General features: G+C 42.9%; 1 protein-coding gene across 1 annotated transcript; it reads right to left on the minus strand.

Annotated features, from left to right (window-relative positions):
• Nucleotides 1–17826: 17826 nt before the first annotated feature.
• LOC138769527 (potassium voltage-gated channel subfamily A member 7-like) lies at nt 17827–55396 on the minus strand. The gene is made up of 2 exons (XM_069948068.1): nt 54382–55396; nt 17827–21706 (listed from the first exon to the last, which is right to left on the minus strand). Exons 1-2 carry the CDS (start codon nt 54967–54969, stop codon nt 20849–20851), a joined length of 1446 nt encoding a protein of 481 aa, XP_069804169.1. The 5' UTR covers nt 54970–55396; the 3' UTR covers nt 17827–20848.
• Between the last annotated feature and the right edge of the window lie 5552 nt (nt 55397–60948).

A 60948-nucleotide genomic window follows, 5' to 3' on the forward strand; every position in this document is an offset into this window, starting at 1 on the left:
ATATACTCACCTTTTAGTTTTTTTTTTCATGTCCGACATCATGGATCCTGTAGTCTATAGACAGATGGCCGATCACTGGGTCTTCACTAAACCGGGGCCTGTTTCTTCTCTCTCAGGGAGATGGTGGTATTTCTCCAGGATACTTTCAGGCATAAACGCTAAAGAAAAAAAACAACAACAGTATATCCAGATTATAATCCCTGTGATGGTAGAGAGCAGTAATAAGGTTATTACAGTGTACAGTCTGAGGGCCAATAATAAGGGGACGTCTACTCACCTGACAATAGTGACAGCAGGTCAGTACATTTATAAGGAGACACATCAGCGCCAACCATTCTGCGACCATGAAGATCGATGTACAGATCTGTAAAGAAATATTAATAGTATTATGGTAAATCTGCATAAAAACACCAGAATATAGGAAAGTTACATTCAGCGATTTGTATCAGAGGCTCCGAATGTCGATATTGTATAATATGGAAATTGTATGAGAAATGTTTAGTACCTTCCTGACTACAGTCTCCAGTACAGATATTCATGTACCTTGATGCATCACATCCAAATACTGGTAGATTATTATATAGGAAAATAACATTTTTATACATTTTGATATATTTACATATATCTTTATAGATTTCTTACCCTGTTCTGCTGGATATGTGTGGGGTAGAGTGTGAGGTAACAGTAATATACAGTACACAGCAATACTGCAGCTTTTAGCTGAACAATGTTACCAGATGACGCCGTGTTCTACTAATATTTAGCCACCTGAAGACCAATACTTAACAAATCATTGGATATGATCAGCTCAGCATTGGCTGTTTTCTCAGTGTAAACCTACAGACAAGAAGGGGTTAATCCATTGTGGTGATATCATTATAGAAAGGATACAAGTAACCAAGCAGGTGACCAGTATAATACAGGCGCACAATGTTACGTGGCAGATCTTCTTGCTGAGTCCGGGCACCTTGTATAGCAGTATGGTCTGCCACAGGTTAGATATGCAGCCACATGTAAAGGCGATGGCAGAGCCGATACCGTGAGGAACAGGATCTGACTAGAAAGGAAGTAGAGATACGGTAGGTTAGAGGAAATGAAGATTCTGACATAAGAACTACAAAGATATACAGGATAAACCACACATCAGATATATGGACATAAGTCATGTGATACTACATCTCCTATTCCCCCCAGTGATCATGACCATCAGGGGGCTGATCTGCCGGACCTCAGGGATGAGATATCTACCAGCCCCATCTAGAGAAGAAGCAATAATAACTTACTGGAAATGCCGCCATCACCATTGTCCCAACACAGGAGATCCAGGTAACAGCCAGGAGAACCCTCTGCACCAAGGCCTGCCGAGCCCCAAAGGATTCTGGGTGTAACGGGATGAATTTATAGGGGATTATAGACAGGACCAGGAAAAGAAGAAAAGAGCAGAATGAATCCTGTACAGTAAAACAATGTAATAGCATCTATGAGGAGGGGACCAGGGCTAAACCTGAGGAGGGGACCATTAATAGTGGACCTTCCCCCGGCCATATAATCACATAGAGGACAATGCGTAATAACCTGTTATCCCCCAACAATAAGAACGTATTATAATCACTTCTGTGCTATTACTTACTGGCAATAGACGACCCTATAAATCCGATAGAAAACAATATATTGGCAGGATACACTTTTCCTGCACCACTATGAAAGAAAGAAGAAACCAATGTTACAATGGGAAATGTACAGAATAATAATCAGCAGATAATAATAATAATGTATATTTATATATAGGGAGGAGAATATGATGCACTGATGTCACCTCCTGATATATAAGGCTATGACAAACACATCTCCTGTCTCCTATAATCACCTATAATCTATTCCCAATCCCGTCCTGATATAAGGGGCTTGTGCTGGTCCAGTTTACCTGATGTACATCAGTGCGGGTTTATGACCGATGACAATGGTCACAGTATAGCTGGCTGAGAGCCAGGCCACACACCAAAACACCAAGAGGAGGGGAATGAACCCCAATCCTCTGATCTCCATAATCCTCAGAAGTAGAGAGCACAGAGATAGCAGCTAACCGCTCTGTGACAATCCACAGACTGACTGAGCTGCTGACAGCGGAATGTAAGCCCCAGCTATGACATCACAGCTCAGTGATGATGTCACAATAGAACCTTCTCTGCTCTGGCTGTGTATCTATGGTTACAGGTGAACCACAACTGTTTTTATTGTTGTCTTCACCTTCTCTCTTTCCATCTACAGAGACATATGAGGATTTGTGATTTGTGGGACCAATTGGACTTTCTAATGACAGCTTTCATTTTATTATAACATTGTCCAGAAAACGAAAATAAAATTCAGTGTGGGGTGAAACTGAAAAATCCCATATAAGTTACAGTAATACTAGCTGATCTGTATCCTGAGGGTCAGTATGATTCCAACCATTCCCAATTTACAGCCATTTTGGTGGATTTTACTACTTTTTACTACTTTTTGTTTGTTTTATTAAAGAAAGACACCAAGTGCAATATGAGTATGATATATGATTTCAGTCAGTATTTGGTCAGTATTTTGCAACCTCAACCAGGAGTGGATTAAAAAGACAGAAAGGCTCTGTTCACACAATGGTGAAATTGAGTGGATGGCCGCCATATAACAGTAAATAACGGCCATTATTTCAATACAACAGCCATTGTTTTAAAATAACAGCAAATATTTGCCATTAAATGACGGCCATCCAATCAATTTTAACATTGTGTGAACAGATCCTTTCTGTGTTTTTAATCCACTCTTGGTTTTGGTTGCAATATGAGGACCACAATACTGACTGCGATATATACGTAGTGTGAACCCAGCCTAAAAGTATCACAGTAACATACAGAGCCATAACACAGGGAACTGACTTTTACATACAGGAGCTACATGCAAAACTAACGTCTAGCTTAGATCAGGGGTCTCACACTCATATACACAGTGGGCAAATATCAAAAACCTGGACAAAGTTGTGGGCCAACCATGATATCTATTGAAGTGTTCAGGACACATTTCTGGCTGTTTCATAGCGGAGTGGTGTGTGTCACCCGGCGCTTTGCACTACAAAAATGGTAATAGTGTCCCATACAGTAGCCAGCTCCACAGTAATGTCCCCTAAAGTAGCCAGCTCCGACAGCATTGTACCATACAGTAGCCAGTCCCCACAATAGTGTCCCACACAGTAGCAAGTTGCCCCCCACAATGGTGCCCCAAACAAGCCAGCCCACCATTAGTGTCTCACACAGTAGCCAGATCCCCCAGTAGTGTCCCGTACAGTAGCCAGCTCCCATAATAGTGTCATATACAGTAGCTAGATCCCCACAGTAGTGTCCCATACAGTAGCCAGCCCCCATAATAGTGTTATATACAGTAGCTAGATCCCCACAGTAGTGTCCCGTACAGTAGCCAGCTCCCATAATAGTGTCATATACAGTAGCTAGATCCCCACAGTAGTGTCCCGTACAGTAGCCAGCTCCCATAATAGTGTCATATACAGTAGCTAGATCCCCACAGTAGTGTCCCATACAGTAGCCAGCCCCCATAATAGTGTCATGTACAGTAGCTAGATCCCCACAGTAGTGTTCCATACAGTAGCCAGCCCATAGTAGTGTTCTATACAGTAGCCAGACCCCTACAATTGTGTACCACAGAGTAGCCAGCCCCCAAAATAGTGTCCCATACAGTAGCCAGCCCCCCACAAGCCGTATGAGGATTTGTGATTTGTGGGACCGATTGGTTTTTCTAATGACAGCTTTCATTTTATTATAACATTTTCTACAAAAATAAAATAAAATTCTGTGTGGGGTGAAACTGAAAAATCCCATATAAGTTACAGTAATACTAGCTGATCTGTAACTTGGGGGTCAGTATGATTTTAACCATTCCCAATTTACAGCCATTTTGGTGCATTTTACAACTTTTTCACTACTTTTTGTTTGTTTTGTTAAAGAAAGATGGTAAATACAATACGAAAGTATCACAATAACATACAGAGCCATAACACAAGGAACTGACTCTTACATACAGCAGCTACAGGCAAAACTAACGTCTAGCATAGATCAGGGGTGTCACACTCTCAGATACACATCGGGCCAACATTAAAAATTTGGACGAAATTTGGGCCAACCTTGATATCTATTGAAGTGTGCAAGCAGCATTTCTGGCCCTTTCATCACCCAGCTCTTTGCACTACAAAAATGATATGGTAAATCCCCACAATAGTTCCTCACATGGTAATACTGCCCCATAGAGTAGCCAGCCCCCAACAGTGCCCCATACAGTAGCCAGCCCGCAATAGTGCCCCATACAGTAGCCAGCCCCCCACAATAGTGTCCCATACAGTAGCCAGCCCGCAATAGTGCCCCATACAGTAGCCAGCCCCCAATAGTGTCCCATACAGTAGCCAGCCCCCTCCTCAGCAGTGTTCCACACTGTAGCCAGCCTTCCACAGTAGTGTCTCACACAGTAGCCAGCTGCCCCACAGTATAGCCCCACAAAGTAGCCACCACCCCCCACAATAGTGCCCCAAACAGTAGGCACCCCCCAGAAGGGTCTTACACAGTAGCCAGCCCCCCAAAGTAGAATTTATACAGTAGCCAGATCCCCACAGTAGCGTCCCATACAGTAGCCAGTCCCCAATAGTATTGTCCCATACAGTAGCAACCCCCCACAGTAGCGTCCCATACAGTAGCCAGCCCCCCGCAGTAGTGTCCCATACAGTAGCTAGCACCTGTAATAGTGTCCCATACCCTGAGCCAGCCCTCCACGGTAGTGTCCTATACAGTAGCCAGCCCCCCATAGTAGTGTCCCATATAGTAGCCAGTCCCCCTTCAGCAGTGTCCCAAGCAATAGCCAGAACCCCACAGTATTGTTGCATACAGTAGCCAACTCCCCATATAGGGGCAGGCTGGGCCGGGGGGCAGGGTCCCCCCAGCACAGTCAGGGGCTGCGGCAGCCACTATCAGGGTCATCTATGTAACTGGTCGGGGGTGCGATCACTTACTCAGCTTAGCAGAGATGATATATTCCCCCCCAGGGTCACACAGGGAGCATTTCATCTGCGGTGCTAAGGAAGTGATCGCCTCCCCCTACACCCCCCTTCCCCAAGGACCTATCTTTTGCCCGGATTACTTGAGTGTGAGGTTTTGTTTTGTGTTGGCCCACAGCAGGGGACATTTGGTATAGGGGCACAGCGCAAGGGACTTTTAGTATGGGGGCACAGCACAGACAACATTATTACTATGGGGGCGCAGTAGGGGGCATTATTACTATAGAGGCATAGCACTGGGGCATTATTACTATGGGGCACAGCAGTGCAGGGAGTATTATAACTATGGGGGCACAGCACAGGGGACAATATTACTGTGAGGGCACAGCACAGGGGGACAATATTACTATGGGGCACAGCAGTGCAGGGCACATTATTACTATAGGAGCACAGAAGTGCAAGGGACATTAATACTGTGGGGGCACAGCAGTGCAGGTGACATTATTACTATGGGGCACAGTGGGGGCATTACTATATGGGGCATAGCAGGGGGAATTATTACTATATTGAGGGCACAGAAGGAGGTATTATAACTATATAGAGGGCACAACAAGGGACATTATTACTATATGGAGGGCACAGCAGGGAGCATTATTACTAGGTGGGGGGGTTATAGAAAGGTATGTTATTACTATATGGGCGATCCTACATAGAGGGAGCAACCCACATACCTACTCACTTTACTGTGCATGACACCAAAAAGTGGAATTACTACTGTTTCGGACCTTATGGGTGGGAAAAAGGAAAGGAAGATGCTGGAAAAGTGTGGAGCCCGAGATGTTTGTCTGGAAGATTCATAAGACATGAATTGTAGCTGCAAGAAATCAACATGGTGATCCGGGCCATATGGAGAGGAAAAGGTAAAGAGAATATCTTAGATCAAAGAAGACGTCACCGGTCTTTGACTGAATGGCGTTTTTTTTTTGTTTTTTTTTAAGTGTAGAACATCATTTGGTAGGGGTGCCACAGGTAAAAAAAGATTGGGAAACATGTCATAAGTTATTGATCAAAGTGGGTCTCCCTGCTTATCAGAAGATATAACCAGAGAGAGATAGCGTCAGTGTCATCCACTCCCCACATGGCAGCTCTAAACCTTAAAATTTCCCATAGACTTCTATAGAGAATTTTGACAGACTTCGCTGCTGGCAGGGAGTGAATCACACTGCCGCCATGTCTCCCTGGCTGTATCTTCTGATAAGCAGTTCTGAGCCCCTTTCTGACCTGCTCTGATTAATAACTTTTGACATGTCTGATGACATGACTGCAGTGTCCTGCCTCTGTACAAGACATTGCAGGACTGGAAGCGGGAAGAGGCCAGTCTGAGAGCAGTGATGCTGTGCTGTGGGGGCACGGGGACAGGTAAGTATAGATTTTTTTAATTTTTTATATTTATTTATCATTTTTACATATATAAAAAGACTGTGTACAAAATATACCATACATAGGAGTATACAAAGACAGCATATATTACACCACAAAGTGTTACACACAGTTAATGAACATACAATGCAACAAATCTACCCTCCTCTATCTATTCCATGAATAGTCCAACTATGCTGCTGTGTGCTTGCCCCCTAGTCTAAATATTGCCAGTCCCTGGGGGTGTGGCTGTTTTATGATGCACAATAAAGAGGCACTTGAAGAAAAATGGGCTGCATGGTCAAGTTGCCAGTAAAAAGCCATTATTGTGCAATCGCCTCAAAACTTCTGGAACAAGGTCATTTGGAGTGATGAGACCAAAATCAAACATTTTGGCCACAACCATAAATGTTACATTTGGAGAGGTTTCAACAAGGCCTATGAAGAAAGGAACGCCATTCCTATTGTTAAGCAGGGTGGTGGATCAATGATTTTTGGGGATGTGTGAGGCACAGGAAACTTGGTCAAAGTTGAAGGAAAGATGAATGCAGCACATTATCAGCAAATACTGATAAACAGAAGGCTAAGTCGACCTATTATTGGCTGAAGCAGAACAAAGTGAATGTTCTGGAGTGGCCATCTGAGTCTCCTGTCCTCAATATAATTGAGCCACCCTGGGGAGATCTCAAGCACACAGATCATGCAAGACAGCTCAGAAAGTTATGGGAACTGGAGGCTTTTTACCAAGAAGAATGGGCAGCTTTACCATCTGAGAAAATAAAGAGCCTCATCCACAACTACCACAAAAGACTTCAAGCTGTCATTGCTGTTAGAGCGGGCAATACACGGGATTAAGAACTGGGATATGTGATCTTTTGATCAGAGTCATTTGGATATTTTTGGTTGTCATTATGATTTGAAAAGAGAACACACAGTAGTTTGACAATAAATGTAGAAATGACTGAATTACTCATCTAAATAAAGCAAAGCAATTTACTCACCATGCCCCCGGCCTTTCAGCGCTGCTCCACTCCCTGCCACTCCTCCCAGAATGCTGGGAAAAGCTGGATCCAATCCTGGGAAACTTCTCCCAGTTTCCCAGGATTGGATCCAACTTTTCCCTGGCACCCAGGGTGGAGCGGCAGGGATCGGAGCAGTGCTGTAAGGTCGTCAGCTTGATGAGAGGAGCGCTGATCAAACAAAAAGCTTTGCTTCATTAAGATGAGCAATTCACTAATCTCTTAATAAATGGCTTCACCAAACCACTAATAAGAATCAACCATAATGCCATTAAACTCTAAGAGCTACCTGTGGTTTATAATGTAGCAATGGAGAATATAAAAGATAAACCACACCTATAGGGTGGGTTCACATGTACCGGAATCGCAGCAGATCGCGAGTATGTAAAGCTTTACCCACCTTAATCCGCCATGGCTCGGTAAAGACTTTACCCATCCACACTCCCGCCTGCTTCAGTGGCTCCCGGCTCCCTGATGTACTGCTTAGAAAAACAGAGTGCTGTCCCGCCGCAGCCACTGGTTGGCTGAATGGGACACCAGGGAGCCAGGAGCCACAGAAGCAAGCCGGAGTGGGGACAGGTAAAGTATTCATCGAGCCACGGCGGGTTAAGGGGGACAGGGCTTTACATACAGCAGAAAGAAAACTTAGCTGTAAGTTATAGCAGATTCAAACTGACAGTACCAGCAATCACAGCAGATCCCGCACAAAGGAATTGTCCACCGATAGCAAATATTTCCTATATAGCTCCCATATAGAAAATAATAAACATCCTATGCTCACCTGTCTGCGCTCCCTTGGCCTCCTGTTGGCAGTGTCCCCCGCTGACTGCAGACGATTCACTTATGAGACGGACTTTTCTCAATGGTGACAGCCCACTCAGCCAATCACAGGCCGCGGTGTGTGGTGTCCCACCACGGGTGTTGCTAGTTTGAACACCCCTCGCAAAAACCTGTAACTCAAAAGCAAAGTGGTAATGAAGTCATGTATAAGTTTTGCCACTAGATGTCAGTAGTCTGTACATTTCTATATGTATGTTGCACAGCTGTAGTGAACTAAGGGTTATTGTTTGTTTGTGATCTGCACGCCAATGAGAGCTGCTCTTCTCTTCCACCTATCCCTATCTTTCTTTCTCCTTGCACTCTCTTCTCCACCACTCACAGAGGTTATTACATACAACCTGTAGGAAGTTGTCACATGGGGATAGGAAGTGTACACCCACACTTAGCCAGTTCTTATCTGTTTCTCAGTGGAGCAAGACACACAGATCAGGCATCCCTGCTAAGTTAGCCAGGGACCTGGCTCTGCCTGATTCCCCTTCTGGTACAGACCAGCTGTAGTGTACAGATGCTTATGGAGAAGTCAGAGATCACCCCAACGTCTGTAAAAGTGCAGGACAGTATCCTAAAGCAGAGGAACTGATCCGGATAGAGCAAAGCAGCTAAGAGCCTAAGTACTCTATCTCGCAGCGCAGGTGAAACCAAATAACTTTGGACATCTTGCTCAACTCAGGTAACAAGGTCTGGGGCTTGTGTCACCCTGATAGGACGGGTAACTCGACACTGCAGGGCAAAAGGTGGTATTCTTCACAAGTATTCTTCTTCTTCTAAAGTTCTGGTATAGCACAGTACTACATTGTGTTGGGATTCTCACGACCTACTCCTCTCCACTACTGTGAACTCTCTCTACTCTTCTCAGCATGCAACCAAGTCAGCACTGTTACACTACTCTACTCTCTACCTCGTCAGCTCTTAGTACAGATCTAGTGAATTCAAGTCTGTATCAGTTAAGTATTATTCTCCTGTATCACAGAAGATTCTTAAGTAAAAAGGAAGTTTATTTATTCTATTGGGACTCAGTGATCAGTATACCAGCACCTACACACAAGCTACACCATCCTTGGGTCATCTCCCCTTTCTGTGGGTGGTGGTACCGACAGTCCAGGTGGGTCATAACTCCACTCCGGACCACCATTATAAGCGCCCAAAGGACCCATCACAACCTGGCAGGTCACCGACCACTGGGGAAAAGTATAGCGAGCCACAAAAAAACTAAAGGCAGATGTACCTCCATACCTGTGTGCTGAGTTAGCACTAGCGTCACGATAACCTACCACCCGGCTGAGCTATACTCCACCGACCAACCACCACAATAGTGGAGTCACACAGTACCATCTAGCAAGTGGCCGGTCGCAGCTGCAACACCACACAGCAGCCCTGCACCACAGGTACATGTCAGTTAGTGATTGGCTGAACTGACTGTCACTCCTGAAACAATTCTGTTTCGGAAGTGAAATGTCCGCAGTCAGTGAGGGACCAGGCCAGGGGAGTGGGGACAGGTAAATATAGGATTTTATTATTTTCTATTATTAAGATTGTCATGGTGATGACAAAGTAAACGGTGGCCGGGTTGATACACAGATCAAGGGAATGCAATGTCTCTGCCTCACTACAAATAGCGATGATATAGTACAGAGATTGCCTTTCGGATTGCTAAATACATAGTCAGTGAGTGCTGTATACATCATTTAGGAAGTGACAAGGCTACATCATGGCCTTCTCCAGGTTTATGTGGGCCCTTGGGAAACCCAGCCTTATTGGCCTCTTTTCAGTGCAACTTGCGCAGTAGCAAATAAACTGCAAAAACTACTGACACCAAATATCATTTGCATTGCAAAGGTTAAAGGGGTTATTTGGTACTACAAAAACATGGCCACTTTCTTCTAGAAACAGCACCACTCATGTCTTTGGTTTGGGTATAGGTCTTGTAACTCAGTTCCATTGAAGTGAATGAAACCACACCTGAACTGGAGACAAGTGTGGTGCTGTCTCTGGAAGAAAGTGACCAAGTTTTAATAGCGCTGGATAACTCCTTTAAAAGCAGTGGGATCTGTTACAATTTTGTCCGCTATACTTCTACTGTAGAATACAGCGGGTTAGTTTCTGGCAATTCCAGTGTACCAGGATAAGTATTACCAATAATACCAGTATATAAGGGACAAATACTATTATCACACCATAATCACTACCAATACCACCACATAGTTACTAATAACACCATACCATTACTGATTAATCTTCTCTTCTATGCCAAGAACAGTATGAGCAATACTACCATTATACAATCGACAAATAATACCACTGCACCATGACCATCACCACCATACTGTTACAGAATAAAAATCCTATACTACGCTAAAACCAATGCCCCCTATATAGTAGTAGATACAGGGTCTACACAGGCTCTGCAGACCATACAAATGATGACAATGCACTTATAACCATTGACGCACAGGCGACGTGATCACAGCCATTTATTTTTCTTTTTCTTTTCCATCCGGCCTAGATTCTGCAAAATCTGCAACAAAAAATATTCGTTTCCTTTCTCCAACACATATAGTATAAGCATGTGCCCCCATATAGTAGTTAGTCCCCCTTCTGTACTCCAATATAGTAATTAGATCCCCCTGTGTCTCTATATAGTAGTTAGGTCCATCTGTGCCTCATATAGTACTTAGGTACCCTCTGTGCCCCAATATAGTTGGAAGGCCCTCTCTTTGCATATATATATTAGTTATCCCACTCTGTGTCCCAATAGAGTAGTTAAGTCGTCTCTGTGTATCCATATAGTACCTTAGCGGCGATATAATCAGCTCCTTCCCTCTTCCTGTTGCTAGGTGCAATTTTTGTTCATTCCATGAATATTCAGAATTTTGTTATCAATTCTGGCAAAAACCATCATACTTTCACCTATGTGTCTGCCAATTTTTACAAGATTTCAGCCTGGAATGCCATGGAATTTTTCTACATGCCCCTACAGTTGAGTTTGCGCCATGATCTGTATTCTTTACCTGTTGGTTGGTTGGTTTGGATGGAACTTTATGATTGCTTTTTAATATTTTTTTTCCCCCTGATATATGATGTAACCAAAAAATTTAGTGAGCCATTTAAATGCTGTTATCACAATTAATCACAGAATTTAAAGGGGTTATCCAGCGCTACAAAAACATGGCCACTTTCTTGCAGAGACAGCCCCACTCTTGTCTCCAACTTGGGTGGGGTTTTTTTGCTCAGTTTCACTGAAGTGAATGGAGTTTAATTGCAAACTGCACCTGACCTGGAGACAAGAGTTGTGTTGTCTCTGAAAGAAAGTGGCCATGTTTTTGTAGCACTGGATAACCCTTTTAAGTGGATAAATGTCTGACATCAGTGTGATCGCTGATGTCAGTCTTTAGGAGTGAGTACTGGCTGCTGATAGCAGCCGGTACTCACAAGGCATGACATAAGGTCAAATTGTAATGTCTTAAACTGGTTAAACACTGATATGCTCCATTCCTCCTACTTAGAGATTACTCACTCTGGGGCAGCTTTAGTCTCAGCAAATCTGCTAAGGATTGGACTTTGGATAAAAGGCATGCCTATAGTAAAGTGACATTTAACATAGAAAAAAATTAAAATGGTTACTGAGCTCCATGTAAAAAAAAAGAAAAGGCAGATAAGAAATCAAGATCAAAGATGTCTCATTAGGCAGGGCTGCTAGCTAAAATAGTTCCAAGCGCCGTCCACATTATTATTCTTGGGAAACACATGAGAAGGTAATTCATCAGGCTTAGATTTCTGCATCCTATGAGGATTGTATGTTACCAGAAAAAGAAATGTCCTCCAGAAGGATGCCAGACAGACACCGTAATGTCACACACAACTCACATGTGTATCTATCTCATAAACAGCGTAATGTTTATATATATATATATATATATATATATATATATATATATATATGTGTGTGTTAGAATTGATTTACATTCATCCAAACCCAAGCATGTGTCATTTGATTAGCAGTAGCTACTGAAGATGAATAAAGCTGTAAGGCTGCTTAGAACTGCCTAGGTGCCAAGTTAAGGCTATGTTCACACTACGTAAGAGACCGGCCGTTCCGTTCTCTGGTCGGATCGTTTCGGCGGGTACTTAAGTACCGGCCGGTTGATCTTTTCCGGCCGCAGAGCTCTGATGCAGACGCATCAGCACGCGCCCGCATCAGAGCTTCCCCCTGCACACTATGGAGCGAGCGTCCGGAGCCGCTCGCTTCACTGTGTGAACTGACAGGGCTTTCTGCGGCTGGAATTCACTGAATTCCGGCCACAGAAAACTGACATGTCAGTTATTTGCGGCCCTGTATGGGATCCAGGCCGGAGCGTATACGATGTGTATACGCTCCGGCTGGGATCCCATTGAAAGTAAGGCATTGTTCCATCGCGCCAAAAGTACGGCCGGCAACAACGGTCGTACTTTTACGTTGTGTGAACATAGCCTAAAACTTGAACCTGACGTAGATACTGATATACTATGCATGCCTTGTAAGGCCTGAACATGGTTGAACCACACTGTGCACCTACTGTCACTGATATTCCACAGCTGAGAGGGAGGCTTAAAAGTTTGTGATCCTTATGGTACGTTTACACTGAACAATTATCGTTAGAATTTTTGCAATAACGATCGCATTTGAGCTATAATCGGTTTGTGTAAAGACAGCAAACAATCAAGCGACGAGCAAGAAATCATTCATTGTGATCTTTCAACATGTTCTCAAATAGTTGGTTGTTCGCTAAAAATTCACAGATCACTTTGTGTAAACAGTCTTTCAAAGATTCACCCTATGTGTGAGATGGGCTTAAACGATCTTAAAAACGATTGCAATAACGATTTTTCTCCGTCTAAACGCTGATCGATATAAAAACCAAATCGTTGCTTCAAAATCACTAAACGATCGATTGGGCAAATTATCGCTCTGTTTGAATCTGTCAGATACATCTCTCTTTTGTAAACACACCATTAGATCAACAGATAATTTGCAGGTGAAATTTGAGTCAGGTGTTTTTAATCAATGGGATGAGTGAGCAAAGTGTTTTATTTAGGCTCTGTTCACACATAGCATATAATAAGCGCTATTTTGCCATGATTGCACAATTTGCTTATTAGCGCCGTAAAGCGACTCTGTACCCACAATCTGTCTCCCCCAAACCGCTTGTACCTTTAGATAGCTGCTTTTAATCCAAGATCTGTCCTGGGGTCCGTTCGGCAGGGGATGCAGTTATTGTCCTAAAAACAACTTTTAATCCGGCAGCGCTGTGTCTAACGGCCGGGGCTTACATTTGTATATGCATTAGGCTGGCACACCCTCTCTGTCCTTCCTCCTCACCCTCCTCATCATTAGGAATGCTCCAGGCAGATTGCTTCCTATTCGTCAGCTGTGTGAGCCCGACACATGTGCTGGATCGTTAATACACCTGTGCAAAGCTCAAACAGCAGTAAATGTTCCTGGATCATTCCTAATGATGAGGAGGATGGGGAGGAAGGACGGAGAGGTGTTGCCAGCCTAATGCATATACAAATGTAAGCCCCGGCCGTTAGACACAGCGCTGCCGGATTAAAAGTTGTTTTTATGACAATAACTGCATCACCTGCCGAATGGACCCAAGGACAGTTCTTGGATTAAAAGCAGCTATCCGAAGGTACAAGTGGTTTGGGGGGGGACAGATTGTGGGTACGGAGACGCTTTAAGGAACAGAAATCTATCAAAGCCGGATTTTGACAGGTTTGTAGAAGTTTATCATAGTACAAACAAGATTTTTTAGAGAGTTGATGCTCATTAGGCTGGAGAAGGTTACAAAAAATCTCTAACGAATGTGAATTCCACCAATCCATAGTCATACAGATTGGGGGACATTTATGAAACATATGCCTTAGGCGTACGCCAGGAAGAAGGTGCAGATTCGCCCCTTCTCCCTAGCGTATGCCTCCCGTACGCCCCACTCACCCGATGGGCGGCTGGCGGAGCTTGCAGAGGCGTAATAAAGAGGCGTGGCCTCATTTATCATGATTGACACCTGCTCGCAGGTGTTAATCATGATCAAAATCTACACCACGCCTCTTATTGAATCCTGACTGCGAAAAGGGGGCGGGGCCTAATATAAGGGTCTTCACAAATCCCCCCCTTGTGTTCAAAATTGAAGAAGTTCATTACTAATATTACCCTTCGCCGAAGTGCTCAATTAAAAGAGATCATGCCAAGAACAAAACATATGATAGTCCCTAAATTCATAAAGGAACCTAAGGTAACCTCTAAATAACTAAAGGCCTTTTTCACATAAGCTAAAGTTAAAGGGGTTATCAAGCGCTACAAAAACATGGCCACTTTCCCCCCTACTGTTGTCTCCAGTTTGGGTGGGGTTTTAAAACTCAGTTCCATTTAAGTAAATGGAGCTTATTTGCAAACTGCACCTGAACTGGAGACAACAGTAGGGGGAAAAGTGGCCATGTTTTTGTAGCGCTGGATAACCCCTTTAAGGGGTTGTCAAGGCATAGAAATATGCAAAAGAACACTGCAGAGACACCATCACATGTCTCGACGTCAGTGAACTAGCCAGACCTTCCCTCCGGGAAGGAACAACCAAGCCAAAGGCGTTCTCCAGTCAAGGAAACCACCTCAGCAAGGTATCCATCCACAGACAGCTGTTTCTGGGTTTTTGCCCCTCATCAGTGTGGAGTAGGTTTCTGGCTAGTGGGAGCAATGACTAGTAAGTGCATGCAAAAGGACGCTGGTTGACCTCAGGGAGATCAACCAAAACACCGCAGAGACACCATCACGTGTCTCAACGTCAGTGTATTCTAGAACATTGCCCCCTGGGAAATCAAATATGCAAAAGAACACTGCAGAGACACCATCACATGTCTTGACGTCAGTGAACTAGCCAGACCTTCCCTCCGGGAAGGAACAACCAAGCCAAAGGCGTTCTCCAGTCAAGGAAACCACATCAGCAAGGTATCCATCCACAGACAGCTGTTTCGGGGTTTTTGCCCCTCATCAGTGTGGAGTAGGTTTCTGGCTAGTGGGAGCAATGACTAGTAAGTGCATGCAAAAGGACGCTGGTTGACCTCAGGGAGATCAACCAAAACACCGCAGAGACACCATCACGTGTCTCCATGTCAAGGCATAGAAAAACATGGCCACTTTCTTCCACAAACAGCACCTCTCCTGTCCTCAGTTTAAGTGTGGGTTTTGCGACTCAGTTCTTTTAAAGTACTAGCGTATTTTGCGGCATATAAGACAACTTTTAAACCCTGAAAAATCTTCTCTTAAAGTCGGAGGTCGTCTTATACGCCGGGAATGGTCACCACATACGGTGGGGGAGCTAGAAAATGGCCACATCCCCACCGTATGCAGCAACCACTATAAAAAAACAAACAGTTAACTCACCTGTTACCTGTTCCCAGCAGCCGCGCTGCTCCTGTCCCATTTTCGGCGCAAGCACTGTGATGCAGAGACACTGCCTGTGCCAGAGGTCCCTGAAGCTCTCCTGGGCAGCCCAGCATCTTATCGGAAAATCTCAGCTGCCGGGAGAGCGTCAGGAGAATGACAGAGGCGCTGGAAGTTCCTGAAACCTCCTGCAAACCTGTGTCTCCTAAAGCTTTCCCGGAAGCCGAGCTTCTCTTATGAGACGCTTGGCTGCCCTGGAGAGATCCGGGTACGTCACACTGCCTGCGCCCGGAGCGGGACGGGAGACGCGCGGCTGCCGGGAACGTGTCACAGGTGAGTTAATTGTTGTTGTTTTTTTTCTTTAACTGGAGTTAACCCTTGCCTGACAGCAGTAGGGCCCCAGCTAGTAAACCCTGCTGTTGTAAGGCAGGGGTTATTATTTTCCGGCGTATAAGGTGAAACCCTGAATATCTTCATAAAAGTGAGGGATTGTTTTATACATCCAGTCGTCTTATAGGCTGGAAAATAAGGCACTTAAAGGAGAAGTCCGGTCAGGCCATGGAAGGGGAGGATAAAAAAATAAAACATGCTTTCACCTCTCAGACCCCAACGCTGTTCCCCACTCACTTGCAACGATTTGTGATATTTGATCATTTTCCATAATAAATAAATGACTAAGTTATTTATTTATATTAGTTCTCTTTATCTACTTTTAGGTTTTCTCAAATATCTGATATTTGGGGTTTTAGTATGCAGAATTATAGACAATTTTAAAGCGTCTCAGTATATCAGACCTATTGTGCACACACCCTGAGCTCCTGAAATTGATCACTAATACTCAAAAAAGTTTCACCAACAAATTTTTAGTGTGGTCAACCACAAGCTCTAAAGGGGTAGTGCGGCACTAAGAAATTATTCACAGAATAACACACATTACAAAGTTATACAACTTTGTAATGTATGTTATGTCTGTGAATCGCCCCCTTCCCTGTGTCCCCCCACCCCCACCCGTGTACCCGGAAGAGTGGTGCATTATACATACCTGTCACATGCCAACCCCCGTCCCCGATCTTCTGTGCCACGACGTCATCTTCAGACGGCCGAAGCCGGCCGAAGCTCTCCGATCGTCCCGAGTGCCGGCCGCGTCATCAGCGGCTGAGCATCTGATGACGCGGCAGAGGGAGTCCGGCACTCGGGACAATCGGAGAGCTTCGGCCGGCAGGCCGAAGATGACGTCGTGGCACAGAAGATCAGGGACGGGGGTCGGCACGTGACAGGTATGTATAATGCACCACACTTCCGGGTACACGTGCGGGGGTGGGGGGACAAAGGGAAGGGGGCGATTCACAGACATAACATACATTACAAAGTTGTATAACTTTGTAATGTGTGTTATTCTGTGAATAATTTCTTAGCGCCGCACTACCCCTTTAAAGGTGGACTCCAGCCAAATCTAAAAATCAAGGGCCGGAAGGGTGTAACCAGCTCTCTGATCGCCGCCAGACTCCACTTTCTGCTTCCTTCTTGCATCTTCATGTCTCAGCACAAAGTATTGCTCAGCCAGTCATTGACTACAGTGGTGTCTCTCCATAGTCACTGACTGGCTGAGTGAGCATTTCTCAGCCCTAGATTTTTTTTATTTAGCCACGGTTCTTCTTTAATGAGGATTCTGAGTTTTATTTAAAAAAAACACACTGCTGGATGTGTTAACAAATGATACAGTATATTAAATGATTTATAAGGTGACAGACCAACATAACAAAAGGACATATAAGTGCATGTGATACTATACTTACCTGTACCAGTCCAGCATTGGTGCCCCGTCTACCCTACTGCTTGTGTTTACTTACCCTGATGATGCGTTCTCCCTACTCTGCCGATGACGTTTTGCTAATCACTGACGCCCCGGTAGATTCATAATGTCATCAACAGGACCGGGAGAGTGTGTAAAAACAGTGGTGCAGAGCGGAGCCCCGATGCTTGACTGGGGCAGGTAAGTAAGGTGTTCTTTGTATTTTATACCCCTACCTGTCTGCTGTGTTTGGTTTTTAATACAAAAAAAATAAATAAAACTAATATAAACAATCACAAAAATAAGAAAATGACTCTTTGCAATAAATAAATGGTTTATTATTAGATAAATATACATTTTCCAAGATGACTTGTGCTTACATGTATTAAGAAGTGGCCTGCGGCACCGGCCAATGTATGTTTGGCACATTCATATCTAAGTCCTGTGTAAACAATTTGCACGGTAACATCTCTTTTGTTAATTTTATGATAAATTATATATGCAAAAAAAGAAAAGCACTCAAAACACTGCCGTGGCTCCTTTACAAATAGAATTAATGCAGTTTGTAACAGTTATAAGAAATTCAAAAGCAATGCCAGCTTTAAAAGTTCACACTCTGAAGCAGAAGTCCTCGTCCACCTTCCTCGAATGTTCTGAATGCATAGATGTTTGATTTTCCTACCTGTCATCGCGGCTTCACATCACACAACCCTCCAACCCCAGAAACAAATCTTCGACAGATCACTTTAGCTCATTTGCTGTCTTGCCAAAGTGAAAGGCTCATTATAACACAAGTATGCTGTCAGTCCTGTCAGGCTCTTCGGTCGGCTGGTTGACTGAACCAATTATAAACCTCTCGTGAGTGTGTAATGACCATGACCTGACTGCCTTTGGAAACTTCTGAAAGAGGTAGAGATGGAAACAATAGGCTTCCCCTCCGGTTCACTCATATTTTACATTACAACTTGCAAGTGAAAATATACAATATTTGTCCCGGAAAAAAATCTTCTGCGTTATATTCTGGTCTTTGTACAAGACAGGTTGCTGCAGTATTTGTTCTCGTCACTCAAGTTGGACCTTCTCTATGAAGTATGTTTGTATCTTGCTTTAAGGTTGTTTAAGGTAGCCATTCTCAAAACAAGTTTGGCCACCATCATTGGCCAAATGATCATTCTTTTGTAGTTTTGAATGGGACAACGTTGGCCAACCATTGGTAGAATAATGAAAAAGGACAATTGGCTATCAAAGCTTATTGTTTTGTCAGTTAGTCAGTTAGTCTATTTAGATCTAAGGGATAGCCTTTCAGATGTTACTATCTCATAAAGCCTAGCTTACATATTCAGGTCTGACACAGGCCAAGAAACGGGGATAGAAGGAGTTGTTTACTGGGTTCCTTATGAAAGTGTTTTGTTTTGTTTTTAAAAGGTTTTATAACCTTTATTTTACTTAAAAAGTACCTGTTGTTTCAAAAGATTTTAATAAGCCTGAAGATTTTAGTAAACCGTCAGAGAACTGACAAGGTGATTTTAGTGCTTTATCTGCTGAGAAACCCTCCATGGTGCATAGCTTTTTCTCATTCTTTTGCTCTAGACAGAAACAGAGCTGGGCTATTTGCCAGTAGTATAGTCAAGGGTACTTTCTCCCATACCTCTGTAGCACATCTAGCATTATCTAAGCCCTTTCCCTCACTTCCTTTAATTTCCCTGCTCTTGGTTACTAGAGACAAATTTCCCATGACAACAGACAGTGGACAGCAGATTGCATGAGCGAGACACCTAGTGGGCAACTTAAGAGTTGTTTTTTTTTTTTTGGGGGGGGGGGGGTAAAGAGTCATATATTTGTTAGTAAACTGATTTACAAATATGTTGGGAATCTAAGGAAAATCAGGATCTGAAATGGAGGGATATTGTTTGAAAGAACACTATTTAAAGGAGTTATCAGACTTTTACAAATTGACTTCTCTTGAACGAAAGACTCCTCCAAGGAGTCAGATAACCCCTTTAAGAAAAGAAAAATGCAAGTGCCTTAGGTTTCCTGTGGTGTAACATGTCTCGACCCTGCAGGCTAAACGATAGGAAGACACTAGTAATAGTAATTATAATTAGCACATGGTAGATTCTCCACTGAGGCCCAAGAGCTTCAAGTTACGCCTCTGAGGACTCCACAAGAGAGCTCCTCACATGTCAGCTTCCTAGAACCTAGTGTCAGTGGTATGGTAATGGTCAACTGCAGTCACATCTGTTTTCTCACATTCTGGGTTACAGCTAAACCCAATACAGGTTACAAAACTATTATGTCATAAGAGGTGATAAAACACAGTAAAGCCCTTCTTGAACATTGGAAGGGATGGATTGTGCCTTGGCTTCCCGTTACGAAACGGTGACGTTTTTTGCAAAAATTAAGACAACAAAAATTTTAAGTTCGTATAGCCGGACACATATGGCCAATGACCAGGGGAATAATAGTGAACTAAAAGTGACCCTTCATGCAACTAAAACCTTTTTCCTCAGTAGTCTTTCTCTAGATCCATCCATATAGATGTTGCCCTTGTGTACTGCAGTGTTCTCCAAAGAAAGGGCTTACAGTATGTAAAATAAAAAATTGTAAACCCAAAGACTGTTTAAATGGATTAAATATGTTTTTCTGGTTCCCTTCAAGGTGAACCTCGAGTTTTCCAGTCTTTAAGGATCACATTAGTATAATAGATAAGATTCAGCAGTAATAGTATTATGCTACCATACAATCTGCTGTCTTTGTTGACTAGGCAAGTATTGCACATTTTGAACCTTTGCCCACAGCTACCTTTGTTGTCCTATATATGAACTTAGTTTGTTGCCATTAATTGATCCTGATCTTAATATCAGTTCCCCTTGGCTCTCCGGCACATGTAATTTGATAGTGCAGTAAGTCAGAATTGCCGGCTTCTTTGTTCTTTGACTTGTTGAAGAACCTTCCATTGGCCAAGAGTAAGTGCTCATTTTGTAATCCATTCTTCTTCTTCGTGTTATATGTTTATTTCAAATATTTCACTCACATATGTTATTTTGTGTCAAACCTGTTCTATATGTTGACACTCAATGATGATGATGACACTGTGTTAGCGTCATCTTTGGAAACCATGTTTAGCCTAAGACCGTCAAAAAGCCATCAATACACTTCCAATATTCGTTCTAGTTTAAAGTAAGCCAAGTATTTTAAAAAAATTCAGTATGGCACAATTCATATTTTTACCAACTGATTGGACACCAATACTCTTAAGACTCCAAAATAAAGGATGATGAAATGAGGATGAGGATGATGAAATGAAACTAAATGGGAATTAGCCACAGATGCAAATGTCACACTTCCGTTATTATATGTGACTGTCCACGTTTTTCATCCCCTGGACCCAGTCCATCCAGGTGTTCTGCTTTGGAATTGCTATATATATTCTTCAATTTGTTTATTATGGGACTTTTATCCTTCTTGCTTTTTGGAGTATAGGGTGGACCATTAGGGCATGACCCAACATGATTATACTGGCCTATATCTGAGCATTCTGTCTCACGGTGGTAGAAATAACTGAAGTTGGATACTATGACTGGCACAGGAAGAGAGATGGTCAACACACCAGCAATAGCACAGAGTGATCCCACCAGTTTGCCACCAACAGTCTCAGGAGACATATCTCCATAGCCTACAGTTGTCATTGTGACCACAGCCCACCAGAATGCTTCGGGGATGCTGGTAAACTTTGTGTCTTCATGATCTGCTTCTGCAAAGTACACGGAACTGGAGAAGAGTATAACTCCAATAAACAGGAAAAATATTAGAAGCCCAAGCTCTCGCATACTTGCTTTCAGTGTCTGTCCCAAGATCTGCAATCCTTTGGAGTGTCGGGACAGCTTGAAAATACGGAAGACTCTCACCAAACGAATTACCCTGAGAATGGCAAGTGACATAGCTGGTTGGCCCACACCTTTGTTCCGAGCTAGTTCTGTGCCTAGAGCAACAAAGTATGGTATAATAGCCACAAAATCAATCATGTTCATGATATCCTTAAAGAAGGCAGGCTTGCTGGGACAAGCGATGAAACGCACAGAGAGTTCAAAAGAGAACCAACAGATGCATATCGTTTCCACAATGAAGAAAGGATCCTCGAATGGACTTTTCTCCCTAAAGGTGTGTGTGCTGTTACTCCTATGAAGGGGCTGAACCTGTAACAAAAAGAGAAAAAAACATCTTTAGAATTTTTAGGACGTGAAAAACTTTATTGAACTGACAACTGAATGCTACTTTACCCCGTCAATTGGGCATGTAACTACACTGGCACTGTACGATCAATGTTGAAAGTGTCTATTAGCAAAATGGTAACTTCCAATCAAGATAGGATGTTGTGCAAATTGAAGATTGAGTATTAGTAATAAACAATGTATATTTTCATTTTAAGAAATTAAGATTTAATAAAAAGAATTTCCATTAACAGTTTCAATCAATAGCCTACCCAATATTCCTTTCCAATATAACAAGTTCTGAAAAAACTTAATGTTACTCATCCTAGAACTCTGCGTTCAGAACCCACCGTACTATCTTCAGACTTGAAAACAGACCCCACGCGAGTGATGAGTACTAGTGTAAAATGAAACACAAGTTGGTGACTCTTCAAGGCAGGGTGCCATGAGCTTCAAATAAATACTGCTGGGCAAACATACCGCCAATGTGGCTTTTTTAGAGGTCATAAACATTTGAAAATGAGATTTATTTTTGGATACTTGAATCACTGTAGTGCTTTAAAAACATCTCTGAACTTAACTGTGCAGTCGTTAAGACTTTATAATTTAGTTCTGCCCCTGACCTCGAATGCTCTGACCACGCATGTAAATAATATGGGTCACATCAGGACATAACCTTTCAAACTTTGGAGATGGGGTATTCCCTCCAAACGAATGAGCCACTAAACCTATAGGCATGGCACTATGTTGGTTTCATGATATGATATGATAAGAAAATATTAGCTTGGAAACATGTTTATTGGGGAAATATAATTAGAATGTAAAAAAAAAACACAGACTGGGGGCCATTTACCAAGATACCTCCCCAGCGTACACCATGGAAAATGGGTAGATTCACCCCTTTTCCGTGGTGTATGCCAGTTTTTATTCCCGCTTTTTTTCCAATGAGCGGGCAGGGGCGGTGCAGCAGGTTTGGGTTCTGGGCCTCCTTCCACGTTTCATTTATCAATGTTTACGTCTGGAGACAGGTGTAAACAAGGCAAAAATTTACACATTTTCCAGAGCATGTGTAAATTTTTGCACAATTCCTGCAGCAAGCACAGTGCCCGCCAGAATCTCTAAGAATCGTGCATCTTTTAGTAAATCTGATGGGGTAATTGGGGATGGGGCCTAATTTAAGACCGATGTACGATTAGTCCAGTCTTAATAAATGTCCCCAATTTAATTCTGGAGGTTGTTCATCTGGACCATCTGCATTTCAGGGAAATTCCTATACTATCCATCCAAATTCTGAGAAATTTATACTCAAACTCTTTATCTCACAGTGGACAAAGCCTTTCTCTGTAAACATACGAGCAACGAGGTAGTGCCAAATCCCCACTGCTAGGTCCCAGATAAGCACATTTCCTGAATTAGGAACCTTAACAGCACCTGTGACTAGATGCATTCACCCAAAGGCTCACTTTTGTATCATTGTGCTCCTGAGACATAGAGGATCAATCCTATATGATCTGCAATACTGAGGGCCTCTTAAGGTGGGCTGATAGGCTCCCGATAATGGGCACTGATCTTGGTGATCAGTGCTTGTTTGCTGAGCCTTCACAAGGATTAATCAATCATGTGGCTTAGACAATTACTGGATTGTTCTTGGCACCCTTCACTTCATTGTTGTTGGCTGCATATCCCCTGTCTATACAGAATGATGTGCAACTGATACCAATGATTGGTGCCGATTGCTAACCCAGGGGCCTTTATGCTTGTACCATCTTAGAGGCCTGTTCCCCAAACGCAAGCTTAGTGCAGACAGGAGCAAAAAGATCTTTACCTGCTATGGTCAAAAAGAGAAACGCCTCCAAAGCTATCACTCAGGTCTTCAACAAGAATACTTGGACCTCCTGTCCCACCTTCAGACCCTCCACACCACCCAACAGCCAAGTGACAATATATGTACAGGAAAATATCCTCCCTACCTATTAATGATGGCAAACCCTAGCGATAAAGGGTATTTTTTTAGTCATTTAGTCATTTTGAAGCTGCAGAAAATGCTCTCTGTCTGTTCCATTCCATTTCCACTCCTTTTCTCTCCCCATCTCCTCAGAGACAGAGGAAAAGTGATGTCTGTCTCTCCTGTAATTGAGCAGTATAGGGGAAAGGAGACTAGTGTTTCCGCTCCCCTTGTTCGGGAGATCACACGGTTCACGTGATGTCACTCTTGGGCCGTAAGCGGTAACTGTCCCACTACTGACATCACGTTACCAAGTGATCTTCCGGCCAAGGGGCAAGGAAAAGGACATGTCTCCTTTCCCATATACTGCTCATGCACTGTATCAATGAACAAAAGCATACAGTAGAGCGATGCGGTGCATGCCCGGAGTTATAGTTCCCCGGGAGGCGCCATCCTGAAAATCGGAGAATCGGAGAAACGTAGGACAAGCATCAAAATGACCCTGGGGGAGCTGTCAGTCAGATATGTAAAAAAGGGGGGTCTGTGGAACCTCAGTTGTGAGTCTCAAAACATGGAAATAGCCCTGGATATCCCTCAAGGGAAGGAAAACCTGTTGCCAATGGGTGCCTCCCAGTAGGGAGATCACCAAACCACCCTGATACATAGCCCTGCTCCACACTGACAAGGGACGATACCCCAAAACAGCTGCCTGTGGATGGATACCTGGCTTTGGTAAACCCTTTGCAGGCTACGTTTACACAACGTAAAATTTCTATTAATCACAGCCGTTGTAACAACGACCACGATTAATAGAAATTTCCCGTTGCATTACAGTCAGAGAGAATCCCGGCTGGAGGGTATACACATAGTATACACTCTGGCCGGGATCGCTAGCGGCTGCAGTAAAAACTGACATGTCAGTTTTCTGCGGCCGCTATTCATTGACTAGCGGGCACACACCACTGACTGTTCACACAATGGAGATAGCAGCTGAGCTCAGTGACTACTGTGTTTTTTGGTTTCTTAATTTACATACAGTAAAGGCTACCGTTCATGGTCCTTCCTTTAGCTGTTTAGTTCAAATTGAACTTTTGCTCCTTTTTAACTCATACATCCAACTTTTTAATTATTACGCCAATACAATACTAATATTCAATGGCAACCACACTCCTCCATTAGACCCCTTAATAAATACACATCAGGGTTGTCCACTCTCTCTACCCTCTTCCTTACAGGTCTATAGGTGGGCAGCACGTATAGTATACTCCATATTGTATTCAGGTGCGGAATCTTGTGCTGACATTTGCTGTTAATGAAAATAATTGGAATGGTCACCTGATTGCAAAAAATCTTTCCATCAATGGCTACATTAAAAAAACATCCTGACATTTGAGGGAGAAGAAAAGACTTGTAAGACAAGTGACAGCTATTTGAGATAAGGGCAGCTTGTTCTACAATTTGCTCTTTCATGCTGCCGAACCCTTGGCATAAGATGTATTGCCATCATCATCAGTCGTAGCTTTTACTTAAAGGGTTATATTTCCAAAATGAAGTGTTATGCGATAGTATTTTTTCTAGATAAACAATAATTTCCGGATGTTTCATAAGTAAGCCGCAAAGGGGATAGAAATATGTCAATGCAAAGAGGCAGCCTCTGTTGTGAAATTTACAAATATGTTCAGTATAAGCGCTGCCGAAACAGATATTTAGAATTCACTTCAATGCTTCTCTTGACACAAGGTCAACAGCATGTAACTATATGGTGTACATACATTCCAATGCCAACTGTACATACATTCCAATGGCAACTGATCCCTGCTACCTAAGCTGGGCTGAATGGCACCTATGCACTATATAAAAGGATCAGCACTATGGTTGGGGGACTAGTGTAACTAGTCATAAAAGCTATGCACCCATTTATGGCTACGGACACCCTTCGACTTTTTTTTTTTTATTGATTCCTGAGCGCAAAAAGAAGCAGGTTTCTAAATAGTCTTCATTAAAATTTCCTACTATTTAGCTGCTTCCTAGATAAAGAGTCTGGCAGAGCCTTCCTCTGTACAGGTTAAAGATATTAGAACACAGTGAGTTATTAACCAGTCCAAAGAGTGGACAGAGGGGAGAGAATCCTAAATAGAAAAGAGCAGATATATGGCACTCTGCAGAGGAGAATCAGCTGTGTACAAGTATAGGAAAAAAAGAGCCTATACAATACACTCTAGAAGATGAAGAAGTTAAAGAAAATAACATTTTCAATAAAGACCTTTGCAGAAAAAGTTTTTGCACCATGATAAGTATAAAATAAGAATAAAAAAATTGCTATCTATATCGTAATTTGTGGTCTAGTTGTTGTGGTAGTGGTTTGTGGTTGTCGCATCTAGTGAGAATTCAATTCGGCACTGGGTCCCCACTTAGTTCCTGGTTCGGCGCAGGGGCCTGCAAGAGGAGCGGAGATGGGATGCAGCAGTGAGCAAAATCAGCTTAGCATAGCTGTGTCTCCCACTGAGGTTACATTTCTCTAGGTACAATCCAAGCTCTGGAGATGTGTATAAACTCAGAGGGAGACAGTGGAGGGGGAATAAACTATACTATACCCGAATGGCATCTTAGCCCAGCCACCGCTAAGCCATTCCATGTCAATTGGTGATGTAAGAAAAGTGGAATCACTGACCGGCCTGTTGATTTAATCCTTATAACTCTTATCTATCCTGTTCTCTATGAAGAATTGTTTAGGCATGCATGGTTGCTCTCTACTGAGGGGGCGTCAGCATGTTATGTTACTCTGTATAGGAGCAGCATAGTATTAGAACACGTCTCCTATAAATGAGAATAAGATAAGTGCTGTTTGGCAAACAGGTGTGATCAGAGAATACCCAAGGCTCTATTCATGAGGATAGAAGTTCCCCTGCTTTTTTGTCCCCCTTCCTTATAGTAATTAGGTTTCCCTGCCTCTCATACAAGAAACTCTTGTAGTCGTATGGGAACCATGCAAGTAATAAGCCTGCAACATATTGTGTGCCATACCTGAGTTATAGTTGCTTTTAAGCCATTGCCACCGGGTAATCACCCAACCCCCTGTACTTTCAACGTTATTCACTTTCTTTCCTTTCCAAATTTCTCTTTACCTTGTCTCGTACTATTATTAGAGATGAGCGAACTTTTCAAAAGTTCGTTCCGACCGGACTTCCGGATTTTTTCGGAAAGTTCAGTTCGACCGAATTTCGGATTTCTTCGGATTTCATAGTTTAAAGCATCTATATGATACGGGGTTAGTGTATTTACTATACATGTTAGTAACATCATTATCTTTTCGATATCTCAAAGTCAATTTTTTTTTTAGACTTCAATATTCACCTTTACAGTGTCTACGCAGGAAACTCACCATTACAGGGTCTATGCAGGAAAAAGGTCACAAATGCAGTGAATGCAGTAGAGTTTTATTCTCCACAAATGCACGAGGTATATTTGTGCCTCAGGATAACACCTATGTCATATACACTCTCACAAGGGAGACAGTATAGTACTTGTATATCTGTAGAGCACATTTTTGTTCCGTGCACACTTTGCTGTCCTATGCCTAATCTATCTATCTTTGGCCCTCTCTATTCTTCTCTCTCAATCAGTATATGCTTCTCCTCTCTGCTTTCCTAATAATCTTGTGGTCTTTGCTTTTGTAAATATCTGCTCAGTAGTCAGTACAGCAGAGTACAGCAGCAGCAGCGTTTTATCACTGACGAGCTGTGTGCAGTAACAGACTCCTTCCTCTCTCTCTCTGTGCAGACTGCGTCGTGCGGTCATGTAACCGCTCCTCTTAAAGCAATACTGACGTCACACAGGGGGTGGGCTAGTGCAAGATCCTTGCTGATTGGATGTGTTCCGGGCATCATGGGAAAGCGCTTTTCCCGCCCGGAACACTTCCTAGAAAGCACTAGAAAGCAAGAAAAAAAAAGATCGGAGCAGACTTCCAAAAATCCGAATCCGACCAGATTCTGACTTTTAGAAAAATCCCATACCGGCCGAACCGGTTCGCTCATCTCTAACTATTATCAGTACACAATGACAACAATGCCAGAACAGAAAACTACAATTTGATGACGTGATATCACACTTCAGAAGACAGGCAGCTTTGCAGCAGAAAACATCTAATTTTATCACTTTTTATAAGATAATCTAGGGTTTCAAGAATTCTGTCTCTGTTTCTAACACTGAGCAGAGTCCAACAACACACTGTCCCCTCATATCCTGGATTAAGTGACACCAAGATGTCGGTACACCTCAGAATGTTGTTAATCCCGTCAAGAATAGATGTGTAACTATGATGAGCCGTCACCCGATCCCAAAACACATCATGAAAAGAGAGGGATATAGTTTTGGAAAGGGAGATGAGGGCAGAATCATCGAGGAGCTACGATATATTTCTTATATAAAGGAATTGTTACTAATTGCAATAACCAGATAAGGGTAGAAGTAAATGAGTTCATGTAAAACTATATCATCCAAGCAGATGTGGAAAGTGTCTGTTTTTGTGTGTACCGTTTTTGGCAAAATACTGATGGTGTCACGTTAGCCATGGAGACTCTCATGGCATGCACGGGCAAGAAGTAAAAGGTGTAAGAAGAAATCACTGCTCGATTAAGGGATAGATAAAAATAGTTTGCCTGCCAGCACAACTCCAACACTCCCAGCTGGCATTTAGTGAAGTGTCATATACACAGAGCCAGACAAACCTCTAAAGCCTAGGAGTTGATGTCAGTTCCACAAGCATGATGGTGTCCAAGAGGAACAGATCAATAATAGAGACACAAGAGTTCATCATTAATGACTTCCTCAAATTTGAAAATAATACAGCTAATATTGTACAGTACAATAGGCTGGCTATGGGTTATGAATAGAGATGACCGAACCTGGAGCATGCTCGAGTCCATCCGAACCCGAACTTTTGGCATTTGATTAGGGGTGGCTGCTGAAGTTGGATAAAGCCCTAAGGCTATCTGGAAAACATGGATATAGTCATTGGCTGTATCCATGTTTTCCAGACAACCTTAGAGCTTTATCCAAGTTCTGCAGCCCCCGCTAATCAAATACCGAACGTTCAGGTTTGGATCAACTCGAACCTGAACCCGGTTCGCTCATCTCTAGTTATGAACCAGTAGCAATGGCTTGTCAGGGGAGGAGTAGGGAAGACACGGACAGTGCACCCTGAACTAGATTCCCGCCCACTTTCTCTGCCTACTTGCCATGGTCTGCCCTAAGCGGCAGCGAACAACGGGGCGACCGTGACACACAACACACGGACAAGACAAACCAACTAAAAGGGGAGTCAACAATCCAGAGTGACAACAGTCGGGCGGATCTACAAGAGTGGTCAGAGATAAAACCAGTAAGTCAGGGCAGACAGAAAACAAGAGAGGTCAGGTATACAATGCAAAGGGTCATTGTAGACCCAGAAGAGAAACAAGGAATGCAGGGAGAGCTAGCCAGCTAGAACACTAGACTTAGCCTGTGCTGGTGTGGTGAATTGAGGGGTATTTATGTTGGACCAGAGGTCCGGTCCAAACCACATTGGGTCGAACCCTCTGATCCAGATCAAGAGCACCAGAGCAGAGAACATTCTGACTGGCAGAGCCACCGGCCAGTCAATAATCAAAGCTGAACAGCTGCTACGCTCTGGACTCCTGTCCTGTGATGCTGAATCCCTGGTAACCATGGATGCCATCAGGTAACCCTGACGTCACTTGGCAGGCAGTGCCAGGAGATGGGCTGCAATCCTGTACAATGCCGCTGCAAGGAAGGATCCCTGTGAACTGGAGGCGGCGCTCCAGAAAGTGCTGGATCTGGAGCAGGTAAGTTGCTAACACAATGTTTACACAACAGGATTTTTTTGTCCGTCATTGCCGATGGCCGTCAAAAGACGTCCGATAATTGCTAATGACGGCCGTCTATAATGATCATGATCATTATAGACGGCCATCATCTGCAAATATCGGATGTCTTTTTGACGGACGAAAAAAATCACATACTGTGCCAACATAGCCATACACTGAAAAAGAGAAACTCATCCCAATATGTGATGTAACAAATAAAGGCTTGTTACATATGTTAATTTCTGATCACTGGCCAGTGAAAACAATTAAGTTGACAAACAATGTGTAACTTTTACTGTCATTATAACTTTGATTGGAGGACACATTGAGCCGTGACTCTGTACTGGCTGGGACGTCCTGTGTTTAGTCTCTTTTTTCAACCAGCACAAGACTAAAAAGCTTTAGGAGACTGGACCTGGATACAAGTAAGTATAGCTTTGTTTAAGAGCATTAAAATAAACAACAAATTAAAATTGCAGACTTGATTTATGTCATATCCCTTGTTAATTTAGATTTTACGACATGGTACACTTTAATGCTTGTCATGGGCAGGTTATCTGGCTGTGTAAAAGGACTCTAAGGGCACCTGTTCAGCTGATAATTGCTCTAGATTGCTGATGAACTGGAAAGCCCTTGTTTAGCGGCTGACAGGGTTGCTTTGACTTGCTTAAAAAGCATTGGCAGTCAGACACACATCTCCCCGTGTAATATGGGAGATGCAGCTAACAGCAGGAAGGCCGCACAAATTGTGCAGCCCCCGCACAATTACGGCTCTCATTTACAGTGTAGCTAACACTTAGACTCTGTTCACAGTGGTGCGATGGCTTCTGTTTTTTTCACAAGCTATGATGAATCCATGCAGTGTCCTGGTACCCATTTCCCAGCTACTTTATGTATAAGGTTTCCATGTGTTTCTGCATTGTTTATTTTTTGTATGTGCTCCTGCTTTACTTGTCACACTGCTTAGCAGGATAGACTAAAGTAGATTGTCAATGCAAGGGTTAACATTTATACTGTCTCTTTACCACACCTATTGTCAAATATATGGAAGTAAGATGCTTTGGTCACATGATGCTTCTTAACCAGTGAGGGCAGTCCCTAGTCCAATGCTCCTCTTTAACCTAAAAGGGGTGGGCCTAAACCAATCTGAACCATTCTTGAGACTCTGACCAGTGCACAGTGCACTTTTATCCAACTTTATCTTCCTCCATTTAATGTTGAAGTAGAAAAAATGTAGTGGGTGGAAGACAGAGTTGACTGAATTTGTAGCTATAGTGTATGGCAGGAACAGGAAGACCTGGCAGCAGCTTACCTTACCTCTCTTCTCAGAGAAGACATGAACTGTCAGCAGAGAAAAGCTTTCAAAGGTATGGGGGGATCAGGAGAGATAGCACACGCAATCTGAGGCCATGTTCACACATTGTAAAACGATGACCGTTCTATGTGTACACGCTCCGGCCTGGATTCCATTTATACACATATAACGTGTGTTTTGTATAAATCACGGCCGTTGTTGAAAATTGCAACAGCCGTGATTTTTACAAAATATATGTTGTGTGAACATGGCCTGACACTTATCCCCTATCCTGTGCATAAAGGATAAGTAATTTAACTTGGACTACGCCTTTAAGGGAGTTTGGAGAAATACCAGTCCTTCCATTGGCTGGCCATAGTGGAGATTGTTACAGTGGTTGGAATATTGAAAGCACAGTACACGAGATGTTCAGTATTTACCCATCAGTGGGGAATAATGGCTGTCATTTCAGCCAATTTATATGAATGGCTCTGACACCTGTGAGCAATGTTCATTGTGTGTTGGATGATGTGTTAATCCTGATGTGCTGGATTGTGTGTTAATCCAGAGGCCTGATTCCAGACTGGTCTCTTAATCCCCAGTGCAGGTCTTGTCACTTTATGTTGAATGCCATGTGAATAGGTAGCCCACTTTGAAAATACCTCCCAGAATATAGGCTGATTACAGGGTTTCCCACAGCTATATCCCCCAGCAGCCAGGAATAATCTGTTCAAATACCCTGCAGCGCCATCACAGTTGAAATTAAGCATTACACATTGGCCAATAAAATGAGTGGGCTGCTCCGAAACTGGATAAAACACGCACCCCATCATATACTAACAGGGCTCATTTATTGTGTAATGTACAATATTATGGAAGGCTACATTATTCTAGAAGTAAAAATGGGATAAAGCTCTATGAGAGTATCTGAGCTAAATGAAATGCATCTCCTGTAGAGTAAGGGTACTATTACACAAAGCGATTTTTTGACGATCAACGATCAACTCAAACGACCACTATGGTGTACGACCTGAAATCGTTCACCGAATTACACGGAACGATGATCGTTACTTATGATTGTTATTGCGTTCGTCCTGTCGTCGCCACTGAGTTCACCGCTACTGCGCACGACCGGACGACGTCTTATTACACGCGAACGATCAACGATAAAAATAGGTCCAAATTCTATTCGATTTCTCGTTGGTCGTTTAATCGTTGTCTGCTATTACACTAAACGATTATCATTCAAATCCAAACGATTTACCAATTTTTTGAACGATAATAGTTACATGTAATACAACCCTAAGGAAATTAGGGATACATGAGGATACATGACACTTGTTTTGGGTTCTCCTCAACATCCCCCCCCCCCCTGTAACCCCATGATTTTTTTTTTCTCTGGGGTGGGATGGATTAGAGTATGGATAAAATGTACAATGTTTTAACTTTCTTATACAGATTTAGGCTGCGTTGACACTACGTATATTTCAGTCAGTATATGTATATTTCAGTCAGTATATTTCAGTCAGTATTGCAACCAAAACCAGGAGTGGATTAAAAACACAGAAAGGATCTGTTCACACAATGTTGAAATTGAGTGGATGGCCGCCATTTAATGGCAAATATTTGCTGTTATTTTAGAACAACGGCTGTTATATTGAAATAATGGCAGTTATTTACTGTTATATGGCGGCCATCTACTCAATTTCAACATTGTGTGAACAGATCCTTTCTGTGTTTTTAATCCACTCCTGGTTTTGGTTGCAATACTGACTGAAATATACTGACTGAAATATATGTAGTGTGAACCCAGCCTCAGGCTATGTTTACACTACGGAACATACCGGAACACTACGGAACATACCGGTCTGTGCCCGGTTCATCGCGGCTGGTACTTAAGTACCGGCCGGATGATCCGTCCGGCCGCGGAGCTCTGATGATGGCGCATCAGCACGCGCCCGCATCAGAGCTTCCCATAGTGCACAGTGAAGCGAGCGGCCGGAGCCGCTTGCTTCACTGTGTGCACTGAATTCCGGCCGCAGAAAACTGACATGTCAGTTTTTTTCCGGCGCTGCATGGGATCCCGTCCGGAGAGTATACGATGTGTGTACGCTGTGGCCGGGATCCCATTGCACATAAGGCTATGTTACATACCGCAAAACTACGGCCATAGTTCTGCGGCGAGAACAACGGCCGTAGTTTTACGTAGTGTGAACATAGCCTTATATGATAATTGTTCATGAATGTACTGTATAATGTTCTTGTTTTTGTTTACATGTTTTATGATTGGAAGAAATTTTAAATAAAATAAAAAAAACACCTTAGAAACACTCATCCAAATTAGATATAAGGTAATTAAAAAAAAAGTTAGCTGTTAGTATATGGATATGCTGCGTCTTCTGGCCCAAGAGACACCCCACTCCACCTGAATGATTGAGAGTTGGTGGAGTCTATCCTAAAGATTAAGGGTTCTATTAGAGGGACTGATCTATAATGTAAACGAGCGCCTATGTGCTAGATTGGCGCTCGTTTACTGAGCCTGTTACATGGCTCCATAATCATTTAGCAAGGCCTGCCTGGACATTGTTAGCGATATTCCTGCAGTCCTTGCCCTAAACTGTTAATATGTTACCTCTCCACGCTCCTGATCTTCTCCTGCCATCTGCTCGCTTCCTGGCGGCTGCAGCTTCAAAACAGGACCTGAGCTGACAGGCCGTTCAGCCAATCACTGGTCGGGACCGCAGCAGCCAGTGATTCGCTGAGCGGCCTGTCAGCTCAGAGGGCTGGGGAAGATCGGGAGCGTGGAGAAGTAACATATTACGTTTATTCAATCATTAGCCATCGGCCGCGCATCACTATTACATATAGCGATGTGCGGTCAGCAGTTGATGCTTTAAGGTCCAGACCTAAAAACACGATTAGCCTTTGATTATTGATCGTTGTCTCGTTGTCAATAATTGGCCTGATTCGGCTGATTATAGCTCTGTGTAATAGGGCCCTAAGGACAGAGAGGTTAGTACATTTGTATATGATTTCCCGGTGACAATATACTATTGGCCTCAGCTGTTTAAGTGAGATATTAAAAATCATGACCTAGATTCTCATTGAACATAACATAAAAGTACATTTACTGCATGTCTTACATATCCACCAACTCTCCCTAATCTCCGGTGATAATCCCAGGTATTAAAGATGTTCGTGTGTCCTGTTATTTATTATTGAGATCATCTCTTCTACTTAGTCTTTTCTATGAATTCATTTCTTGAATAAACTAGAGAAAACTGGGAAAACAAAAATGTATTGAAAAATAAAATCTGAAACCTGTATAAAAAAGAGAGTGTAGTGCTGCTCAGATCTCCACCAACCCGGATTCCCAGATCATCCAGTAATCTGCGGACCCCAAAAGGTTCTTGAGTCTTTGTGATGAAGGAAATGACTGTGTGATTCATATATAACACTGACATACAGTGGTTTGCAATAAATTAGAATATCAACAAAAAGTTTTTTTTTTCAGTAATTCAATTCAAAAAGTGACCTCATATATTCTATAGAGTCATATAGAGTCTATAGAGTCTAGTGTGAAGTTTCCTCAATCAGTGATGGTTTGGGGAGCCATGTCATCTGCTGGTGAAGGTTCACTGGGTTTCATCAACACCAAAGTCAACGCTGCCGGAAAATGAAAGACACCAGACCCAACAATGCAGACGAGCTGCAGGCTGCTATCAAAGCAACCTGAGCTTCAATAACACCTCTGCAGTGCCAGACTTTTCATTTGGTCAACAGAGTTAAAAACATTTTTTGACTTTTGGGTTTTTCTTGGCTGTAATCTATAATCATCAACTTTAACAGAAATAAACGCTTGAAAAAGTTCACTCTGTATGTAATGACTCTATAGAATATATGAGGTCACTTTTTGAATTGAATTACTGGGGGAAAAAAACTTTTTGTTGATATTCTAATTTATTGCAAACTACTGTATACATTTTTATATGCAGGAATCCAGAACTAGACTTCTATATACATGTGTAAAATTTGTGGTAAAAAGGAGCAGGTATCACATAAAGTCCTCCGCATTCCGTATTCATATATACTATATACATATATACTATATACTATATATACTATATACGTATACTATACTCAAGGGTTCTGGTTTGTGGCGGTATTGTATTCAGAGGTTACAGCATGTGACAGAGTATATTCAGGGGGAATGGTGTGTGGGACAGTACTATATTCACAGAGTACAGTGTGTGGCACTACCACATTCAGATGGTACAGCGTCTGGTAAGGTTGTATTCAGGGGGCATGTTGTGTGGCAGGGTCATATTTAAAGGGTACAGTGTGTGGCAGTATTACATATAAGGGGTACATTGTGTGGAAATATTATATATAGGGTTACAGTGTGTGTCAGTATTATATATAAGTGGTACAGTGTGTGTCAGTATTATATATAGGAGTACAGTGTGTGGCAGTATTATATATAAGGGGTACAGTGTGTGGTAGTATTATATATAAGGGGTACAGTGTGTGGCAGTATATATAAGTCTTATAGTGTGGCAGTGTTATATATAAGGGGTATAATGTGTAGTAGTATTGTATATAAGGGGTACAGTGTGTAGCAGTATTATATATAAGTCTTATAGTGTGGCAGTGTTATATATAAGGGGTACAATGTGTAGTAGTATTATACAGTGTGTGGTAGTATTTTATAAAGGGGTACATTGTGTGGCAATATTATATATAAGGGATACAGTGTGTGTCAGTATTTTATATAGATGGTACAGTGTGTGTCAGTATTATATATAAGTGGTACAGTGTGTGTGTCAGTATTATATATAGGGGTACAGTGTGTGGCAGTATTATATATAATGGGTATAGTGTGTGGTAGTATTATATATAAGGGGTACAGTGTGTGGCAGTATTATATATAAGTGGTACAGTGTGTGTGGCAGTATTATATATAAGGGGTACAATGTGTGGCAGTATTATATATAAGGGGTACAGTGTGTGGCAGTATTATATATAAAGGGTACAGTGTGTGGCAGTATTATATATAAGGGGCACAGTGTGTGGCAGTATTATATAAGGGGTACAGTGTGTGGCAGTATTATATAAGGGGTACAGTGTGTGAGTTATATTTAGAGGGTGCAGTGTATAGCTGGGTTTTATTCATTGTTGTCTTCATATAGATTATGGGGATCTTATAACAAAATGAAAAACCAATGATGCCCGGGCTTGATACCCTGCAGAGCTGAGAAGTGACATGTAACTTTATAAAAAGCTGCAAAACATTTGCACAACTTCACTCCCCTCAATATGGGGCGTAAAAACTACATGACAGAAAAGTCCAATGAATAGAAAAATGCAAATTCACTGTACATGGTTGCAACGAATAACTTCCCCCATAGTGAAGATGATGTCAGTCTATTTGTATCTAAAGAAGCTTCTTTTTCTTTAGACAATGCAGTTATAGAAGGGTCCTTCAAGAATAATCTATGTCTATTGACTGGAACCCCCAGTGATTTGCTGTAAAATGTGGACAAATCCTCCAATATGTTTCTAATTCTAATAGCGAGAGTTCTGTATTAACTCAATGGCGAGATTTATCAAGTCTTAAATCCCCATTCACTCTGACAGATTCACTAAGATGCACATGGATCTTAGTAAATCTGACAGGACCAGAGCCAGAGTCTTTACCTGCTTCGGAGCAAGTGTAGATTTCTGTCATGGTTTACACCTGTTTTCCCAAATACAAAAACAGCCCCTTCTGGTACACCTAAAGAGGTATTACACTCTAGCTAAACTTTTAATATGTTGCTACCCTTGGAGAACATAGCAAACAATGTATGCCTAACTTTCCACGTTCCCCCAGTGCCCTCCGATGACATCTTCAGGTTCCGGCATAATGATCCCACCTTCACTTCATCTTGACAGTGTCAGCCCGCTCAGCCAATCACTGACTGAGATGGGACAGTGCCGTAGCTAGTGATTGGCTGAGGAGGCTGTCACTGTCAAAATCAGTTGGTCTCTGAGGTGGAGGCAGGATTGATCGTCCTGGACCTAAAGATGTTGTCAGAGGTTTGCTATTTTCTCCCCAAGGGCAGGAAGACATAAAAAGTTTAGTTTGAGCGGAATACCACTTTAACTAGTCTTCATAATAAAAGATTACATTTCCGTCTGTATTAAAGGTCAAGAGATTTTTTGGCTCTGTTTTCCATCTCTTCCGTGTACGGCTTCTCCCATCACACATGACTCACACGCAGAATGCATGTCATGTTTTTCCACAGTACATCAAAGAAAAGTGACAATGAATGACTGCACCCCGGCCACCACAGGCACGGCAGCAGCTCTCATACCAACTGTACTGCATCAATGAGATGGACAATGAGAAGTAGTTATATAGTCTATCATACAGGCATTCTCGTTATTTTCCTTGTCTATATTATAGTCATACAATCTCCTCTTTTATCTGTTCCATACATACTTTCTGTTACTTTTACACTGTCCAAACCTAATCAATGGAGACATATTGGGCTTTTTGCCTATAGCAACCAGTCAATAACAAAACAGCTTTCATGCAGAGAGCAGTTATAAAGAGCGTCTCTCACTCTTGTCCTACATTGTCCACAGACAATCCACTAATTTGAATGGGCACTGTGTAATGCTTAATTTCCCCTGTGGTGGCGCTGCAGGGAAACTAAAAACTCTCAGCAGGGGTTCCCCAAAGACAATAGCTGATCACTGGCGGTCCCAATAGTAGGACACTCTCTGATCAGTTAATTGTGAGGGGATCTTTCATACAATTCGAGATTGATCAAAGTGGATACCCCCTTTAAGTAACACAGTGGTTTCTGTGTTTACTTTGGAAAAAATAAAATAAGAGGCCATTGTTTCTATGGCTTCCCAAAAAAATTTGACTAGATGTGAAATGATGCCTTTTAAAAGCCTTTTGGTTATCACTTTGCAAAAAACGGAAGAAAAACGGATGGAAAAATGAATGCATTAGTGTGCATCCGTTTTGATCCGTTTTTCCATTGGCTTCCATTGTAAAAAAAAAAAATGGATCAAAACGGATTAGTTTTTTTTAACGGACACAAAAGTAGTTAAGTTTTTGTGTCTGTCAAAAAAAACGGATCCGTTTTTTTTAAAAAGTGAAGTCAATGGAAAAGGGATCAAAACGGATGCACACAAATGCATCCGTTTTAAAAAAAAAAACGGATTGCAAAAACGCAGTGTGAACCCAGCCTAAAGATTTTTGCTGTTAAAAGTTTTAAAGTGATTATGCAGAATTGTACAAAACATGCCTGCTTTCCCCCCAAAACAGTACCACACCTGTCCTCAGGCTATGTGTGTTATTGCAGCCTAGCTCCATTTACTTCAATAAATTTAAGTACTAGATTTACTTCAATAGACAGGAATGGCACTGTTTTTGAAAGAAAGCAGCCAAATTTGTGTAATCCTGTAAGGCTGGGTTCACACTATGTTTTTGCAATCCGTTTTTTGAAAAAAACTGATGAAAAACTGATGAGAAAAACGTATGCAACTGTGTGCATCCGTTTTGATCCGTTTTTCCATTGACTTCTATTATAAAATGAACGGATCAAAATGGAAGCACACACATGCATCAGTTTTTCCTATCCATTTTTTTGCAAAAGAACGGATTGCAAAAACATAGTGTGAACCCAGCCTAAAGCTTCCTTAATTAAATATATCCTAAAGTAATAATTAAGGAAGTAATATAAGGGCCAACTAGATGGACCAGGTGGTGTTTTTCTGAGGACAATCTTCTATGTTTCTAATTACAAAGCATCTTGTACTGATTTTTTTTTTTTTTCTTCTCAATTCATGTCTTAGGCCACGACCACACAACGTCTTTTTTTGGCCATTTGATGACCATTCTTTTAAATGGCCGTCATTTCGCGCTTAAATAATGTATGTGATTTGAAAATGATGGGCGTTATTTTTTTCAACTGTGGGAGCTCAGATAAAAGCTACATGACCCATGCACACAGCTATATTACAGACCTGTATGGAATAAAAAATAACTATAATATACCTCCCTCATACTAATATGGGCCATACTTTATCTCTTTATGCCTCCAATTTTATATGGAGGATTTTTTTAAGCATAAGTAATCCTTGAGAAAAGACGAATTGTGGCATGTGCTAATACATGACATATTATGGACACATTCTCTGCTAGAAGGATGGGTTCATGCAAAGAATATGGTGCCATGTGGAAGGACCATACGGCGCAAAAAAAATGGAGGGGAGATTTATCAAACATGGTGTAAAGTGAAACTGGCTCAGTTGCCCCTAGCAACCAATCAGATTCCACCGTTCATTTTCCGAAGAGTCTGTGAGGAATGAAAGGTGAAATCTGATTGGTTGCTAGGGGCAACTGAGCCAGTTTCACTTTACACCATGTTTGACAAATTTCCCCCATAGTGTATAATATAGACCCATATAGATTCTGTGTGCATAAATACTCTGATTAAACGGTTTTACAAATATATATATATATATATATATATATATATATATATATATATATACCTAAATGCTCACCAGATGATGCAACATAATTTGGAAAAGATTATTTTTCCTTTTTCTCATCTTTCCCAGCTTTGTATAATACAGCTGTTTTGATTCTGCCAGGACCTGCTGCATGTAGGATGGCCCATGTTACCATGTAACAGCAATGATCCCATGATCCCTCTTCCCGCTCTAGGACATTGTCTATATTTATAGAAGTCTGCGTTTTCTATTACACAACACAGATCTGCTACTTAGGGTGCGTTCACACTGAGTAAAAAAGGCAGAATTCTGTGGTGGAGCCTCCGCTGAGGTCTCTGCTTGGAATCCCACCTGCCTTAGTGTGTCAATGGGATGCGAGGCATCCCAGTAACACACTGAAGCAGGTGGGTGCTCCGCCGCAGAATTACGCCTGTTTTACTCAGTGTGAACATACCCTTATATACTCCGCGGCGTATTCCGTCGCTCGTACCCGCACGCGGTGGCATGAGATGTCAATTCTTTTGGCGGAATACGGAGATGCACGCCGCCGCAAGCGACGGAATTCTGTAGTGTGCACGCACCCTTAGGCTATGTTCACACTACGTAAAACTACGGCCGTAGTTCTCGCCGCAGTACTACGGCCATAGTTTTGCGGTGTGTAACATAGCCTAATTTGTGATGGGATCCCGGACGGAGCGTACACACATCGTATGCGCTCCAGCCGGGATCCTATGCGGCGCCGGAAAAAAATGACATGTCAGTTCAGAGAACTCCGGCCACAGAAAGCCCTGTCAGTTCACACAGTGAAGCAAGTGGCTCCGGCCTCACTGTGCTATGGGAAGCTCTGATGCGGACACGCGCTGATGCGCCCGCATCAGAGCTCTGCGGCTGGACGGATCATCAGGCCGATACTTAAGTACCGGCCGCGAAGATCCGGGCACAGACCGGCCATTCCGTGACCCGGCCGGGGTCACAGAACGGCCGGTCTGATACGCAGTGTGAACATAGCCTTAAAAGGAATTCTACTGTTCTGCTGCTAGTTTCTGCATAATGTGCTGCCCAGCATGTTAAACACAGTTCTGCAAAAGAAAGTGAGAAGGAGGATAGAGATAGGGAGCGTTGCAGATAGAAAAGGCATGTTGTATGGTTACTGTACATGGTTCATAAGGTTGAAAAGAGTCTATCAAGTTCCGCCTATAACTGTACCTGTGTTTATATGGAGGAAGGCAAAACTAGTCCTTATGAGCCAGATACCAATTGTTCCATACCAGGAGAAAATTCCTTCCTGACTCTAAAAATCTGAATCCCTGGATCAATGTCCCACCTCCAGAAATAGGGAAACCACCAAAACCACCATATTAAGTGGCCCTGGCTAGGTGGGAGCAATGCCTAGTAGAGCCATAAGAGAAACAGATCGCTGATCTCAGGGAGACCAGCCAAACGATAACACTGCCGCTTACAAATTGAAATTGAAGCAAATGTACCATCACCAATATAGATTTTTTTTTTCAGTTTGTTATCGGTGCCAGCACGGGTATTCTGATGGCTCAGTCCTTTATTAAAATGCCACCCAGTTCCCTCGCTCACCGCCATTTCCTACTTTGGCGCAGCTTTATGCACTGGGGTCCTGGCATCCCCAGTGTGACGATATCCCCTCCCCTTGGTGACGCGCCCTCATTAGAATCAAGCAGGCCCACGTCTCCAAGAGGAGGGGATATTGTCACACTGGGGGCACCGGGCCCGCCACCAGTGCATGGGCTGGTGCACAAGCAGAGAACAGTGCCAAGTGCAGGAACCAGGCGGCATTTTTTTTAAAAAAGACCGGGCCACCAGTATCCCTGCACAAGCGCTGATAAGCGACTGAAAAAAAAAATGTCCATAGTGGTGATGGTACATTTGGGAAATAAAGAAAAAGTGTGAGATCAACTGCTAAATGATGTCTAATGAGGTGAAACTTGAAAGGGACTCCTATACCCCAGGAGAAATGGATACAAATTGAATAACAGAAGGTCAGGTCCTCAAGAGAGACAAGAAAGTGTGATGAGAATGATCGCTAAGATGAATATTTACTGAAATGTATAAAATGCATAAAATCATAAACGTGAGGGAGTACAATACAAGGGGTATCACCCGTGATAATTAATATAATGTTCGACAAAGCAAATAAAATATTTGGTCAGACCAAAAAAAAAAAAAAAAAACAAATAGAATGGCTCAAAAGGTTGTGCATATAGTAGTTCAGCAATTCATATACTGTATTATTTAACTTTAGATAACTTAACATCCATACAAACAGGACTACCGATCTATTATAATCGGTGATGTGCAGTTAATGGCAGGCAGCTCTATGACAGCTTGTCCCAATCACTCTATGACATCTTGTCTTGCCTTCATGCCATCCATACATTTCATATCTGTCACAACTGTTTTATAATCTTGTCTGGTCCTTTTACAATTTAATCATTCAAATATATTAATATTGCTTTATTTATTTACTATTGTGTTTCCATTTTATTATATTACAACATATGTTGCTGGATACATGGTACCTAAGCAGTCACATGGTACCTAAGGGGGCATGAAGGCCCCTCTGCCACATAAGAAAACACCAGTATTGTAAATGGCATAAAATATGGGTTTTATTGGGCCTAGGGGCTTTAAGTTACACCTCTGGATAATAGCTACTGGTATCTTTATGACATGATTTCCTAAGTCTCCTGACTAAACCAGATAAGCAACACTGAAGAAGCCCCCAACAATGACTCAATAGTGACCTATGGGTCTAAGAAGCTTATGCAAAAAGGGGTCCGTGGAGCCTCATTTGCGAGTCTCAAAACACAGGAATAGCCAGATATTCTCCCAGGAAAGAAAAACCTGTTACCAGGGATGCCTCCCAGTGGGGAGATCACCAACCACTCTGATACATAGCCCCTTAAGTCCCACTCAGTTGCGAGTATTGGAACATAAATAGGAAAATACCAGGGTGGCCCCTATTGTGTCAAAGTCTAACTCTGTTGCGAGCATTGCAACATGACAAAGGTTACCAAGGCTAGGCATCCATCCACAGACAGCTGTTTTTAGGTATTTGCCCCTCGGCAGAGTGGAGCAGGGTTCTGGCTAAGAAGCTTGGGGTGCAACATGTAGCCATGTATGGGGGCAAACAAGTGACAATCAGCGAAATCTGGGCTCGCTTCCAGTGCCTTCACAAGGAACGATTAATCGCCCACAAGAGATAATCGCTTTATCATTCATGCAGCCATTAACATGCATTGTTTTTAGCCGCACATCTCCTGCGGAGCTGATAACAATGATTTTTATGGCCGCACAAACTATAAAATCACTGGATCTCTGGTGCTTTTACTCAGGCCAATGATAGGCTGAATGAGCATTTCTAGGAACGCTCTTTTTCCATAGTCCTCCTGTGTAAATGGGCCTTTAGTCCTATAGGCTACTACCCCTTAGTAACCTTAGCCATTACTTCTCTCTAAATACAGGATGACAAGAAGACGGCTCGGCATTACATTCTATGGACATCTCCTATTTGTCTCTGTAGTTTCATCCTCATTCTCATTACTGGTTGAGTAATTTTCACTTGGAAGAGTCCTTGTGCAGCTTGGATCCCATTCCTTTGTGGTATGAAGTATCTGATTCTGTCTTTAGAGCCAGCTCAAGGGTTGCGTGAAATATGATCAGTTCTGTATTTAGATTTTCTGCTGTGCTGGTCCTCCTACATAAATGCACCATGAAAATGTGCACCAAGTCACTCAGTCCGACCACCCAAGGCTTTGCTGGGTGAGATCCACAGAAACCTTTATTAGAGGCAGCGAAGTTAAAATGTTTTTCTTATTTAATTTAATTTATAGCATACTCCAGTCATGGGAACACTTTATTATCAGTGGAAGTCCAAACTTTAGGACCCCTGCTGATCCCAATAACTTTCCTGCACATCATCCTGCACCTTGGCCATCTGGCTGTGCAAGGAATGTGGCTGCACCGTTCACCGTTTTTCCTGTCCACCAGTGTAGAGGGAAATGCATTCCCTCTACACTGGTGGACAGAAAAATCTTTGAATGGGACACAGTTCTACATCTGTAGTGCTACAACCCCTTCATTTTCAAAATTAATGGAGGTCCTATAGATCGGACTCCTACTGATCATAAAGTAATGCCATGTCTTTGCAATAAGTGAGAACTTTAAAACATAGTAATACCCCTTTAATACCAATAACTCCAGTAACCACATGCCAGATTACCTTATTCTGGTTACGAAATTGGAGTGCCATTTAGGTCACTCAAGTACAGTCTAAGGCCATGTTCACATGCCGTAAGACACCGGCTGTTCCGGAAGGGGCGGTGTCAGAGAAGATCATCCCGGCCGGTACTGCAGTATCTTTTTTTCTGATTAATTGAGATGCGGGCGCATTAGGGTGCGCCCGCATCCCAATTCGCTGCTGCACACAACTCTATTGTGTGCACTGACATGTCTCCTGCGCCCACTATTCAATTTTTGGGGCGCCACTAGGGATCCCGGCCGGAGCGTATATTATGTTTATACACTCCGGCAAGGATTCCATAGACAGCAGCACAACGTAAGTTATGTAGTAATCACAGCCGGCAACAACGGCCGTGATTATTACAAAACTTACATAGTGTGAACATAGCCTGAAAGTGTTATATATAAAGCTTGTGCGGTAAGGAGGCACTTCTATACCTGTATAATGATATAAGTCAGTATTTTGACCCAAGAAAGGCATAAATATGGAGCAACAAAACAAGACTGTAGTAGTATTTTTGCTAAAATGTAGGATTAGTGTTAAATGAAGATGCTGAACTGTCAGGGATCGAAGAATGTTGGCAAAATCAAACAGTTTGGCATCTCTGCTCAACAATATGTAAGATATATAATATACATGATATGTTATACACTGCATCTTGAGAAACCTCCAAGTGGTTCACATAGTAATACACCCAATAGTGTAGCAGTCGTAAGATGAGCACTGAGTGTAGGAGTCATCATTTGGGCAAAAACATTCTTAGATTTGGATAATCCCTTTTTATTAGAAGGACTTCTAAAATAAGTTAATTACTGGGGGTCCAGCTTCCGCTCACATTAAGGCTTTGTTCCCACTATGGGAACGAGCCATCATTTAGTGGGAAAAGGATACCGTCTATTGATATAATCACAGCCCCAAATAATGATCAATAGACGAGATAATGATGGTCGCCATTTCCTGCTACATGATGTTTCATTCCCATAGTGGGGACATAGCCTAAAAGGGTTTTACAGGAATTAAAAAAAATATTGCACAAAATACCTTTCATTATTTACTGTTCCTTGTTTTGTCTAAGGGCTGATGTATTGTTTATTAACCCCTGCATGACTGAGGTCATAGGTGCCTAGGTCAAATTAGTGCATTGTTTCTCTCTGCCTTCAAAGAGCCATAGCACTCTTATTTTTCAACCTACAGGGTTGGTTGGGGTGTCATTTTTTTGCGCCATGATCTCTAGTTTGGTGTAAGGGAAAAACTTTGATCGCTTTTTATAAATTTTTTCCTGATATATAATTTTAATAAAATCACTACAATATAATGTTTTTTTTTTTTTTTTTTTTTTTTTTTTTACATATTTTATTTCTAGAATGGGCAAGGAGGTATTTTAAACTTTTTTTTTTTTAAAAAAAACTTTTAAAAACTTTTTTTGTTACTCTTTTTTTACACTTTTATGTCACTGTAAAACATGCAATCATTAGATTGCATATACTGATGTATTCTATACCATAACATAGCATGGATCAGTGTTATCGGTGATCTGTGCATCCGTCCCGACAGGAAGGAGGACGGCCGTTCATACAAGTAAATGGGACCCCCGCAGTCAGTGACAGGTGCTTAACCTGCTGGATGCTACCATTTATCCCAATATTAAAATTTATACATTCCTGTCTTTGCAGTAACGGAATGACCAGAGAAAACCCTAAATGAACATGGGAAGAATATAAAAATTTGTTAAATCATGATATAAACAGAAAATATAGGATAACCACAACCAAACAGCATACAAATGCAACCATTCCCACCTCCTCATTTTCTCCTATAAACCTGCTCAGTACATGCATTATCCTCAATTCCACAAGTACTACTATATTAAAACATGCCTCAGTACTGAAACCAAAAACGAATACAGCATCTGCTACTATTACTGTTAGGTATCTCACCTTTTACTGCTGGAGGAAACTGGGTCAGGTGGGTCACAGGTAAGAGATCACATGAGAGTTAATCTATAAAAGGGTATTCCAGTCAATAACACTTATCCCCTATTGACAGGATAGGGATAAGTGTATGATGGTGAGAGTCTGACTGGCAGGACCCCCTGCGATCATGAAAATAGGGTTCTAAGTTTCCCAGTGGAATTATTTATCAAAAATGGTTCCAACAGCATGTTAGTGTGAAAGTTCAGTAGCAGATACCTAGTTAGAGAGGGATACACGCAGGAATGCCAAGAATCCCGATGTTGACCAATGGACATCCAAATGTAAAGAAGCATCCAGTTAAATGGAAAGGCGTATCAAGGCTTTATTCTATCACCGAGAACAAATCAAGTTTTGTTCCCGTACTTGACAAAGACTTTTAGGAGCTGAAACATTGCATTGTACTTGGGGATGGAATAAAGCCTTGATACGCCTTTTCACTCACTGGAACACTCCTTTAAAGGAGACGTCCAGACACAATTTTTATTAAAGTATTGTATTGCCCCTCAAGTTACACAAATCACCAATCACTTATCACAGGAAATGCTTATAAAGTGTTTTTTTCCCTGCACTTACTACTGCAGTCGTCACTTCCTTGATAAAATGGTGATGTCACGTCGCGAACCGCTGGAACTCCCAGAGCTGTTCAGTGGCTGCTGGAGCGTATGATGGCAGGACTGGGTATTGGACCCTAGAGTGTGTAACCAGGGCGACTGTGTGCCCAGAAGCTTCCCCTGGCACATTTGTGGTGCTGGTACCCCCATCCCCGGGAAAATACTATTGCCTGTCTCACGGTGGGGAAGTGTTCCCCTCTGCCCCGGGGGATGCTTAGTGTCCCGGCTACTGCCTCTATCTCTGCACTGCCTCTATCCCCCTGCTGCAAGAGGCTCCGCCACTCCTCTTCCCCAGCACAGGGACACCTTCACCGGCATGCCCGCTTACCACCCTGCCCAGCAAGACCTACTTGGATGTCCCCCGGGTGGCAGCACAACCGCCGCCGCTGCTGACTAGGGAGAAAGACACACAGCAGTGACGGCTTAAAAAATCTCAAGTCTTCCAGTACTGCTGTATGTCCTGCAGGAAGTGGTGTGTCTTGTCCAGTCTGGCACAGTGCTCTCTGCTGCCAGAGCAGTAGCAAATCCCCATAGAAAACCTCTCCTGCTCTGGACAGTTCCTGTCTCGGACAGAGACGTAATTTAAATTTAAATAGAAGTAAATTACAAATCTATATAACTTTCTGAAACCAGTTAATTTGAAGAAAGAAAGAGATTTTCGCCGGAGTACCCCTTTAAGAGGTAAGGATTCAGAGCTCCACCTTCCATCTATCTATTTCCTATGTGTTGATTCACAAATAAACTATTAGATCCTATTGCTGGTATGTCTGGTTTGTACAATAATCTCTTCAAAGGTTAAATGCAGTTAAAAGTGGATGGGTAAGCGTTCTCTGTACATGAAGCTGAGTGCAGTCTGGAATGCTATCTGATACACTATACATCACTTAGATGCTTTGCTGCTGGTTTAGCTGTGTCAATGTAATATACTTCTTGATGCAGTATTGTCCAAGAAGAACAGTTTTATTCTGAAAGCCACAGTTATCAGCCCCCTACCAAAATTGGAACATATCTTTCTAGTTGCATGCTATGTGACTTTTTTCAATAGATATACACCACCATTCCACACAGTAAGTAGTGAGCTATGTCAGGTACAACCTGCACTAATAGTTGTTGTGCCAAACTTCTCATCTGCCATGTGTTGCACTGATGAATATAGCACAGGCAGCACTAAAAGTCTATACTGACGTACTGCTCAGAGGCATGTCAGAATCAAGAAATATGCCCCGGTGTCTTTTCTTGAGGTGGTCACGCACCTTGAATAGCTTTTGGCTGAACAGTTGTTTGGCCGAAAGCTTTTCCTCTCAGCCAGACCTCCCCCCACCGCAATACACATGCTTGCTGAGCTTGGCCAAGTATGTTTTTTTCAATGGGTAGAGTGGAAAAAGCCACTAACTCTATTGGGTGACTCTCCACCGATAGAAGGGTTGAGCGCTCAATCTTTTTGTTCAATAACCCACTGCCAGTATTGTCTTCCTACGGCTTACCACTTCTCTCCCCATAGAGAACTTGGACATTGGAAAAGATTGGACATTGAAATTCAACCCGATCGAACAGTTAGGCTATGTTCCCACTTTGGGCGCACAGCGGGGAAAGGCGGCCATCTTGTTATATAGACGGCTGATAGTAATGATCATGACCTTTATTAGTGACCATCTATATGAGATGGCAGAGTTAGAAATTTTTGGATGAGAGATGGATGTAAGATTATGCATTCATGAATAAAAGAATATTCTCAAAAAGATCACTCATCTTTTTCTTGATGACATTGATCATTTGCTGTCAATCTGAACAACTTTAACGCCCAATATCAACCTACTTTTAACTTATTTGTATGGCTGCTTTAACAGATAATGTTGGTAGAGTTGGGAGCCCCCATACACCAATGCTGCTGAAACTAAAGTAGGTGATCAAGGTGGGGGGTCTGACCTCGGTCCCCCCCGCCTATCTCAGTATCAGGCCCCGGATTCTGTATTATGAGTTGAGCTGCGACCCGCAACTCTATTCGTTCCTATGGAGTGACGGAAAGAGCCAAGTACGTCGGAAAGTGCTGTACTTGGCTCTTTCTGTCGGCTCCATAGGAGTGAATAGAGCCACATGCCGTACCCGCGGCTCTATTCATTACACAGAAGCTGGAGCCCAATACGGAGACAGCAGGGGGTACAGAGGTCGGACCCCCCGCAATCTCCTACTTTTTCCTTATCCTGGGGAAAAAGTTGATTTTTCCTGGAATACCTCTTTAATTTAGGCTGTTTTCTTTTTTCTTTACTAACATATATGGGGGCATTGATTCTTAACCCTAAGGCTATGTTTACACACAGTATTCTGGTCAGTATTTATAACCAAAATCAGGAGTGGAACTGAAAGTGCAAAATATCACCCCACTCCTGGTTTTGCTTGGAAAAATACTGACCAAAAGACTGACGGAAATACTATGTGTGAACATAGCCTTATATTGCATTTATTAGGTTTAAAAAGCAGAAAGGAAAAAGTGAAAACAGCGAATACGCAACAAGGTAATGATAATCATGGACATACTATAGTGAAGCTGGAAGACAAAACAGAAGACATGATACTTGGATAAACACTATACATGAGATCTGTGTATATGATACTCATACACATTAAGGCTACGTTCACACTACGTAAGTTTCCGGCCGTACGCGTTCGGTGAATAAGCGGCCGGAAACTTACGTAGTTTGCGTACAATGGAAAGTATACGATCTACGGGCGCACAGTTCACACTACGTACGAACTTACGCCCGGATCGTATGCTACGCCGTAAAAAATGAACCAGACCATTGTTTCGGGACGGAAATGCCGTAACTTACGCCCGTAGCGTAACATGCGGTCCCGTACGTAGTGGTGATTTCTTCATTTTGCCAGCTTTTTGTTCCGATCCAAAAGGTTCTGTGGGGTGTCCGGGGCTAGCCGAAGATTTCCAAGTAAAAGACCGCTGTTAGATCGCTACGAAGAGCGCTCGGGAAGCGTAAGTACGCTACGGGCGTAAGTTCGCGGTCCGTACGTATCCGGCCGCAGCTTGCGTAAAGTCCCGGCCGGAGTTTCATACGTATATGTCCGGCCGCGAAAAATATGCGGCCGGACATATACGTAGTGTGAACCTAGCCTCAAGTTGGTGAAAACGGATGATTGCAACCAAAAGGATCATGGAGTTAAATTTAACATTAAATAATGTTCATTAGCGGACTAACAATAAACAGTTATTATCGGGGAAAGAAGACAGCTGTGTTTGGAATTTTCAGCCGATAATCTGAGGAAAGATCTTTCATCCTTGAATTATCTTTTAGGAAAGATTATTAACAGAACTTTCAAAGAGGGATTGTACATCCATCGTCCAGTAGTGTTGATCCTGTATGGCCAATGTGAACAAATGTAACTGAAAACATGGACTAAAATGTAAATAGAGATGGCTTTAATGAAATTTGACAGCTATGGATAGCCTCCCACCACGTTACTGATCTACATACTAAGGGGGAGATTTATCAAAACAGGCCCTTTAGCAGCTGCTTGGTCTGCCTTCATGGTAGCTCCGTCAGTGCCTCTTAGTAAATCTGCTAGCCATTGGCTCCCTCCCTGTCAGTTACTCTTGTGGCCGCACTTCCTGCAGTCACAAGAGGCCGCACTCTCCCTCTGGTGTTGGCGTCCAACGTCACTGGAATGCCGGCACCAGGGTAAGGGGGAAGAGAAGAGGAACGCGTGGACCCAGGTGAGTTTAAGTGTTTGTTTTTTTTAATGTTTTTTTAGGAGAAGACATCAAGGTGGCCCAGGCTGGATGGAGAGAAAAAGAAAAGGTGACAGACTCTGATCGGAGAAGACGCCCCAGTGAGTCCCTGGATGTAACTGCACTCTGTTATAGGGTCTGTAGTGAAAGGGTCATGATGTGGCGGCATTATGTAATGGTATCATTGGTGATACCTTGGTGATATCATGAAATATATAAGCACTGTATGGTGGAAATAGTGTTATAAGGTAACTACTGTATGTATTGGGGCTCTTGATACAGTGTGGGGGCAAATTCAGTACATTATACAATATGCCGAAAGGGAAGGGGGGGGGGGCACTCTTGAGGGCTGTGCACCAGGCCCACCAATGTATTAAAACGGCACAGGCTAACACTTGTTGTTTGCCGCAGAAAATGCTAAAATCTGCCCCGCTTCTATGGCTGATGCCAGGGGCGCACATTGATTAATGTACCCCTATATGTATTTATAGGTGGTAGTATTGGAAACTGAGAAGAGGGAGAAAGTAGGACAGGTAGAGGAAACGGCAAGAAGACTGGGTAAATATCTGGTGTCTGCCAAATGATCATTCATCAGCTGATTATTCTTACACCAAATCAACTATGAACCTACTTCTAGATGTCTAAAGTATGCCACCACCTACACAGGAAGGACTTGCATAGGGAAAATGTACGATGGATTACTGTAGCAGCAAGTAGATGAGATTTTACAAATTTCATCTACATATGCTGTCTACTTTTTCCATACGGAAATATGAGCGTGGTGCAGACTGTCAAGTATTCCTATTCTGTCACAGATTTGTTATGGGCTCTGAGGCTATGCTCACACACAGTAAAATAAAAGCAAAATACGACCTCGGTATAAAACACATCCGTGTTTGGAATCTAATACTGTGCTACTTGAAAGTCTTTGTAAAACAGTCATCTGTGCCCATATTGTAAAAGAACATACATATATTCTTTACAATGTGCACAGGCTGATCTTTTTCCATAATGTGCTTTAATGTAGCACATTGTTAGATTCCACATATGGCTGTGTTTTATACCTATTTTACTGTTTTGCTTTTATTTTACTGTGTGTGAACATAGCCTTACATGTACAGGATAGAGCCGGGGGTACGGCGCATGACCTGCCGCTTTATTCATCCTTATGGAGCCAATGGATCAAGTTGAGTATGGCGCTCTTTAGGCATACCCGTCTCTTTCTGTCGCTCCATAGGAACGAATAGAGCCGTGGGTCACGCTTGGTTTAAACTATGTAAAAATGACGGTTATCTTTTATAATAACTACAGTCATTGCACAAATAACGTCAGCTATTGTTAAAATAACTGACATCATTTGCACAATGATGGACGTTACTATGAAAGACGGCTTTCATTTTTACATGTGAGCCTGGCCTTAAGGTGCCTATACACCTTCAATAACAGTTAGGTGAAAGTTATCTTTTCCTTTCTCCCCATACACATGAATGTTCAGCATGGCCGAATGTTCCTGTGTTCTTTGGAGGAGGTAAGCCACAGCCAGACTGCTCTGCAACTGGCGTATTTTTTCAAGAACAAAATGGACAAGCAGGGAAAAACCGACATCATCTGTTGATGGATCCTGGAGCAGGTAATGTATAAGCTCCGGCTGGTGGGGGTTAACGGAAAAAAAAGTGCACTATGTTCCCAGTGGGAACCACATCTATTTGATATTTGTGGAATATCCTGTAAATATACCCTTAGGGTACGTTCACACTTACCGATCTGCAGCTGATTTTCTGCTGCGGATCCGCAGCAGATTCACAGCAGATTTCATTTAAATAACTGAACACAGCATCAAATCTGCACCATCAAATCTGCTGCGGATCCTGTAGGTGTGAACGCACCCTTAATGGAACAGATGGGAATACCCCTTTTAAAGGTTAAAGTTTATAACTATGTTTTGCTAATTCTTTGTACCATTTTTGATGTTTTTTTTTGTTTTTTTTTACATCAATGACAGAAATGGACTATAAAGCATGACACTGTATATGAGAAAAACGAAGAACTTTTCTACTTCTCTTTCTTTACATCTACTCCTAGCTTAGGTTTTAAAAACATCATCTTAAAAAAAAAACAGCAGATGCGATTGCACCTTCCTGAATCATTCCTAACTTCCTATGTTGGAGGACCAGAGGAAATAGCGAGTTTGCAGCAACCTCACCTCTGTTTGTGCCCTCGTTCCTATGTTACTTTTCATATTAACTACATGTAGCAACTATATATATATCGCCTAGGGTTCCATGGTATAACGTTTATGGGGCTTCTTTTTTCCTACGTCTTCCATGACGCCCTGCATGGAGAGCTGCCATAACTCAGTCCTTCATGATTAATTGTGAAACTCCAACTTAGAAAGCTGGCTGTAGATGTTACAATAATTACTATACTATTTAGTGTTACTTTTATGGTAGTGAAATGATTGGCTCTGACTGGTGGAGATATATTCCAGGTATCAGAATAAGTACAGAACTTTTTTTGTCTCAGAAGACAAATGGCAACGATACGCATGAATAATATTAGCAGTGGGGGTGATTTTCTATGAGGGAAATAATTTCCATCATGGCTGATGTGTATCAATAGCCAGAACCCTGATGAGAAATATTAGAAAGACACCAAAAACATGTCGGAAAGCAGCCAAATGCAAAAAGAATAGTTGCATGGATGCACTCTAATAACACTAGAGGGCATTTACTTTGGTGTATTTTTAGTCTGCTATGATTTACTAATATATAATATTGGCTTAAAAATCTAATTGCTGTTTGTTTTACTGGATAAAGTCATGAAAATTAGACGTGATTTAAGTTTTTACTGGATCTTTTGACAATTTAAAGAGGAGAGCAGACTCCCCATTAATTGCTGCTCCCCTAACTTATAATGAGCCTGATAATCCAGTAAACATGTTAAACGGGTTATACAGTATTAGAAAAACATAGCTGCTTTCTTCCACAAACAGTGACACTCTTGTCCACTGGTTGCGTGTGGTATTACAACGGCTCCATACTTTTTGCAACAAATTTTTTCACCATCATTTTTTACTTATTTTGACAAAGTTTACAAACACTGTGTCCCATGATATTTTTAATCTATAGCCAACTTTAGGGTTCTATATCTTCATCCGTCTATGGACCCAAACGAACACTGATCAATGAGATCTGCACTCTTTTGCAGTGCCTTTTAGGCACAAACAATTGAGCGTCTGGGCCACAAAATGATTCCTGTATTGTTTGTGTGGCCGTTTAAATACATTGCTATCGGCCAGACATCTCCTGTTTCACAGGGAGAAGTGCGTCCGGTAAACAATGATTTACAGGGCTGCTGAAAAGATGCGATCAGCCAAAAAATGGGTGTTCTATCGTTTTTTGGCTGATCGCTGACACTTTCACACGGGCTGATTATTGGCCGAATGAGCGTCTCTAGCATTGCTCGTTGGCGATAATTGGCCATTGCTTCCCCACTGTCAGTTGTATCAGGATACCGTACATTGGGCTTACATCCTTATAGCAGTGGTTGGTAAGCTGGATTTATTCATAGCAGGCTTCTAGATAGTAAATATTATCAGAAACCTAGTCAAGGGATATAGATATTGTAGATCAACATAACACTGCCCTTTTTGTTCACTGTCACGTTACAAAAATATAAAAACATGTCAAAAGGTATGGGTGCACCATGTTCTGTGCTATAAGACTGAGGGGCACTCCCAACATCTCAGTCATGTACCCAATGAGCGTTGAAAAACGTGCTCAGCCACAAGTTTCCCTCCTGCTCATCCTAGTGACTGAGACCCATTTGGAGTCTGAACACTTAGATCCCGACCAATTAAAATTTTTGACATGTCATGTTTTTTTTTAATTGACAGGTACACTAGATGCTACTCAATCACATGCTAACTATATCAGATTAATCTGGGTGCAGTCTAGAAAATCTCATTACTTTAGAGGGCAGTTGTTTTCTTGAGTTTGCCTTTGACTCTGAACTATGATTTCAACCCCTTGACATTATGGTTTGTGGTTAAGAAAGTGACAAACCAGTGGAACCATTATGATTAGGTTTACACAGGAAAATTGTCATTCCTGCAAGCAAATGTAAGCTTTTTAACAACGCACAGCATGTAAGTGATACTGTCAGCCCCAATTTATAGCTGGACGTACACTTACGATGGATAGCTCATGTGACAAAACATTTGGAACGTTTTGTAATCCCAAACCTATCTTTTAGTTTAACATGACTGCTACAGCAATTTAGAGGTTTCCTACAAAAGGCCACTTTTTCAGACTATATCCAGGATTCGGAGATTGGTCGCATACAAATGAGCATGTTTAGTGCCCATATGTCACATTTTCTTCTTAGAAGCACCGGTACCTCTACAAAAACAATTACAGTCAAATAAAGTAGATTTAACCCTTACCGGCAAAGACAGATCCCTTTCATCCCGGAATTCAGGTAATGTTTCTAAGCAGAAGATGACTATAGATATTAAGATGACCATGACGGAGATAATGGCAATGATACGAGCAGCAGATGAACTGTCTGGGTGCTCAAAGAGGAGCCAAACCTGCTTCATAAACTCACATTCGGGAAGAAGTCTCTCCTCCTCTTTAAGAAATCCTTCATCTTCCCTAAATTTCCTAATCACATCCTCTCCAAGCTGGTAAAACATCAACTCCTCCATGAAGACATCTAGAGGTACATTAGTAGGCCGTCGTAGTCGACCCCCTGACTGATAAAAGTATAGTATTGAGTCAAAACATGGTCGGTTCCGATCAAAAAAATACTCATTCCTTAGGGGATCAAAGAATCGCATTCGTTTACTTGGGTCTCCCAGCAAGGTTTCGGGGAACCGACTCAGGGTCCTTATCTGAGTCTCAAACCTCAACCCAGACACATTGATAACAACTCGTTCACAGCAGTCTTTCTGGCGGCAAAGTTCATACTTCTTCTCATCGGGGACCACGATGAGGTTCGAGCTCCCAATCACTTCATCTCCGTTCTCCATGACTGAGAGCCTATCATGTGTCCTCAAGGTAGTCTCAGTAGGGATATCACATCCATAGCCTGTTTCTTTTTATTTACTTGCTCTTCTTCTCTTTATAATTTTCACATTTTCTTTTTCCTTCTTTACACAGTGGATACTTTCAAAATGTTTCCTTAGCTTTGAGGGATGCTTACATGTTATGTCCGTCTGATTCTCACTCAATGTTAATGAAATCCCAAAGTTCTTTAAAAAACTTTCCTTCCAGTGGACTTTTCTTCCATTAAATGAGGAGACGCACCAGCCTTCTCTCACAAGCCTGGTCTCTCTGTTTTGTGATTCTGCCTGCCTGGCTCAGGGGATTAACGTTATGTCACATTTGCTCTTGCTGTCTGTATACTTCTTTCCAGACCTTCATACCAATAGCTGCACTTCACTCTGTGCTGTAAACAGATTCGCAGAGCTCAAGGTATCGGGTTCTCTCTACTGCATAAGCTAACAGTTCCATGCAAAATAAAAATACACATCTGCAGCTCCTCCCTCCCTACTCCCCTTCCCCTGCTAATGTTCGGGAGCCCACTGAAGGCTATAGGTCAGCCCAGCCCCAAGTCTACCACCATTCAGGCTCTAAAAATAAGACCTTGCTAACTAATCTCTTTAGAACAACCCACTGTATTTTTTTTATAATTTTTAAGTCATATTTTAGGGCATACTTGTAGATCTAGGAATCTGCACAAGCTTGAAGAACAAGAAAATGGCTGCACTTCTCACAAGTTTGATACTAAAGCTTTTCAGCTACATTAAAAACCAACATCAGAAGTTAGTATATCATTTGATTAAACTATAGTGCCCCATGTATCACGTGAAGTTCTTCAGATAAACATGAGTTCCTACCCTAACAATGGTGCAGTGTCGGTCGGTGACCACCACCGTAAAGCCAGTGCCCACGGGGGGGGGGGGGCTTGGGTCACCTAACAGTCCAGCAACCCCAATGTCGCAGGACCAAGCCCCCAGGGCCGCACCACCCTGCACACCCAGTAAGCAGAGGCGATAAGTATCTGCAGGCAAAGATCTAAAACCAGATACCCTTTACTGCAGCCAGGGCCGTCTTAACAGCATTATGGGCCCCTGGGCAGAGGTGCGAATTGCCCCCCCCCCCCAACCGCCACCATCAAATCCCCCACATCTTTGCATATAGTGCCCCCCATAGTAGCCCTTCCCCCTATAGTAGCCAATCCCCCCATATAGTGCCCCCCATAGTAGCCAATCCCCCCATATAGTGCCCCCCATAGTAGCCAGTGCCCCCCATAGTAGCCAGTGCCCCCTTGTAGTCAGTGCCCCCATAGTAGCCAGTGCCCCCCATAGTAGTCAGTGCCCCTCATAGTAGCCAGTGCCCCCCATAGTAGCCAGTGCCCCCATAGTAGCCAGTGCCCCCCATAGTAGTCAGTGTCCCTATAGTAGCCAGTGCCCCCATAGTAGCCAGTACCCCCATAGTAGCCAGTGCCCCCCATAGTAGTCAGTGCCCCCCATAGTAGCCAGTACCCCCCATAGTAGCCAGTGCCCCCCACAGTAGCCAGTGCCCCCCATAGTAGCCAGTGTCCCCCATAGTAGCCAGTGCCCCCCATAGTACCAGTGCCCCCCATAGTAGCCAGTACCCCCATAGTAGCCAGTGCCCCCCATAGTAGCGAGTACCCCCATAGTAGCCAGTGCCCCCCATAGTAGCCAGTGCCCCCATAGTAGCCAGTGCCCCCCACAGTAGCCAGTGCCCCCCCACAGTAGCCAGTGCCCCCCATAGTAGTCAGTGCCCCCCATAGTAGCCAGTGCCCCCATAGTAGCCAGTGCGCCCCCCATAGTAGCCAGTGCCCCCACAGTAGCCAGTGCCCCCATAGTAGCCAGTGCCCCCCACAGTAGCCAGTGCCCCCCATAGTTGCCAGTGCCCCCATAGTAGCCAGTGCCCCCCACAGTAGCCAGTGCCCCCATAGTACCAGTGCCCCCATAGTAGCCAGTCCCCCCATAGTAGCCAGTGCCCCCCATAGTAGCCAGTGCCCCCATAATAGCCAGTGCCCCCATAGTAGCCAGTGCCCCCATAGTAGCCAGTGCCCCCATAGTAGCCAGTGCCCCCATAGTAGCCAGTGCCCCCCATAGTAGCCAGTGCCCCCATAGTAGCCAGTGACCCCATAGTAGCCAGTGCCCCCCAAAACAACAAACCAGTTACTCACCTGTCCGGCGGCCCCAGCAGCTCCTCTCCCGGCAGCGCGCACTCCCGACATCCTCCGGCACAGGCAGCGGGGTACAGAGAGTCTGCCTGTGCCGGAAGTGTCCGGCTGCATGACACATCCAGGACACAGGCAGCGTCTCTGTACCCCGCTGGCTGTGCCGGAGGATGTCGGGAGTGCGCGCTGCCAGGAGACATCAGCTGCTGGGGCCGCCGGACGGGTGAGTTCCTGGACTGCCCGCCCCTTCTATCGCCGCTTAGCTGAGTCGATCAGAAGCCCAGGAAAGTGCTGCTCATTGCACTTTCCTGGGCTTCTGATCGGCTGTCAGCTGAGAAGCGATAGAAGGGACAGGCTGGGCGGGTGGAGGGGGTGGCTCAGGGCCGCTCACTATGCATATGCATAGTGAGCGGCAATAGAGGGGGCGGGCGGGACGGCTTCCTTGTGGTGCTCAGCCCTGCTTGGGAGCCGTCTTCGCTTTATAGGACGCACTTAGTTTTATAAGTGCGTCTTATAAAGCTAAAAATACAGGTCACAGAGGGCAGGGGCCCCCTAAGACGCAAGGGCCCCCGGGCAGCCGCCTACCCTGCCCAATGGATAAGACGGCCCTGACTGCAGCTACCTAACCTAATGTTGTGAATGTTCTTCAGGTATATTTAGAAAAGATGATTATACACTTACCTATGGTAAATCTTCATCTTCACTAATTCAATGCACACATTATAAGGAAAAAGAGATGATGAGCCCTATCTTCCTTCCTACTTTTTATATACAATAGTTCCAATGGACACACACTATCAGCATTGGTCTCTGCCCCACAGAGTTAATTAACCATACCGTAACAAGTCCAACGTAATTAGCTTTTTAAGAATAACAATTACACCACACAAAGCTAAATTTAAAATATGTAAATTTTTATTGACATGATTAAAAATCTATTTAAAAATTATTTTTTAGTGCAAAAGGGAATCCAGCAGTAATTGATAACCAGAACACCTCAGTCTAATAAAATCCTATCATATACCACTATACCATGTAAACGTCTAAATCAATACACACCTAACCATGCAGTGTATCCACACAGCCTCGGATAGCTGAAAACAATGTCAGCCTATACCCGCAAGTACTAAGAATGGTCAAATGAGACGCTTACCCATCGTGGTGTCTGGCATCCGTATCATTTTAAGACTTTGAATGGTTCTTATAGATAAATGCACCCTATATGAAAATATACTTTTTGCTTACCATCAGGACGTTTCCTCAATATATGTAATATATGAATACATTGAGACCTGCACATTTCTCTTTTATGAGTAAGACAATTCCACTGTAGTACATTGCAATCTGAACTCATTAAGCTTCCCTTTGACTTTTTGGCACAGCTATCTCTCCAGATTTCATGGGTTCTCTATGGAGAGGAGAGGGGTAAGACGCTGCCAGACAGCTCTGGGCCTTTATTCTACTTTTTTTTCTACAAAAACAAATGAATTACAGTTACAATTACAATTAGAGTAGATATAACTCTTACCGGAAAAGTCAGATCCCTTCCATCCCGGAATTCAGGTAACGTTTCTAAAAAGAGGATGATCATAGAAATCAAGATGACCATGACGGAGATAATGGCAATGATACGAGCCGCAGATGAACTCTCTGGGTGTTCAAAGAGGAGCCAAACCTGCTTCATAAACTCACATTCGGGAAGAAGTCTCTTCTCCTCTTTAGGAAATCCTTCATCTATCCTAAATTTACTGACCACATCATCTTCAAGTTGGTAAAAAATCAACTCCTCCATGAAGACATCTAGAGGTGCATTAGTGGGCCGTCGTAGTCGACCCCCTGACTGGTAAAAGTATAGTATTGAGTCAAAACATGGTCGGTTCCGATCAAAAAAATACTCATTCCTTAGGGGATCAAAGAATTCCATTCGTTTCCTTGGGTCTCCCAGCAAGGTTTCAGGGAACCGACTTAGAGTCCTTATCTGAGTCTCAAACCTCAACCCAGACACATTGATAACCACTCGTTCACAGCAGTCTTTCTGGTGGCAAACTTCATACTTCTTCTCATCGGGGACCACTACGAGGTTCGAGGCCCCAATCACTTCATCTTCGTTCTTCATCTCCGACCAAACATTCAGCAGACACTTATCTCTCTGAATCTCACCAAGTGTTCATGTGTTCTCTATGGAGGTCCTATATGTTGCAGTTACATTACACTTTTTGCATAAAACCTAATGAGCGGCTTACATTTCTGCTTCTTTTGTCACAGTAAAGAATGTGCTGGCTCACAATACGCAGATATACCTAACTACAATGTCTTTTGTCTATCGTAGAGTACAATGCCCAGTAAGAACTTTATTAATGGGCTGTTACATCATGTTCCCTCCACAAGCCCCAGTCTAATGCAGCTCACTTGAGCAATTGTGAAGTGATTAGACTGAGCAAAACAAGGTATTAACAAAGAATTCCTTCACAGATACAATATAATGGGGCTGATAAATCTAAGCGCCTAGTATACTCATTTTCTTTTTCAATGTATAAATCCACCAGATTTATCCCGTCTGGCAGAACAAAAGCTAAAGCTCCCAACGCATATCAGCTGATACAATCTACGCTGCAGGCGATTCCCGGGATGGTGTCAGGAAAATATATATATAACAGCTAAAGGGGTTTTCCAAGAGTTGACGAAATTAAACCAGCCGTGGTTGTAAAATAAGAAACATCACCCTCACAATAACATACCTGTCAAATCCCCTAACTTTTCAGTGCCGTAACGGGTGGTCTCATTTGGCTTTGTTTTTATTACATGGAGTGATAATACGTAAGTGCTCCTAGTGGTGATGCTAGCATGTATAGTATGTGACTACTGGGTCCAATATTTGGCTAGAGAGAAATCAAATCAATATTTGGTGTGACCACTCTTTGCCTTAACATGGGCATACTGCACAAGTGCCGGAAGCCAAAGGGGGAAGGAGCCCAGCAAATACAAACTTTAAATAACCCTCCCCCAAATGATTAGCTTCCATTTCCTTCCTCTGTAACGTCTAAAGGTCCTATCAGCCGCTGGTGGGCGGAGTTTTCTGCTTCTCATGAATATTGAGGACTACTGGGCTCATGCACATAATGGAGATGACCACTCATTGTCCATGTTATTCAGGAGGAGATCTCTGGATCAGCTGCACAGAACAATGTAAGTGATACATCATTCTGTTTAGCTTCTCTGTCACCAGTTTATTCTACAGTTAGACAGGACAGCCTAAACCCACAGAGTCTTTTTAATCCATTTAGGCATTTCCTGATGTGTTACAACAATTCTGACTTCGGATTTGGAATCCTCACACTTGATTTAGTATAAGACAAATAATTTTGGAACAGTAGCAGACTAAAAGTTTTTAGTTTTTTGTGTGGTATCGGCCGCAGGGGCATTTCTAACAATGCTCCTGGCTGATAATCAGCCTGAGTAAAAGGAAATCCTGGTACTGTGAAGGTCTAAAGGTTACATATCCGCTGCGGAATTTTCGTTCCGCTGCGGATATGTAACCCAGCCCCTTTAACCCCCGCAGCCCCGGCCTGGAGCATACATCACCTGGTCCAGGCTCCTCCTTGCTTCGGGCTCCCTGCGTCTCCTGGCAGTCAGCAAATCAGTGATGTGTCCCGCCGCAGCACACTGATTGGCTGACTGCAGGGACATACCTGAAGGCTCCGAAGCAAGCAGGAGCCTGGAGCAGGTGATGTATGCTCCAGAGCTGCTCCCGTCCCGGAGCATACATTACCTGCTCGGTGCCGCGGCTGTG

Source organism: Dendropsophus ebraccatus, chromosome 12, assembly GCF_027789765.1.
Source record: "Dendropsophus ebraccatus isolate aDenEbr1 chromosome 12, aDenEbr1.pat, whole genome shotgun sequence".
In the NCBI taxonomy this organism is placed as follows: Eukaryota; Metazoa; Chordata; class Amphibia; order Anura; family Hylidae; genus Dendropsophus; species Dendropsophus ebraccatus.

Bases quoted from the DNA above. Each gene is read 5' to 3' on its own strand.
- LOC138769527 (XM_069948068.1), bottom strand. From the start codon at position 54,969: ATGGAGAACGGAGATGAAGTGATTGGGAGCTCGAACCTCATCGTGGTC. The intron at 21,707-54,381 runs GTAAGGGTTAAA...TTTTTGTTACAG, and splicing joins AAAGGGATCTGTCTTTGCCG to GTTCAGCCCCTTCATAGGAG.